This window comes from Arachis ipaensis, chromosome B02 (genome assembly GCF_000816755.2).
Source record: "Arachis ipaensis cultivar K30076 chromosome B02, Araip1.1, whole genome shotgun sequence".
In the NCBI taxonomy this organism is placed as follows: domain Eukaryota; kingdom Viridiplantae; phylum Streptophyta; class Magnoliopsida; order Fabales; family Fabaceae; genus Arachis; species Arachis ipaensis.
The window spans coordinates 2,892,641-2,964,729 of NC_029786.2; the positions used below are offsets into that span (position 1 = coordinate 2,892,641).

At 35.8% G+C, this 72,089-nt stretch overlaps 1 protein-coding gene, 2 long non-coding RNA genes and 3 pseudogenes across 4 annotated transcripts; 4 read left to right on the plus strand and 2 right to left on the minus strand.

Annotated features, from left to right (window-relative positions):
- LOC107626614 lies at window positions 2,127-4,511 on the plus strand (annotated as a pseudogene).
- Window positions 9,112-24,191, plus strand: LOC110268634. Its single transcript, XR_002356905.1, has 3 exons — window positions 9,112-9,369; window positions 19,157-19,169; window positions 24,180-24,191. It is a non-coding gene; the product is annotated as an uncharacterized LOC110268634 (long non-coding RNA).
- On the minus strand, window positions 13,695-14,187 carry LOC107623211. 2 transcript variants are annotated; one of them, XR_001616375.2, is made up of 4 exons: window positions 14,145-14,187; window positions 13,988-14,062; window positions 13,836-13,904; window positions 13,695-13,733 (listed from the first exon to the last, which is right to left on the minus strand). It is a non-coding gene; the product is annotated as an uncharacterized LOC107623211 (long non-coding RNA). The 2 variants fall into 2 exon arrangements; XR_002356902.1 differs by having other exon boundaries at window positions 13,988-14,177.
- Window positions 40,176-47,807, plus strand: LOC107623183 (annotated as a pseudogene).
- On the minus strand, window positions 47,824-48,508 carry LOC107626615 (VAN3-binding protein-like). The gene is made up of 3 exons (XM_016329519.2): window positions 48,463-48,508; window positions 48,278-48,335; window positions 47,824-48,195 (listed from the first exon to the last, which is right to left on the minus strand). The coding sequence occupies exons 1-3, from the start codon at window positions 48,478-48,480 to the stop codon at window positions 47,999-48,001; spliced, it is 273 nt and encodes a 90-aa protein (XP_016185005.2). The 5' UTR covers window positions 48,481-48,508; the 3' UTR covers window positions 47,824-47,998.
- Window positions 70,750-72,089, plus strand: part of LOC107626616 — a 7,068-nt pseudogene continuing 5,728 nt past the window's right edge.

Consider the following 72,089-nt stretch of genomic DNA (forward strand, 5'->3'; position numbering starts at 1 on the left):
TAGAAAACCCTAGAAAATCTTTGATAAACCTAGAAAAGCCTAGAAAAACCCTAGAAAACCCTAGATAACCCTAGAAAATCCAAGAAAAACCTAGAAAATCCTAGAGAATCCTAAAAAACCCTAGAAAACCCTAGAAAATCTTAGAAAAACCTAAAAATCCGTAGAAAAGCCATAGATAATCCTAAAAAAGCCTAAAAAATCTTAGAAAACTCTAGAAAACACTAGAAAATCCTAGAAAACCCTAGAAAATCCAAGAAAATCCTAAAAAACCCTAGAAAAACTCCTAGAAAATCCTAAAAAATCCTAGAAAATCCTAGATAATCTTAGAAAATCCTAGAAAAAACCTAGAAAATCCTAAAAAACCCTGGAAAAACCTTAGAAAATCCTAAAAAAATCTTAGAAAATCCTAGAAAACCCTAGAAAACCCTAGAAAACCATAATATACCCTAAAAAACCATAGAAAATCCTAAAAAATCCTATAAAACCCTAAAACCTCTAGAAAATCCTAGATAACCCTAGAAAAATCTAGAAAATCCTAGAAAACTCTAATAAACCCTAGAAAATCTTAGATAACCCTAGAAAACCCTAAAAAATCCTATAAAATTCTAAAAAATCCTGAAAAATCCTAGAAAACCCTAAAAATTCTAGAAAACCCTAGATAATCCTAGAAAACTTTAGAAAAACCCTAGAAAATCCTAGAAAAACACTAAAAAATGCTAGAAAATAATAGAAAAATCCTAGAAAACCCTAGAAAAATCTATAAAACCCTAGAAAAACCCTAAAAATCCTAAAAACTATAAAAAAACCTAGAAACCCAAAAAATCTTAAAAAACCCTAGAAAAAACCTAGCAAACCCTAGATAACCCTGGAAAAGATAACCCTAGAAAACCCTTGGATTCCGGTCACCATCAACCACGTTCACGTCAACGCCGAGAAGAATTCCATCGGAGGGTTATTCCCTTCAACAAATAGGGACGATGCCGAGACTTCAGGTTCTGTCCCTTTCAACAAATAACTTTTTAGGTTCGGTCCTCACTTCGTTGTTGTGCGATTCTTTGTCCATTCAAATTATTAAGCTTGTCTTTAATTTTCTCACGAGAGTTTTCGAGCTGCAAAGTACAAAGAACTGCATTAACTCGGGTTGAAGTGAGTCTTTGAATTAGAGCAACTTGGTGGGTTGTTGTTGTTGTTCTTGTTCTTGATTATGAAGGTTATAATCTTCTGCCATTTTTATTTTTTTGAATCAGTTTATTGAGATTTTTCGATTTCTTTTCTTTATTCTGTTTAGAAATAAGATTAAGGGGAAGATATGATGATAATAGTGGCGGTAGTGGTAAGGGGTTTGGTGATGGGGTATTTGGAAGAGAGACAAAATAATATTTTGGAAATGATGAAAGTAAATAGATTTTGAAGGGTAAAATTGAAAAAAAAATAGTGTTGACCATAGTTTGATCAGAAAATTTGAGAATAAGGATAAAATTGATGCAAATCGAAAAAATTAAAGATAAAATTGAAACAAATTAAAACTTAAGAATATTTTTAAAATTTTTAACAAATTTCAAGAACAAAAAATATACTTTACCTTAAAAATTATACATCTTCAATCCTTGTTTTTAGTCTGTATCTTCAACCTTCTTCCCCCATCTACCCCCAAGTTGCAATGGTAATAAACTAGGCCAATTCTTGCATAAACTTCTTTTGTTATTCTAAAAAGAACCACATCATTGTATTTTACCATGTGGTTTTGTTTTGTACATAGATTGTAGGAGCATGCATTTTACAACTCAAAATTCATGCCAACGATACCCTTTTTTTTTCTAAAAGTTAAAATAATCATCGAATACTAACAAAACTAGTGGTTCAATTTGTCAATATGTTTTTCTTCCTTCTTGAGATTCAACACGTATTGTATACTAACAAAATCACGATGGTAAATAATAAATATGCGCAATTTGAAAATTTAAGACTGAATTTTTATACAAAGGTTTTGCCGAATGAATTGATGAAAGAAAATTAAAACGAGCAGACTCAATGATGTAAATAAAAGCCCAAACTCTACGAAACGCTGTAGTTACAATGGGCTAAAGCCCAATCTAATAAAAGCCCGTTAACAATAATTACTGTCCATGCATGATGCATGGTGGATAGAGCTGTTTGGTTTAGGTAGTCGAGAAGAGAACAAGGCAACCAGCATCATTAGCAATTTGCAGCATTGCCAAATGGCAATGGCAATGCCCATGACCTCATCCTTAATGTTATCAACAACTTGTTCTTTTAATTTCCCTTCTATCACTATATGCATTTCCTCTTACAACCCTAACCCTTCTAGAAGACTAGTTCTCTTTCACCTTCTTTCTGGTCCTTTTGGTAATTAACCTCCATTCACATCATCTTTATTATTATCCATTTGATACTTAGAGTTAATTAATTATATTATTACTCTGTTTACATTAACAGAATTGTTATGGCAATTTTTTTAGCTATTCCACAGTCCCAATCTCTGTTATTTGGTGTAAAAGGTTCAGAATTGTTTAGAGTAGCAAAGGCTAATGCAGCAGAGAATCTAATTCAACCAGAGCAAAACTTGTTTGAATGGGTCAAAAATGACAATAGAAGATTCTTACATGTTGTGTACCGTGTTGGGGACTTGGATAAGACTATAAAGTATGCTACCTATGATGCTTCAATCGCCCTAAATTAATGCAATTATTATACTATATTCTTAAATCTTGATTACATTTTCAGAATGTGTATATATATTTAGGTTTTACACTGAGTGCCTTGGCATGAAGCTGTTGAGAAAACATGATATACCTGAAGAAAGATACACAAATCCTTTTCTTGGATATGGCCCTGAAGATTCCAATTTTACAGTTGAGCTTACCTACAGTGAGTTTAGATGTGCAAGATACAAACTTTTGTTTAGCATAAAATAGTTTGTGCTTCTCATGTTTCTTGTTTGTATTTCTTGATCATTGCAGATTATGGAGTGGACAAGTATGACATTGGAAATGGGTTTGGTCATTTGGGTGTTGTAGTTGAAGATGTAAGCTCCTATTATAGAACAATTAGAAAACAAAGCATGATTGTTGATATTGTAGAATTAAGCAACAATAATTATGATGATTATTGTCCTTACTCCAATTTCTAGACTGCCAAGGCAGTTGATCTGATAAAAGCAAAAGGTGAAAAGGTTATCAAGGAACCAGGGCCTGTCAAAGGTGGCAGCACAGTAACTTCTTTCATCCAATATCCTGATGGTTATGAATTTGAGCTCTTGGAAAGAGGACTTACTTCCGAACCCCTATGCTAAGTATCACTTCGTGTAGGCGATCTTGACCATGCCATAATCTTCTATCAGAAAGTGAGTGTTTTCTACTCCTGATAGGATGAAAATGTGAAAGGTTCTTTCATGAAGTGAATTCCATCTTTCTTTCATGTATTAATATTTTTCCTTGTTTTTATGGATTTCAAAAGTCTATTGGCATGCAACTTCTGCGTAGGAAAGACAATCCTGAGCACAAGGTAAACTTATGCTGGTGGCAATTATTAATATCATGCGCAAGTTGGCTTGTTTGGTTTCTGTTTTCATTTTCAGTAACTTTTGCTTATTAGATTTTGTGAAGAAAAAAAAGTAAAAACAAAAAACATGATTTTATTGATTTTTAGCTATCAATTGTCATTGGTTCTGATTGGTTTACAGAATACAGTTGCCACAATGGGTATGGTCCTGAAGATAAGAACACTGTTCTAGAACTTACATATATCTACGGAATCCCTAATTATGACAAAGGAAATGGCTATGGACAGGTAGATACTATTTGTTTTCCATTTTCGAAAGTGGTTTTATTGATTTTTGTGTTGTTCTCCGTGTCTATTTTCTATATCTTACTGTTAGAATGTAACTCATTTATGTGTTTGCACATATTGCAATAGGCACAAATGATGTGTATAAGAGTGCAAAGCAATCAAACTGTGTGGAGGCAAGATTATCCGTGAACCTGGGCCGCTGCCAGGTATCAACACCAAGATAGCAGTTTGCTTAGACCCTGATGGTTGGAAATTGGTATGCATAACCTTTCCATCTATTTGATTGTATGGGATTTATTATGTGCTTCTTCTAAGACTTCAACCAGGTCAACTATGTTGATGAATTCATGGGTGGTTTGTGTTTGATATGTAATTAGAGAGGAATGAATCATATGTGAAATAACGTGAGAAATACTAGGCAAATATATTTTATTTTAAACACCATGCCGACTCACACTATCCACGGTTGAACGGGGTGAGTCGGATGACTTGCGATGCAAGATATGTACACCAAACATAACTCAAAATACTATTTACCACTACTGCTTTTTCTCTATACCTATCATCTGAGTTCTCCTTTCATTTATACCCGAAACTTTGGCATAGAATGATACCATCTTATTGTATTTTAAAGTTTGACTTGTGTATTAATTATGTAGGCTTTTGTTGATAATGCTGATTTCCTGAAGGAATTAGAGTGACAATGTAACAGTTCTAGATCCTATGCCTCTTCATTGAAATCATTGTACTCTATCAATGTCCTTGGCAAAATCTTACAGTTATTCTATCAAATGTACATCTTTATAAGCATCTCACAAAGTAAAAGTAAAAGAGAAGTAGAAAAAGCAACCCCATATCAGCCATTTTATTTTTTCTTATTTTTTGTTTATATTTATGCCGCTTTGGCATGGCAATTCAACATATACTGAATCCCATCAAGCCAGAACTGTTTGTCTCTTTTACTCTCACATTCAAACTCTATTATCCTTTCTGCAGTTTTAATTCCGAAATATGCCCTCTTTTCTATTTAGTCTTCCTTCTCTCTTCCCGGCCAAGCTTAGACATCACTGCAGACTCCGGTGACTATACCTGCGATTTTATAGGCCATACCTTAAAGCATTGGTTTTCAGATTGTGGGAAAGAATAGTTATGAATGAAACTTTGAGCTTACATTTCTTCTTTTTGGTGAATGTTCCTGCCATGTGCTTGCTCTTCATTTTTGCTATAACCTGTTGTAATTTTGTTAGAACATTCCATGTAACTATTTAATTAGAGATATCAACAAAATCAGTGGTTATGATTATCTCCTATGCCTATTATTTGTTGATGGATTTTTGAGTTTCTTCTAGCAATTACCTGTAAATTTGAATTCATATTGAAAGATACTTGCTTCAAGTGAAGATCTCCTGCATTTGACATTCAGAAAGAAAGGGATACTTTGTGTTATAAATATAAACTTCTATGTGCATTTGCCATTTGTTTTAATTTATTTCAATTTCTATAAATATTTTAAGGATACCTTTTCTTGTACGCTTTAGAAGCTCCCCTCCTTCGAAAACAGAGTCCAATGCCAGCAAGATGTTTGCTTCTCTTCCTTTCTCGCATTTTTCATCGACTAGAGGGATTTTTAGGGTTTTTCCAGGATTTTCTAGATTTTTCTAAGGTTTTCTAGGATTTTTCTATTATTTTCTAGGGTTTTCAAGTATTTTTCTAAAGTTTTCCAGGATTATCTAAGGTTTTATAGGGTTTTGTAGGGTTTTCTAGGATTTTTCTAATGTTTTTTAGGATTTTTAGGATTTTCTAGGGTTTTCTAGGATTATCTAGGGTTTTCTAGGATTTTTTAGGGTTTTTCTTGGATTTTCTAGGGTTTTCTAGGGTTTGTTAGGTACTTAGGTTTTTTTAGGGTTTTCTAGGATTTTTCTAAAGTTTTCTAGGGTTTTCTAGGGTTTTTTAAAGTTTTCTAGGGTTTTCCAAGATTTTTTAGGGTTTTGTAGGGTTTTCTAGGAGTTTTATAGGATTTTTTAGGATTTTATAGGGTATTTTTTAGGGTTTTGCTCTAAGTGAGAGATCCTTGGTTTAATACCCACCTATAACATATTTTTATAACATATACATATATAGGATGTAAGTTAGTCACACTCAATTTCCAATCCTCTAACTTGTCAAATTTTGACATAGTTTATTCGTAAGGTATTCAAACTATTTTAATTTATTCCAATTTAGCCTCTTAAATTTTATTGTTTAAATTTGAAATATTTGATTTTTAATCATAATTTTAATTTGATCTTTAAATATAAAGAAATATTGTTAAACTAATAAACTATTAACAAAAATGAAAAATCTAAAGATTTCAAATTAATACATGAGTGACAAACCCCCCAAAAAATCCCCCAACGACTATGACATCCCATTTTCTCTTTGCTTACCCAACAATACCCACTACTTTCAAATCTCCAATATTCTTCTTCCACAGCCCCTCAGTCTCCCACCCTGTCATAGACTAGAACGGCAACCACTTCTTTCTCTAGCATCCCTTTGATCTCTTCATTGTACACTGTTACTATTGCTGTTGAGGATGCAACCTTTGAGCTCGATGCCGATCTGCTCACTTCTCATCTCTTCGCTGTTGTTGTGCTCTCTACTCTGTATTCCCTCTCCAACCTTTTGCTTTCTCTACTCACACCGCCGCTATTCTAAAGAAAAGTTGAGATATTCATTTATATAAAAAAAATCTAAAAACACATTGTGATGACTAAATTAAAAGATATCTCTATATATGTATCATGTTGCTAAATGCTACAAAGGGAATGGACATATAACAAAAGATGGAAGGAAAATAATGAAGGATGTTGTGAGGAAATATTGAGTGATTGCTTCTGAAGATGACAAAAAGCTATCCACCTGCTTTAATTTTTTGTCTATTAAGTAATAATGTATATTAAAATACGATAGGTGAAAACTTTTAATGAATGTTGGAGACCTGTACATGGATGTTGCAAAAGATATTATGTAGGGTTTTTTAAAATTTTCTAGGTTTTTCTATGGTTTTTTAGGATTTTTCTAGAATTTTCTAGGGTTATCTAAGGTTTTCTAGGGTTCTCTAGTATTATCTAGGGTTTTTTTAGGGTTTTATTAGGGTTTTCTAGGATTTTTTATGGTTATCTAGGGTTTTCTAGGTTTTTTCTAGGGTTTTCTAGAGTTTTTGGGATTTTCTAGAATTTTTTTTCATGATTTTTAGGGTTTTTTTTAGAGTTTTCTAGTGTTTTCTAGGTTTTTTAGGATTTTGTTAGGTTTTTGAGGAGTTTCAAGGATTTTCTAGGTTTTGTCTAGGTCTATCTAGGGTTTTTAGGATTTTTAGGGTTTTCTAAGATTTTTTTAGGGTTTTTTAGAAATTTTTTTTTGTTTTTTCTAGGATTTTTTAAGGTTTTCTAGGGTTTTCTAGATTTTTTCTTAGGTTTTCTCGGGTTTTTCTAGGATTTTTCTAGGGTGTTTAGCATTTTTAGGATTTTCTAGGATTTTTCTAGGGTTTTCTTGGGTTATCTAGGGTTTTCTAGGATTTTCTAGGATTTTTTTTTGTATTTTCTAGGGTTTCCTAGGAATTTTTTTAGGATTTTCTATGGTTTTTTTAGGGGGTTTTTAGGTTTTTTTGTATTTTCTAAGGTTTTCTATGGTTATTTAGTGTTTTCTAAGGTTATATAGGGTTTTCTAGGGTTTTTTTTTTATGTTTTTTTAGGTTTTTCTAGGGTTATCTAGGTTTTTTAGAATCTTCTAACGTTTTTTTTGTTTTTTAGAGTTTTCAAGTGTTTTTTAGGTTTTTTCTAGGGTTTTCCAGGATTTTCTAGGGTTTTTAGGACTTTCAAGGGTGTTTTTATGGTTTTTAGGATTTTTCAGTATTTTTCTAGGATTTTATAGATTTTTCTAGAGTTTTCTAAGGTTTTTCTATTATTTTCTTGGATTTTCTAGGTTTTTCTAGGGTTTTCTAGGACTTTTTAGGATTTTTTAATATTTACTAAGATTTCTAGGGTTTTTAGGGTTTCTATTATTTTCTAAGATTTTTTAGGGTTTTCTAGGGTTATCAAAGATTTTCTAGTGTTATTTAGGGATTTCTAGGGATTTCTACGATTTTCTAGGATATTTTAGGATCTTCTAGGATTTTCTATGGTTTTTCTACAGTTTTCTATGATCTTCTAAGTTTTTCTATGGTTTTCTATGGTTTTTCTAGGATTTTTTAGGATTTTCTAGGATTTTTTAGGGTTATCTAGGGTTTTCTACAGTTTTTATGGTTTTTCTAGGATTTTCTAGAATCTTCTAGGATTTTCTAAGTTTTTTCTAGGATTTTTCAGAATTTTCTATGTTTTTTAGGGTTTTCTAGGGTTTTTTATGATTTTTCTAGGGTTTTTATGGTTTTTTCTAGGATTTGTTTTTATGATTTTTAGGGTTTTCTAGGGTTTTCTAGGGTTTTCGAGGATTTTCTAGTGTTATTTAGGGTTTTCTAGGATTTTTCTAGGGTTTTCTAGGGTTTTCAAGGGTTTTCTAAGGTTTTCTAGGTTTTTCTAGGGTTTTCTAAAATTTTCTAAGATTTTTAGGTTTTTAGGATTTTTTTATGGTTTTTAGGATTTTTAGAGTTTTTCTAGGATTTTCTAGATTTTTCTAAGGTTTTCTAGGATTTTTCTATTATTTTCTAGGGTTTTCTAAAGTTTTCTAGGGTTATTTATGAATTTCTAGGGTTTTGTAGGATTTTCTAGGGTTTTTCTAGTGTTTTTTAGGATTATCTAGGATTTTGTAGGATTTTCAAGGATTTTCTAGTAATTTTTAGGGTTTTCTAGGGTTTTTCTAAAGTTTTCTAGGGTTATCTAGAGTTTTTTAGGGTTTTCTAGGGTTTTCCAGGATTCTTTAGGGTTTTTTAGGGTTTTTTTAGGAGTTTTCTATGATCTTTTAGGATTTTTAGGGTATTTTTTAGGGTTTTGCACTAAGTGAGAGATCCTTGGTTTAATACCCACCTATAACATATTTTTATAATATATACATATATAGGATGTAAGTTAGTCACACTCAATTTCCAATCCTCTAATTTGTCATATTTTGACATAGTTTATTCGTAAGATATTCAAACTATTTTAATTTATTCCAATTTAGCCTCTTAAATTTTATTGTTTAAATTTGAAATATTTGATTTTTAATCATAATTTTAATTTGATCTTTAAATATAAAGAAATATTGTTAAACTAATAAACTATTAACAAAAATAAAAAAATCTAAAGATTTCAAATTAATACATGAGTGACAAACCCTCCAAAAAATACCCCAACGACTATGACATCCCATTTTCTCTTTGCTTACCCAACAATACCCACTACTTTCAAATTTCCAATATTCTTCTTCCACAGCCCCTCAGTCTTCCACCCTGTCATAGACCAGAATGGCAGCCACTTCTTTCTCCAGCATCCCTCTGATCTCTTCATTGTACACCGTTACTATTGTTGTTGAGGCTGCAACCTTTGAGCTCGATGCCGATCTGCTCACTTCTCCTCTCTTCGCTGCTGCTGTGCTCTCTACTCTGTACTCCCTCTCCAACCTTTTGCTTTCTCTACGCACACCGCCGCTATTCTATCCACTAGCAGCCTCCGCCGCCGCCTGCAAACTCTGCTGCCAGCATTGCAACAAACGTCTCCTTCCTTCAGAAAATTAGGTATGCGTTCTCCTTCTTTATCTTCTATTTGTTATCATTTCTCAATTTGGAACCTAAATTTGTGTCTCTTGTTTGATTTTATCTAAATATTTTTTTCCTCTTCCTTTGTGAATTGAATTTATTTTTTTTATACTATGGTATTTTGTATGATTGTTTTGTGTCATTTTCTCGAATAATAGAGCTTTGGCACTAGAAATTGCTTAATAAAATGGATATTGATGACGTATTTTTTCTTCTACTTTTCTGTGCATCTCTTGATTTTTGATTAATTGATTATTGAATATTGATGACTTGATTAGTTAAGAATATGGATTAGTTCAATTTTAAAATTCTTTGTTCATCTATCTTTTTTATTAGGTTAGTTCTGGGTTGCCTCTTTATGAGATGAAAATACAGTGTGATTAAACTTTATTCAATTTAGTTAGAGCTTTTTAATATTTGTGATGTGTTCTTCCCAAATAGAGGCTTAATTTGCTTGTGTATGATTAAACCTTGCTGCTTTATAAAAGAATGAACTAGTTAACATTTTAGGGACTTAATTTGCTTGTCATTTGAATTTAATTAAAGACAAATGGAAGAATGAAGGCCTTAGTTTGCTTTTGTTCTGCTTACCATTTAGGTTCACTTATCGATCTTCATTAAATACAATTTAATAAGTGTCTTGCATATGATTGTTTGCGATTCTCAATTTATCCTTTATTCACGTAATGCGACTCCTTTATGGTTATGCAACTGATGACTGCTTGTTAGACCAACCATATTTCTGTCTTTTATTATTGTCTATGTTAATTTGTTAATTGAAATATATCAGATCACACAGAATATTATTATTCAATGAAAAAGTTGAGAAGTTCAAGAAACACAATCTCTGGGATCACTTTCGTCCCATTTTGGATTAAAAAAAATTAATAATTTACAATCAAAAGATGTCAAGGAAGAAAATGAGTTAAGCAAAAAGAGAGAAAGAAATAAAAAGAGAAAGAAAGAAGGAAGAAAGCAAAGTTGAGATATGCATTGATATAAAGGGCATCTAAAAACATATTGTGATGACTAAAAGATATCTCTATATATGTATCATGTTGCTAAATGCTACAAAGGGAATGGACATATAACATAAGATGGAGGAAAAATAATGAAGGATGTTGTGAGGAAATATCGAGTGATTGCTTTGGGAGATGACAAAAAGCTATCCACCTGTTGTAATTTTTGGTCTATTAAGTAATAATGTAGATCAAAATGACGATAGTTGAAAACTTTTAATGAATATTGGAGACCTGTACATGGATGTTGCAAATTATATTATGTAGGATATTTGTACCTTTATTTGTGGTCTATTGTAGACATAGTTATCAAATCCGGCTTGACCTGGCCGATTCGACCGAAAACTCGGTCACCCGGTTACTTGGTCGGGCCAAGCCACTCATTGAACTGGTTGTGCAACAGACCCGGTTCGACCAAACGGGTTTTCATGAAATCCAATGATCCGGCTGGTTAATTTAACCCGATCCTGGTCATTTTTATTTTTATTTTTCTTCCTATTACTTGAAACGGCGTCCTTTAATAACCCCCTTCCTAACCTTTCCCTTTAGATGAAACCCTATGCCCAAATGCCAAATCTAAGACTCTTGACTCTGAGAGTCTAAGTAAAACCCCCTAACCCAGCCAGTCTCTGCGCTCTCTCCATCTCTAGCTCGGCAGTCGGAACTCAATACTCAGTAGTCCCTTTCTCGTCTCTCCCCTCACCTTGACAGTCGTCACTCTCAATCTTTCATGGCCTCACCTCGTCCCTTTCTCAGTCTCTCACCTCGTCCACTCACCTTGGTCGTCGTCGCGTCTCGTGCCCCAGTGTTCGCTTCGTTGGCGGCAGAAGCAGACGGAACCGCATCTGGTCCCTCGGGTAGTGGTGGTGGTCATCTTCTTGCTTCTCACGGTCTCTGTCTCACACCTGGTCTCGATCTCTCCCTTCCCTGCGCTCTTCGTCGCCGGTAATAGAGGCAACAGGTCCCGGTGGACTGGTCTTCATTGTCGTCTTCTTGCTTCGAGCCTTGCCGTTAGCTTCTCCCTCGCCATCAGCTTCTCCTTCGCCGTCAGATTCCTTCGTGCAACCCGATTTGGTGAGTTCCCCCTGATCTTTCTGTTTTAATTTTGTTGCTGAAAACCGAATGTGTTGCTGAAATTTGTTACTGATTATCATGAACCTTGAATTTGTTAATGAGTTCCCCCTGATCTTTCTATTTCAATTTTCTTGTTTTTTTTTGTTGTTTCCTGAAAGTTATCATAGTTTATATTTTTGTTGCTCCCTGAAAGTTATCATAGTTATCATACAACGTAACTAGTTTCTTGTATCTCTCTCTTCAAACTCTTTTTTCTCTTATTCTGATGTTCTGCATAACATCATAATGCAGTGTTTCTTATGAAAGATATAGATGCAAATCAAAATAAGAAAAATGTTGATCAAGCTCCAAATTTGTCATATGAAGATATAAATTTCAATTTTAAGATCACTTGGACTTGATTATCAATTATGTTATCTTTTGCTTGCTCTTGTTTATTTAAATAGAGAAAGTATTTTGTATTAAAAACTAATTTATTATCTTTTTTTTACATCATTAGTTGTCTAAAAATTAACATTTGATTATTATTATATTTGTAAAGACTTACATTTTAAGTCTTAGTATGTAATTTTAATTTTATTTATATAATTTATATTTTTTAAATTATGACCGGATCAACCGGGTAAACCAGTGACCCACCGGTTGATCCAGTAATCGGGTCACCTGGTCATTTGGTTCTGATAACTATGATTAATATTATATTAAAGTGTGAAAAACTTTTTTGACTAACTTTAATTTTTTTTAATAACGCATCAACTTAATTTTATTTCTAACCACACAGAAAAGAATATAAATTGAGACAAATTTGTTTAAAAACTAACATGGACAAAAATGCCTCTTTTGTCAAGCGCTTATATTAAAACGAACTTCTCAAAAAGTAATTTCTGAATAAACAATTTGCTGTAAGATTAATATAAGTTACTTTTTTTTATCTTTTAGAAAGTACTTATTGAGCCTAATACAAAAAATATATAATTTAAACACTACAACGGCATATTTATCTTGTAATATTCAGTAAGTTAAAACTTGGGGAAAAATAATTAAAGAATCTTGTAATGATCAAACAGTTCTTCAAACAGTGCCTACTCCCTAATCTTGCCTTGCATGCAAGGTCTATGCATATTTAGACATGCAGTTGTTTGAGAGAAAGTTAATCAAGACTAAGTCACAGTCATTATATTTCTTGCAAGGTTGGTTCACATGTTCTATGCTCCAACCATAGGGTATTGAAAATTGTAATTGTAATTGCAATTAAACTTTATTTGGAGTTATATCTTTGATGCTAGTAATTATCTCTCCTAAAGTTGTAATTATTGTAATTGGATAAAGGTAAAACTCAAAAGAATGGTTTAATATCGAACAGACCCCTTCATACGAATGTCGCTTATTCTGAGTTTGAAGAATGGACAATGCACAGGTCCATCCTATCTTGGGATGCAGCTTTTATTAAGAATAATTGAGACAACAAGGATTGAACCCTCTGTCTAGTCATAGAAGCTCTTACACCATTATTGAAACTCAGTCACTCTAATTAAACTTTAAAAAATAGCTCAAGGGAGAGGGTTGCCCTAGACTTGTAAAGGCTTCTACCACACCTTATCCTTAGGACATGTGGAACTATAATATACCTTCTCATGCTCAAGACTGGACAAAGACTTGCTATTTGGTTGACTAGACATTTTGGGGTGACCCAAAAACAACCATAGAATAGGTTCTGGTACAGTAATATACCATGATATGAACCATCTTTCCCATGAACTTAAATTGTTGGTCAGCGACACGATTTTATATCTAACACTTTCATGAGAAACAAATCCAAATCTTGATTATTGATTTTGTAAATGTGAGATGTAAATTAGTGGGATACAAATAATAATTATAATTAGAGCATATGACGATCATAGTGCAAAGTGCCACTCTCGGGCAATCCACATGTCTAATATGATTTTAATAAAAAAAAATCTTATGTATGGTAACTAATATAAAAATTACCGATACATACCCGATTACCCGTCCATATTGACCTTGCCCTCCAGATTGCTTCTTGTGTAAATAATCAAAATCAGCACGTTGTGTAACAGTCTGAAGTTTACATGGGGCTTTCCAATAGTTGCATCAACCTTAACAAGTAGGAACATAATAATGAAACTCTAGAAGCAGGAAATATAAAACCAGTATCAGCAAGGATTAACAACATTAATGCATGGGAAAGGAATAGGTACCTTATACTCTCTTCGACTACGTTCAACATAAATATCTAAATGTAGTTCTCCCATTCCAGAAATGATAGTCTAACAACAAAGGTAAACTATGTCATTGCAAGTACAACAAATTTGCCACTTTTATGATCTAGAAAAATAGAATAGAACATTACCTGCCCACTCTCTGGGTCTAAACCAACACGGAATGTAGGATCCTCTTTCTAGAAGTGATTCAAAGCTTTTGAAAACTACAAGTGATATACCAAGAAAATCAAATACATGATAAGCTGGGACAGGGTGGTCAGTGTGTTACATAAAGAAACTACTTACTTGCCCTCCAGAATCTTTTGAAACTGGCTGTACAGCTAACGTCGTCTCTCCCTCCCCTCTTCTCTCTTTCCTTCCTCTTCTTCCCTATCTTTTCATTCAGTCTCTGCTCTCTCTTTCTTTATTTCTTTCGTTTTCAATGTGTGGGATGACCGAATAGGAATTTTATTCTAATTTTAATTTTTTATTAATAAGGATATTTTAGTAATTTTGTTTATTTCAATTTCTATATTTATCTTCAACTAAACAGGATACTAACATATAACTCATTCTTATAGACTTTCCACTAAATATAATACAGAGACTTTATCTTTGAGCGAAGAGTGTGCCAATAGTCAGACCATGGATTAAACACCAACTACTTCAAGAAAAAAAAATACCAACTATTTGCAACATAAGAGAAAATATTACGATGTAAACTCTGTTAAACTCTAAAGTGGTCATTAAAATTGGCAGCTTGCACAAAAAAAATCACCGAAATTTTAATTGCACTATACAAATCTCCAAGATTAAAAAAATTGCACCACATGGTTCCTATCCCCTCTCTGTCGAGTTACACATCATATCTTGAGTAACTTGACTTAGACAAAAAGACGTTACTTTAGTTTTGACGATAAATATTTGTTGAAATGATAATAATACAATTTTTTTAATCTTAAAGATATTCATAATATATTTAAAATCTCAAAAACTTTTCCGGTGCAAACGAACAATCTCAAAAACTACTTTGGACTTAATCTTAATGCTACATTGCAAACGTCGATAGGGTGAAAAAGGAGAAAGATTTATTGCACAATCAACTTACGTCTACCTTTTTCTTTTCTTTTTTTATGGGATTGTATGCCGCTTGCTATTATTCTATTGCTTCTGCTATTACTTTCAGATTAAATACTACATGATGGTTTTATAATATATAATGATATAGGTGATATTATGCCAAGGTCTCAGGCATCTACATATCTATGTGAACCGATAAATGAATATACAACCCTGCTCATGGAACATAGCAAAGTTAAGTTTGACTCATTTAATAGATGAGCTCAAATTTTTAGCTCAAGCTCAGTAGCTCACCGGCTCAAGAGCTTAGCTTATAAGGTAACAAACAAATTGAGCTAAAAATAGCTCACATGCTATTAGGAATAAGGTAAACTACCGAAATTGCACCAAAAAACTCATATTGCTATGAAAAATAATCAAATAAGATTTCTATGAATGACAAAGAAGTCTCAAAAGATTTAAAAACGTGACAAAATTAACAAAAATATCATATTTTTTTTACATAAATGATAAAGGAATTTTGTATTTAGCAAACAACTTGTGCATTTTATTTTAAATTCAATCATTCACAAAAAAACATTGAAAAAATTCCTTGACAAATCACCAAATTTTAACTATGACAAAGTCTCATTTTTCTAATAATACTTACAAAAAATCGCATCGAAATCTAATATCTAAAGTATTTTATGAAAAAATATAACTAATATCCGGTTAGTTTTTTCACTTTTTAAATCTTTTGGATCTTATTTGTTATCTTTCCAGGTTATTTTTATTAGCGGCATAAACTTTCGAGTACCATCTTGGAAGTTTATTTTTGGAAAAGTATGCAGATGTTAAACAAAAGGAGTTGTCGCCTTCTCTTAATGCAACAAGGAAACTAAATGAATAAGATATAGCATTAGTTTCAAATAGAACATTTGCTTTATACCATATATAGCTTCCATGTTATTCTCCTTTACAAGCGTACATCTTGCAAGTTATGTTCACCGCATTGTGATGCTTTGAATTGGTAGGATTCTTGGACTATCATGTCACCTTAACCCTATATATTCCCATATATTCTTGGAGGATAGATTCACCCTTGACCAAGTAGGTAGATGCATTTGCATTAGTTGCATTCCACAACTCTCTTTTCCCTATATCCTTTGGTCTTCTTATCTTTAGCATGAGGACATGCATGGTTTAAGTGTGGGGAGGTTTGATAAACCCTAATTTTGTGGTTTATCTTGTGCTGATTTGAGGGAATTTTGTCAATATTTTCCGCACTTATCCACTTGAATTGCATGGTTTTGTATCTCCATCCGTGTTTGACCTTGTGATTGAAAACATGCTTATTTGAGCCAGAATTGCTATATTTTGATCTCTTCTATTACCACTCGATGCCGTGACGTGTTTGTTCAGTGATTTTAGAGTTTCCAGGGCAGGATTGGTCTAGAAGAGGAAAAGGAAGCATGCACAAGTGAAGAAACATAGAGCCTTGGAGCCTTGGAGTTCAGTCATCAATGCGCACGCGCACCTGGCGCATACACGTGGATGCGTACTATTGTGGCCACTCGCATATAGCTGACGCTCCTGCGCACATTGGAAGAATCGTCATCGGCGCGCACGCGTGGATTCAGGAGCTCATCGGCGCGCGCGCGCACCTGGCGCGCACGCGTCGCGACCAGCACGTGACCTCATTAATGAAATCGTGGCTGGCGATTTCTGAGGCCTGGAGGGGCCCAATTGAAGGCTAGCTCTGCATGGACATGACCCAGGGATTGTAGGAGCAAGGGGGATCACACATTAGACACTTAGACACATTTTGAGTTTTTGGGTAGTTTTTGTTCATCTAGAGAGGGAACCCTTCTTCCTCCCTAGATCTAGCTTGATTTTGATCTCCCATTGTGAAATTGCTGGATTGGATCTTGTTGTTTGATACTCTTGTTTACTCAATTTGAATCCTCTAGTGTTATTTTGTTTAGATTTTATCTTGATTGTGTTGTCTTGTTGCTTTTCAATTTTCTACCCCAATTCATGAACATTGTGGGTGTTGATTTCTATGAATATGTTGGTGCTTCTTGTGATTGCTAGTGTTAATTGTGTAGTTTCTATAGATGATTGTTAGTGGGTCCTCATAATTCTCAATTTAATTGTAATTTGAACATGTCTCTAGTTAGTGCATTCTATGTGTTTGATAAAATGTTTGCTTTAATTATGGAGTAGTTTTTTTTACTCTTGGTCTAAGTTATGAGAATTGGGTGACCTTGAGTCATTGGGTCTCATTGGATTGTTGATTGGAGAACCCTTAGTGACCAAATTAACACCCATTAACACCAACCCACTACTAATTAGTAGATTGGTTGGGACTTATGGGTTGAAATTGGTCAAACCACTTGACGTACCTCAACCCTAGGAGTAAATGTTACGTACTTAAGGTTCTTTGAGGTAGACTTAGTGAGTTTGGTTCGTCACAATTGGCTAATTATAGTTGAAGACAAGGATAGAGACCCCAATTCCCATACTTAGTCAAGAGTACCTTTGATTCATATTTGAAAAACCAAAATTCTTAGTTGCTAGTTCTTGATTTAGTTAATTGCTTAAATTTAGAGTTTCTTGCATTTTAAGATTTCTTGCATGACAAGCTTGGTAGTTAATTTTCATCACCATGATTCTCAACCCCGTATTTCTGATCAATGCTAAAGCACATGCTTGCCCATTCTTCGTGAGATGACCCAGAGTCTAAATACTCCGGTTACATTCTTATTTGGGGTTAGCACTTGTGACAACCACCCTTTCTTAATTTGGGATTGAGGATTGATTATCGGTTGGGCTATACTAACAACGGAAGTATTTTGTGGAATTCCGAACCGGTATACCTTCCATAAACTCTACCAAATTAATGGCGCCGTTGCCGGAGAATGAGTGCAACATATGCCTTAGCATTGGTTATGTGAATATGTTGATAGTGTGGATAGTTTACTTGTTTTCTCTATTTTGCTCTTAGTATAGATTTCTTGTGTACATGAGCTATGACTCTCAAGTTTGATGACTCAGTCCCAACTAAATGCTAGCTTAGCGGAGCTTGACTTAGAAATTGAAAGGACTTTATTGCATACTCAGCAAGCTAAGCGTCGGTTGGACTACGCGCCCAGTGTAGTGGATAAGTTTCGATCTTACTTGCTAGGCTCTAAGATAGTGGTATACACGGATCATGCTGCCTTGAAATATTTATTGACAAAGAATGAGTCAAAACCTAGGCTCATACGTTGGATCTTGCTTTTGCAAGAATTCGACATTGAGATTAGGGACCGGAGTGGATCACAAAATTTAGTTGCGGATCATTTAAGCCGCTTGGAAAATCTTAAGTATGATCCATTTCCGATCAATGAATCATTCCCTTTAGAAGGTTTGCATGCTATTTCGGATAGTTTTCCTTGGTTTGCCCCCATGGCGAACTACTTGGTTGCTAAGATTTACCCTGCCATCTTTTCCAAACACCAAAGAGATAAGTTAAGGAGTGATTCCAAATATTATATTTGGGATGACCCCTACTTATGGAGGAGAGGAGTAGACCAAGTAATTCGCAGATGTGTTCCAGAATCTGAAATCCAACCAATTCTTGAATCTTGTCACTCGTCCGAGTTTGGTGGCCACTTTGGCCCACAACGGACGGCGAAAAAAGTTTTGGATTGTAGATTCTGGTGGCCCACGCTGTTCAAAGATGCTAACCAATTCTGTGTGTCATGTCACCAATGTCAAAAGTCAGGGAATGCATCTCAAAGGGATGAAATGCCTCAACAACCCATGCTATTTTGCAAAATCTTTGATGTATGGGGCATAGACTTTATGGGACCATTTCCCAACTCAAGTGGGTACTTGTATATCCTGTTAGCGGTTGACTACGTCTCAAAGTGGGTAGAAGCGATACATACTCACCTTGATGACACCAATGCTGTGATTTCTTTCATTAGAAATAATATTGTGTGCCGTTATGGGTCGCCACGAGCAATCGTGAGCGATCAAGGTTCCCATTTTTGTAACAGAAAAGTAGAAGCACTACTCAAGCGCTATGGGATAGCACATAAGGTTTCAACTGCATATCACCCCTAAACAAATGGGCAAGCAGAAGTGTCAAACCGAGAGATTAAGCGAATCCTGGAGAAAGTGGTAAACCCACAAAGGAAGGACTGGAGCACTCGGTTGGGAGATGCATTGTGAGCATACAGGACGGTCTACAAGACATCGTTAAGGATGAGCCCCTTTCGAGTCGTCTATGGTAAGGCATGCCACCTCCCGGTGGAAGTTGAACACAAAGCCTATTGGACAGTGAAGTAGTGTAATATGGACATCACCAAGGCGGGTGTAGCCCGAAAATTGCAGTTAGAGGAGCTTGAATATCTTAGAATAGAGGCATATGAAAATGCCCGGATCTACAAGGAAAAGACTAAGGCATTCCATGACCACCACATTCAGAAGAAAGATTTTCATGAAGGTGACAAAGTTCTCCTCTATAACTCGAGGCTCAGATTCATGCCTGGAAAGCTCCGTTCAAGATGGAAAGGTCCCTTTAAGGTGAAGGAAGTTAAACCCTATGGTGTAGTGGAGCTGTTTGATCCTCAAAGTAAGACAACCTTCAAGGTGAATGGCCATAGAGTAAAGAAGTACCATGGCTACAAATCACCCAAGGAAGTGGAAGTGCTCCTCCTGGAGGATGCACCAAAAGAAGAGGAAGCTTGAGCACAAGATCGTCCAACTTAAGGATGTAAAAGAAAAGTGCTGGGTGGGAGACACCCCATCGCGGTATGATCGTTCTTGTATATACTTTCTTGTTTCTAGCTTAGATACTTGTGAATTCCATGATTTTTGATGATTGTTGAGCTTGTTTTGATATATGTTGATATGATAGGTATAGTTGAATTTGTTTGAATGTTGTGATACTCATTAGGATTTTGTCAACCTTGGCAATCTTTGTTGTATTGGTTGTGTTGTTGAAATATTTCATCTTGAGTGTTGTATGATTTTGTGAGTGTTTTTTCAACCTATCTAGTTGATTGTATACCAAGAGTATGTTGAATTACATTTTCTTTTTCCTGTGTTGTTAAAAAAAACAAAAAAAAGAAGGGGGAAATTGGGCATCCGCGCGCCAGCGCGCCGTGCGCGCGCGCGCGCCGGTGGTGCATTTATACTCTGGTATAAAAAATCAGAGAGTTGTGCCTCTTTTGTGCCCACTTCGTGTCAGGCGGCCCACGCGCAAGCATACGTGGCGCCTGCGCGCAACCCTGCTGTCTCGCTATCGACGCGCAAGCGTACCGTGCGCGCACGTCGTGTGTGTATTCTGAGCTTTCTGGTACAAAAACCAGAGAGTTGTGCCAAAGTCGTGCCTGCTCTGTTCCCGCGACCTGACGCGCAAGTGCACCTGGCGCGTCGGCGTCGGTCGCCACCCTCTTCATACGCGCGAACACGCACTGTGCACGTCCGCGTCGCTTATGCCGCACGCCAACTCTGGTACAACAACCAGAGAGTTAAGTCTACTCTGGGCCTACCCCGTGCCAATCTTCGCGCGTACGCGCAAGGGACGCGCACGCGTCCCTTACCCAACCCTTATCGGCGCGCTAGCGCGCTATGCGCGCGTGCGCCAGCCGCTCAGCCCAGCTTTAAACTTCGCCCCTGCTTCACATGACTTGTTCTTTCTTTTGGATACTTGAGTGCACTCTTCTCATGCCACATTGCATGCATTATTCGCTCTTGCATCCCATGCTAAGTGTTGTGACCCATGCTTCTTTAGTTGTTCTTGATCACATGTGCAGTTGTCGCGTCTTCAAGATCCACAATTTACTCTGGGCACTACTTCTCACTTGCATGATGTTTTCCATGAGATGATTATTTGGGTTTAATGTTTTTTGTTCTCTTTCCTTTTTCAGAATGGCAACCAAAAAAGGCAAGGGGAAGGAACCAAGGAAATCGGCCACAAAAAGGGCGCCCAAAAGTCATCTTCCAAGGCGCATCCTACACTAGGAGCCAAACCTCTTTCTAAGAAAGCGAAGGCATCCGCTCCTATTGATGAAAAAGAGAAGAGCAATCCGGAAAGGGACTCTTCAAGGTTCCCCAACCGCTTCTGTGAACTTGTGTTCGCCGCCATGGTTGATTGGAACTATCATGCTGAGCATCTACTCACCCCTCCGGACAAGATTGCCCATTGTATCCTACCCCGCATCGAGCGGCGAGGATGTAATTTTCTTCTGAGAAAACCACAAGAGGTCAATCTCTCGTGGGTGGTAGAGTTTTATACCAACTACCACCTCCTATCTCTTCAGTCAGTATATGTGCGCCGAAAGCAAGTCCCGGTTTTAGAAGAGGCTATTCAACAAGTGCTTAATGTCCTACCGGTACCAAGGGAAATAGATGGATACCAAGAGGTCTTACGTCAGCAGAGTGCGTTTGGGTTTGATTGGGACTCAATTCTTCGAGTCATCGCTGAGCCAGAGACATTTTGGACCCAAGGACGACTCCGGATGCGGCCCAAGTGCATCGATGCACGTTACCTTACTGTGGAAGCTAGAGCTTGGGCCCAGATCCTCTCCCACTATGTGCTACCTAGCACCCACAAGTCGTCCTTCATGGCGGATCTTGCCTTGCTTGTTTGGTGTGTTCTCACAGAGAGACCGGTGAACATTCCACTTCTTGTCCAACAAGCAATGAGTCAAGTCCATGCTCGAGGTAATTTGCCATTTCCAGCATTGGTATCTACTTTAGTCGCTGCAGCGGGTGTTCCTTGGGAGACCACGGACACGAAGGCTATAATTCTGGCCAAGGGCGATGTAGTCCCGAGTGGGAGATACTTACAGCTTCCCTTGACTACCCCAAGCCTTGACATTACCCCGCAGCCTATTTTTCCTTCCACATCATCATCACTACCACCACAAAGATCCACCCATCAATGAATTGAAGATCTCCACCGGAAGATTGATAGATATGAGCGGCGCAACCAACGCCGCTATACTTACATCAAGAAGCTTCTGTGTTGTGTTACCCCCAAACTGAAGGAACCTGAAATATTCACATCCACTTTGAACCCAACTGACGGGAGCTCCGATGAAGAGGATAGTGCTAGTTCTGGTCCCGACCGTCCTTTGCGCATTGCTAGTAGCACGGAGGACCGTGCTATATTCTAAGTGTGGGGAGGTCGTTCGACCGATCTCCATGGGTAACCATATCTTCCTCACCCATGGATGTTCTTGATTAGTCAGTAGATTGCATGTTAGTTAACTTTTGCTTGTGAATACTCCTTGCATGATAGTTAGTTTACACTTGGTCAAAGTAATAACTTCCTTTTCTGAGAAAATGTGTTTTTAGGGCACCCTACCAATTAATTGAAAAAAAAAATTTTTGTGACAAACTTGCTAGAAGAATGTACTTTGGAACATGATTGTTGAGTTAAGAACACAAGCTTGTGGGACTTGAGCCTAATGGCGTGGTCACATCTTATGACTACTTATTTTCCTTCTTGTGTGTGAACGTTCTCTTTCCATGAGTGTAATCCTTGCTTTGTCTGACTCTATATGTCCTTTATTTGGTGAATGAATGCATTTACATGATTAAGGCCATCATTTCAATATTCACTTCCCCAAAATAGCCTGAACCCTTATCTACCGTTGCTAACCAACTTTGAGCCTATAATAATCCCTTTTGTTCTTAATTTTAGCACGTCAACACCCCTAAGCAGAAAACAATGAATGTCCCTGGAATTGGATCCTTGATTAGCTTAGGTGAGTGAGGGTGTGTGTTATTCAATTGGGAGGGAATACCTGGGAACTTGGGTAGATGTAAAGGTAGGTTTTTGTAATTGTAATGAAAAAAATTTTGGGAGGTAAGAACATACTTATGTATTGAATGATTGGACCGCATGCATTAGCACTCTTGTACATAAAATCCCCAAAAAGAAGGGGACAAGCAAAGAGAAACAAAAAGAAAGAAAAGGAAGAATGTAAAAAAAAAAAGAATAGAAAAAAAAAAGAAAAAAACAAAAGAGACAAAAACATAGAAAAAGAAACAATGAAAAGGGGACAAATTACCCCAAGGCAAAGCCAATGATCACCAATGCATGCAGATGAAGAACTAAAGAGAAATACATGAGCATGAGGAAAAGTGGATAATTGGGTAGCTAGGTTATGTATTAGAATTGCATAGGTTATTGTATGTGTTAGGTGAGGATCTAAGCTAATCAAAGATACAAATCTTAAGCTCACTTGGCCATACATGCATCCTTACCCTCACCCTAGCCCCATTACAACCGAAAATAAGACCTCATGATAACTGTATGCATGCATTAAAATAATTGTTGATTGTTAGATGAAGGACAAATCTTGGAGAGCATGATTGGAAGGGAATTGAGTGGCGAACCCTATACACTTGAGCGAATAGAGCGGATACACTTCCGGTGAGGGTTCGATGCTCAACTTCTTGTTCCCGGCTTTCACAAGCGTACATCTTGCAAGTTATGTTCATTGCATTGTGATGCTTTTAATTGGTAGGATTCTTGGACTATCATGTCACCTTAACCCTATGTATTCCCATAAATTCTTGGAGGATAGATTCACCCTTGACCAAGTAGGTAGATGCATTTGCATTAGTTGCATTCCACAACTCTCTTTTCCCTATATCCTTTGGTCTTCTTATCTTTAGCATGAGGACATGCATGGTTTAAGTGTGGGGAGGTTTGATAAATCCAAATTTTCTGGTTTATCTTGTGCTGATTTGAGGGGATTTTGTCAATATTTTCCGCACTTATCCACTTGAATTGCATGGTTTTGTATCTCCATCCGTGTTTGACCTTGTGATTGAAAACAAGCTTATTTGAGCCGGAATTGCTATATTTTGATCTCTTCTATTACCACTCGATGCCATGATGTGTTTGTTCAGTGATTTTAGAGTTTCAGAGCAGGATTGGTCTAGAAGAGGAGAAAGAAGCATGCACCAGTGAAGAAACATGGAGCTTTGGAGCCTTGAAGTTCAGTCATCGATGCGCACGTGCACCTGGCGCGCACGCGTGGATGCTACGCATGGATGCGTACTATTGTGGCCACCGCGTATAGCTGACGCTCCCGCGCACATTGGAAGAATTGTCATCGGCGCGCACGCATACCGTGCGCGTACGCGTGGATTCAGGAGCTCATCGGCGCGCGCGCGCGCACCTGCCGCACATGCGTCGCGACCAGCACGTGACCTCATTAATGAAATTGTGGCTGGCGATTTCTGAGGCCTAGAGGGGCCCAATTGAAGGCTAGCTCTGCATGGAAATGACCCAGGGATTGTAGGACCAAGGGGGGATCACACATTAGACACTTAGACACATTTTGAGTTTTTGGGTAGTTTTTGTTCATCTAGAGAGGGAACCCTTCTTCCTCCCTAGATCTAGCTTGATTTTGATCTCCCATTGTGAAATTACTGGATTGGATCTTGTTGTTTGATACTCTTGTTCACTCAATTTGAATCCTCTAGTGTTATTTTGTTTAGATCTTATCTTGATTGTGTTGTCTTGTTGCTTTTCAATTTTCTACCCCAATTCATGAACATTGTGGGTGTTGATTTCTATGAATATGTTGATGCTTCTTGTGATTGCTAGTGTTAATTGTATAGTTTTTATAGATGATTGTTAGTGGGTCCTCATAATTCTCAATTTAATTGTAATTTGAACATGTCTCTATTTAGTGCATTCTATGTGTTTGATGAAATATTTGCTTTAATTATGGAGTAGTTTCTTTTACTCTTGGTCTAAGTTATGAGAATTGGGTGACCTTGAGTCATTGGGTCTCATTGGATTATTGATTGGAGAACCCTTAGTGACCAAATTGACACCCATTAACACCAACCCACTACTAATTAGTAGATTGGTTGGGACTTATGGGTTGAAATTGGTCAAACCACTTGACGTACCTCAACCCTAGGAGTAAATGTTACGTACTTAAGGTTCTTTGAGGTAGACTTAGTGAGTTTAGTTCGTCACAATTGGCAAATTATAGTTGAAGACAAGGATAGAGACCCCAATTCCCATGCTTAGTCAAGAGTACCTTTGATTCATATTTGAAAAACCAAAATTCTTAGTTGCTAGTTCTTGATTTAGTTAATTGCTTAAATTTAGAGTTTCTTGCATTTTAAGATTTCTTGCATGACAAGCTTGGTAGTTAATTTTCATCACCATGAGTCTCAACCCTGTATTTCTGATCAATGCTAAAGCACATGCTTGCCCATTCTTCGTGAGACGACCCGGAGTCTAAATACTCCGGTTACATTCTTATTTGCGGTTAGCACTTGTGACAACCACCCTTTCTTAATTTAGGATTGAGGATTGATTATCGGTTGGGCTATACTAACAACGGAAGTATTTTGTGAAATTTCGAACCAGGATACCTTCCATCAACTCTACCAAATCCTGTTCATGGAATATAGCAAAGTTAAGTTTGACTCATTTAATAAATGAGCTCAAATTTTTAGCTCAAGCTCAGTAGCTCAGCGGCTTAAGAGCTTAGCTTATAAAGTAACTAACAAATTGAGCTAAAAATAGCTCACATGCTATTAGGAACATGGTAAACTATTGAAATTGCACCAAAAAACTCATATCGCTATGAAAAATAACCAAATAAGATTTCTATGAATGACAAAGAAGTCTCAAAAGATTTAAAAACGTGACAAAATTAACAAAAATATCATATTTTTTTTTACATAAATGATAAAGGAATTTTGTATTTAGCAAACAACTTATGTATTTTATTTTAAATTCAATCATTCACAAAAAACATTGAAAAAATTCCTTGACAAATCACCAAATTTTAACTATGACAAAGTCTCATTTTTCTAATAATACTTACAAAAAATCGCATCGAAATCTAATATCTAAAGTATTTTATGAAAAAATATAACTAATATCCGGTTAGTTTTCTCACTTTTTAAATTTTTTGGAGCTTATTTGTTATCTTTCTAGGTTATTTTTATTAGCGGCATAAACTTTCGAGTACCATTCTTGGTAGTTTATTTTTAGAAAAGTATCTCTTCATGCAACAAGGAAACTAAATGAACAAGATATAGCAATAGTTTCAAATAGAAAATTTGCTTCATACCATATATAGCTTCCATGTTACTTTCCTTGTAAACACCAAAAGGTGATCCATGGACAGAGAGAAGCATCTCGCTAGGTTTCGGAAGCCTAAGGGTTTTGGGTGTCATCCCAACAGACAAGTGCTGACTACTCACCTGCAAAAGGCAACAAATCCAAATCAATCACAACTGTTTAAAAAATAGCTTCAGCAATGAATACTAGAGTTCATAAAGTCATCCATAAAAAACAAAAGGTAAAAAATAAAGGGAGAAAATTCAGACATTGGGAGTCTGAAGACCTTCTTGACTTGTGAGAGTCTGAGCTTCACATGGCTCCTTAAAAACCTATGTAACAGACATTCAATCAATTCATATTATCACAATACAATGCAATCACTAATTAGTTTTTATTTGCAAGCTGTTTAAGTTAGTCATAATAGATTTAGCAGCGTATGCAATGAAACTAGTAATAGAGACAAGTTCTCTTCCATCTGCACATGAAAGGATCCTAAATGAATAGCAACATTTCTCATTCAAATCAATTCGTGGATGCTTCAGCACATCATGGAAATGAGAATGGAAGTGCTATATTAATGCTGCTCCTACACAGCTACCCCAATTTTATGTCGCATCAAGTCCTATGTAAGTGACCCAAACAAGCCAGCTAAGGATGTTACAAAATATAATTAATCAAAGTGCACAGATAAGATAGAGAACATACAAAGTCCTTAAAATAAAGATTTTCATCACCAAGAAATCCTGTTCTCCCTACCAACAAAGAAGTAAACTAACAGGTATCAACTACAATCTATGCCAAAATGTATAAGAACTATAATATCTATAGTAAAATCGTTCAAAATTGAAGGAACTCAAACATTTAAAGGGGCACAGAACAATAGTTTGTTTCGTAACATACATTTCCATTTTTTTAAATTCAATTTAGGAAACTTTAATTCAGATATGAAATGAGTTAAATCGAAAGAGAAAACTAAACACTACCAGTATTGCTAGAGTATTCAAAACCACCAAACTGAGGAACCAAAAAAGGACATTCCGAAGGAAAAGCAATCGAAAGCCTCTAGAACAGAGAAGCGTGCAAATCTCTTCCTACACCACCACAAGTCGTGGACATTCTGCTCCCTCTCTCTTTCCACTTCACATCAAATTTTCCATTCCCTTCATCTTTCACAATTGAGGGATTCGGTAAGGTTTCTTCGAAGACCTGCTAACTAACTGTACCAAACTGATTTTGTTATTGACTAACTCTCTTATCTCTTATCCCTTAACATACAACAACAAAAGATTTAGCATTTTTTAAGCAACACAACAAGAAGGTTCAGTAACAAATTCAACTCAAGTCAGTTATCCAGTAACAAATTCTACTTCTAGCAACAACCACATTTATGATAGGTTCAACATCAAATTCAACTTAACAACAAATTCTACTTCTAGAGTTCTAGCAACAAATTCAGCTATGATAACTATGATAACTTTCAGGCAGCAACAAAAACATAAACTATGCTATAACAAATTTCAGCAACACATTCAACTTTCAGCAACAAATTATTTTGGCAACAAAATCAAAGTGCAGTGATGCAGCAACAAAGTTGAAACAGAAAGAACAGGGGGAACTCACCAAATCGGGTTGCACAAAGGAATCTGAGAGCGAAGGAGAAGCTGATGGCGAGGAAGAAGCTGATGGCAAGGCTCAAAGCAAGAAGACGACTGATGAGCGGATAATTTATACGCTTTTTGGCATTGTTTTTAGTATGTTTTTAGCAGAATTTAGTTACTTCTAGGGATGTTTTCATTAGTTTTTATGTTAAATTCACATTTCTGGACTTTACTATGAGTTTGTGTGTTTTTCTGTGATTTCAGGTATTTTCTGGCTGAAATTGAGGGACTTGAGCAGAAATCAGATTCAGAGGTTGAAGAAGGACTGCTGATGCTGTTGGATTCTGACCTCCCTGCACTCAAAGTGGATTTTCGAGAGCTACAGAACTCAAAATGGCGCGCCTCCAATTGCGTTGGAAAGTAGACATCCAGGGCTTTCCAGCAATATATAATAGTCCATACTTTGCTCGAGGATAGATGACGTAAACTGGCATTCAACGCTAGCTCTCCGCCCAATTCTGGCGTCCAGCGCCAGAAACAAGCTGCAAAGTGGAGTTCAACGCCCAAACTGGCACCAAAACTGGAGTTCAACTCCAGGAATAACCTCTGCACGTGTAACATTCAAGCTCAGCCCAAGCACACACCAAGTGGGACCCCGAAAGTGGATTTATGCATCAATTACTTACTTATGTAAACCCTAGTAGCTAGTCTAGTATAAATAGGACCTTTTACTATTGTATTAGACATCTTTGATCAGTTTTATGCTATCCTAGATCACGTTTTGGGGGCTGGCCATCTCGGCCATGCCTGGACCTTTCACTTATGTATTTTCAACGGTAGAGTTTCTACACTCCATAGATTAAGGTGTGGAGCTCTGCTGTTCCTCAAAGATTAATGCAAAGTACTACTATTTTTCTATTCAATTCATCTTCTTCCGCTTCTAAGATATTCATTCGCGCCTCAACATGAATGTGATGAACGTGACAATCATCATCATTCCCCATGAACGCGTGTCTGACAACCACTTCCGTTCTACCTTCGATTGAATGAGTGTCTCTTAGATCTCTTAATCAGAATCTTCGTGGTGTAAGCTAGAATGATGGCGGCATTCAAGAGAATCCGAAAAGTCTAAACCTTGTCTGTGGTATTCCGAGTAGGATTCAATGATTGAATGACTGTGACGAACTTCAAACTCGCGAGTGCTGGGCGTAGTGACAGACGCAAAAGGATAGTAAATCCTATTCCGGCATGATCGAGAACCTCCAGATGATTAGCCATGCAGTGACAGCGCATCGGACCATTTTCACAGTGAGGAAGAGGATGCTACCATCGACAAGGGTGATGCCTCCAGACGATTAGCCGTGCTGTGACAGAGCATTTGGACCATTTTCCCGAGAGGATTAAAAGTAGCCATTGACATCGGTGATTTCCTTACATAAAGCCAGCCATGGAAAGGAGTAGGACTGATTGGATGAAGACAGCAGGAAAGCAGAAGTTCAGAGGAACGAATGCATCTCTATACGCTTATCTGAAATTCTCACCAATGAATTACATAAGTATCTCTATCCTTATTCTATTATTTATTTTCGAAAACTCCATAACTGTTTTATATCTGCCCGACTGAGATTTACAAGATGACCATAGCTTGCTTCATACCAACAATCTCCGTGGGATCGACCCTTACTCACGTAAGGTTTATTACTTGGACGACCCAGTGCACTTGCTGGTTAGTTGTATCGAAGTTGTGACAATTATGAATTGAGATCAGAGCACCAAGTTTTTGGCACCATTACCAGGGATTGTTCGAGCCTGGAGATCACAATTTTGTGCACCAAGTTTTTGGCGTCGTTGCCGGGGATTGTTCGAGTTTGGACAACTGACGGCTCATCTTGTTGCTCAGATTGGGTAACTTTCTTTTCGTTTTTCTTTTCAAAAATTTTTCAAAAATATTTCAAAATTTTCTCACCTGTTTTCGAAAAAAATTATTCAAAATTTTTAAGAATGAATTCTAGTGTTTCATGAAGCATGTGAAGCCTGGCTGGCTGTAAAGCCATGTCTAAATTCTTTTGGACTGAGGCTTCCAAACCATCAGCATAGAGGCAAGTTACTTTGATAAGTAATGAGCAGTATATTCTCTGATGTTACATGCTGAAGCTTGGCTGGCCATTGGCCATGTCTGGTGTTTTGGACCGGAGCTTTCATTGAAAGCTTGGCTGGCTAGTGAGCCATGTCTAATTCCTGGACTGAAGCTTTAGACTAAGAATGCAAGATTCCTGGAATTCATATTAAAAATTTTGGAATCCTTATTTTCCTTTTTCAAATAAATCTTCAAAAAAAATCCAAAAAAATTAGAAAATCATAAAAATCAAAAATATTTTTGTGTTTCTTGTTTGAGTCTTGAGTCATATTTTAAGTTTGGTGTCAATTGCATATGCATCTTGCATTTTTCGAAAATTCATGCATTCATAGTGTTCTTCATGATCTTCAAGTTGTTCTTGGTAAGTCTTCTTGTTTGATCTTGATGTTTTCTTGTTTTGCATCTTTTGTTGTTTTTCATATGCATTTTTCGTTTGTTAGAGTCTAAACATGAAAGATTTCTAAGTTTGGTGTCTTACATGTTTTCTTTGCATCAAAAATTTTTCAAAAATGTGTTCTTGATGTTCATCATGATCTTCAAAGTGTTCTTGGTGTTCATCTTGACATTTATAGCATTCTTGCATGCATTCATTGTTTTGATCTAAAATTTTCATGCATTGCATCATTTTTATGTTTTTCAAAAAAAAAAATTCAAAAAAAAATTTCAAAAATCAAAAAATTATCTTTCCTTTTTTCTTCTCATCAAATTCGAAAATTTGAATTGACTTTTTCAAAAATTTTTAAAATCTAGTTGTTTTTATGAGTCAAATCAAATTTTCAATTTAAAAATCTCATCTTTTTCAAAATCTTTTTCAAAAATCAAACCTTTTTCATTTTTTTATTTTATTTTCGAAAATTATAAAAATATTTTTCAAAAATCTTTTTCTTATCTTTATCACATAATTTTCGAAAATAACAATAACAATTAATGTTTTGATTCAAAAATTTGAAGTTTGTTACTTGTTAAGATTCAAACTTTAAGTTCTAGAATCATATCTTGTGATTTCTTGTGAATCAAGTCATTAATTGTGATTTTAAAAAAATCAATTCTTTTTCAAAATTAATTTCAATCATATCTTTTCAAAAATATCTTTTTATCTTATCTTTTTCAAAATATGATTTCAAAATATCTTTTCTAACTTCTTATCTTCTTATCTTTTCAAAATTGATTTTCAAAATTTGTTTCAACTAACTAACTAACTTTTTGTTTGTTTCTTATCTTTTTCAAAACTACCTAACTAACTCTCTCTCTCTCTCTAATTTTCGAAAATATCTCCCTCTTTTTCAAAAATTTCTTTTTAATTAATTATTTCAATTTTTGATTTTAATTTTCAAAAAATTACTAACCTTTTTCAAAAATTATTTTCGAAAATCACTAACTCTTTTTCAAAAAAATTGTTTTCGAAAATCCTCTTTCTCTCTCATCTCCTTCTTTTTATTTATTCATCTACTAACATCTCGCCCTCACCCACTAAAAAAATCCGAACCCCCTATCTCTTTCTGAGTTCAGATTTTCTCTTCTTCCTTTCTTCTACTCACACAGGGAACCTTTATACTGTGGTAAAAAGGATCTCTATTATTATTATTTTTCTGTACCCTCTTCTTTGTCATATGAGCAGGAGCAAGGACAAGAATATTCTTGTTGAAGCAGATCCAGAACCTGAAAGGACTCTGAAGAGAAAATTAAGAGAAGCTAAATTACAACAATCTAGCAAGCACCTTTCAGAAATTTTCGAACAAGAAGAGGAGATGGCAGCCGAAAATAATGATAATGCAAGGAGAATGCTTGGTGACTTTACTGCACCTAATTCCAATTTACATGGAAGAAGCATCTCTATCCCTACCATTGGAGCAAACAATTTTGAGCTGAAACCTCAGCTAGTTTCTCTGATGCAACAAAACTGCAAGTTTCATGGACTTCCATCTGAAGATCCTTTTCAGTTCTTAACTGAATTCTTGCAGATATGTGATACTGTAAAGACTAATGGAGTAAATCCTGAAGTTTACAGGCTCATGCTTTTCCCTTTTGCTGTAAGAGACAGAGCTAGACTCTGGTTGGACTCTCAACCTAAGGATAGCCTGAACTCATGGGATAAGCTGGTCAAGGCTTTCTTAGCCAAGTTCTTTCCTCCTCAAAAGCTTAGTAAGATTAGAGTGGACATTCAGACCTTCAGACAGAAAGAAGGTGAATCCGTCTATGAAGCTTGGGAGAGATACAAAGGACTGATCAAAAAGTGTCCTACTGACATGCTTTCAGAATGGACTATCCTGGATATCTTCTATGATGGTCTGTCTGACTTAGCTAAAATGTCATTGGATACTTCTGCAGGTGGATCCATTCACCTAAAGAAAACGCCTACAGAAGCTCAAGAACTCATTGACATAGTTGCTAACAACCAGTTCATGTACACTTCTGAGAGAAATCCTGTGAATAATGGGACGCCTCAAAGGAAGGGAGTTCTTGAAATTGATACTCTGAATGCCATATTGGCTCAGAACAAAATATTGACTCAGCAAGTCAATATGATTTCTCAGAGTCTGAATGGAATGCAAGCTGCATCCAACAGTACTCAAGAGGCGCCTTCTGAAGAAGAGGCCTATGATCCTGAAAACCCTGCAATCGCAGAGGTAAATTATTTAGGTGAACCTTATGGAAACACCTATAACTCATCATGGAGAAATCATCCAAATTTCTCATGGAAGGATCAACAAAAGCCTCAACAAGGCTTTAATAATGGTGGAAGAAACATGTTTAATAATAATAAACCTTTTCCATCCACTCAGCAACAAACAGAGAACTCTGAACAAAACAATTCTAATTTAGCAAACTTAGTCTCTGATTTTTCCAAGGCCACTCTGAGTTTCATGAATGAAACAAGGTCTTCCATTAGAAATTTGGAAGCACAAGTGGGCCAGCTGAGTAAAAGGATCACTGAAATCCCTCCTAGTACTCTCCCAAGCAATACAGAAGAAAACCCAAAAGGAGAATGCAAGGCCATTGACATAGTCAACACGGCCGAACCTAGAGAGGAAGGAGAGGACGTGAATCCCAAGGAGGAAGACCTCCTGGGACGTCCAGTGATCAATAAGGAGTTTCCCTTTGAGGAACCAAAGGAATCTGAGGCTCATCTAGAGACCACAGAGATTCCATTGAACCTCCTTATGCCCTTCATAAGCTCTGATGAGTATTCCTCTTCTGAAGAGAATGAGGATGTCACTAAAGAGCAAGTTATCAAGTTCCTTGGTGCACTCATGAAGCTGAATGCCAACTTATTTGGTAAAATGACTTGGGGAGATGAACCTCCCCTGTTCACCAATGAACTAAATGCATTGGAATTACTGAGATTACCTCAGAAGAAAGAGGATCCAGGAAAGTTCCTCATACCTTGTACCATAGGCACTATGACCTTTGAGAAGGCTCTGTGTGACCTTGGGTCAGGTATAAACCTCATGCCACTCTCTGTAATGGAGAAACTTAGAATATTTGAGGTGCAAGCTGCTAGAATCTCATTAGAGATGGCAGACAACTCAAGAAAAGAGGCTTATGGACAAGTAGAGGACATGTTAGTAAAGGTTGAAGGCCTTTACATCCCTGCTGATTTCATAATCCTAGATACTGGAAAGGATGAGGATGAATCCATCATCCTTGGAAGACCCTTCCTAGCCACAGCAAGAGCTGTGATTGATGTGGACAGAGGAGAATTAATCCTCCAACTAAATGAGGATAACCTTATGTTTACAACTCAAGGATCTCTCTCTGCAACCATGGAGAGGAAGTATGAAAAGCTTCTCTCACTACAGAGTCAACCAGAGCCCCCATAGTCAAACTCTAAGTTTGGTGTTGGGAGGCCACAACCAAACTCTAAGTTTGGTGTTGAACTCCCATATCCAAACTCTAAGTTTGGTGTTGGGGAGTCTCAACAAAGCTCTGAACATCTGTGAGGCTCCATGAGAGCCCACTGTCAAGCTATTGACATTAAAGAAGCGCTTGTTGGGAGGCAACCCAATGTTTATCTAATTCTATTATTTTTGTTTTTCATGTTTTCTTAGGTTCATGATCATGTAGAGTCACAAAATAAACAAAAAAAATTAAAAACGGAATCAAAAACAGCAGAAGAAAAATCACACCTTGGAGGAAGCATCTGTCTGGCGTTCAACGCCAGAACAGAGCATGGTTCTGGCGCTGAACGCCCAAAATGGGCAGTAGCTGGGCGCTGAACGCCCAAAATGGGCAGCATCTGGGCGCTGAACGCCAGAATTGCACCCTGGAGAAAAGCTGGCGCTGAACGCCCAGAACAAGCATGGTTCTGGCGTTCAACGCCAGAAATGGCCAACAAATGGGTGTTGGACGCCCAAAATGGGCACCAATCTGGCGCTGAACGCCCAGAGTTGCGTGCAAGGGCATTTTGCATGCCTAATTTGGTGCAAGGGTGTAAATCCTTGAACACCTCAGGATCTGTGGACCCCACAGGATCATCTCAGGATCTGTAGACCCCACAGGATCCCCACCTACCTCCACTCACTCTCTTCTCTCTTCTCAATCATCCTCTCTTCCCAATAAACACTCTTCCCCAAAACCCTCACATATCACCTCCACCCACTCTTCCCCATAAACCTACCTCATAAATTCCACCTACTTTCAAAATTCAAAACCCATTTCCCACCCAAACCCACCCATATGGCCGAAACCTTACCCCCCTTCCTTCCCTATATAAAGCCCTCCATTCCTCCTCATTTTCACACAACTCAACACTCTCTTCACCATCTTGGCCGAACCACATCTCCTTCTCCCTCTCCATATTTCTTCTTCTTCTTCATCTATTCTTTCTTTTATTGCTCGAGGGCGAGCAATATTCTAAGTTTGGTGTGGTAAAAGCATAAGCTTTTTGTTTTTCCATTACCATTGATGGCACCTAAGACCGGAGAATCCTCTAGAAAAGGAAAAGGGAAGACAAAAGCTTCCACCTCCGAGTCATGGGAGATGGAAAGATTCATCTCCAAAGCCCATCAAGACCACTTCTATGATATTGTGGCCAAGAAGAAGGTGATCCCCGAAGTCCCTTTCAAGCTCAAAAGAAATGAGCATCCGGAGATCCGACATGAAATCCAAAGAAGAGGTTGGGAAGTTCTAACAAATCCCATCCAACAAGTCGGCATCCTAATGGTTCAAGAGTTCTATGCCAATGCATGGATCACCAAGAACCATGATCAAAGTAAGAACCCGGATCCAAAGAACTATGTTACAATGGTTCGGGGGAAATACTTAGATTTTAGTTCGGAGAATGTGAGGTTGGCGTTGAACTTGCCAAACATGGAAGAGAACGCATGCCCCTACACAAGGAGAGTCAACTTTGATCAAAGGTTGGATCAAGTCCTTATGGACATATGTGTAGAAGGAGCTCAATGGAAAATTGACTCCAAAGGCAAGCCGGTTTAATTAAGAAGACTGGACCTCAAGCCTATAGCTAGAGGATGGTTGGAATTCATCCAATGCTCCATCATCCCCACTAGCAACCGATCTGAAGTTACTGTGGATCGGGCCATCATGATTCATAGCATCATGTTTGGAGAGGAAGTAGAAGTTCATGAAGTCATCTCCAATGAACTCTACAAAATAGCCGAAAAGCCCTCTCCTGGGTCAAGGCTAGCTTTTCCTCATCTTATTTGTCATCTATGTTACTCAGCTGGAGCTTTCATAGAAGGAGACACTTCCATTGAGGAAGAGAAGCCCATCACTAAGAAAAGGATGGAGCAAGCAAGAGAGCCCATTCATGGAGCTCAAGAGGCGTATGAAGCTCATCACCATGAGATCTCGGAGATGCCTCAAATGCATTTTCCTCCAAACAACTTTTGGGAGAACATCAACACCTCCCTAGAAGAATTAAGTTCCAACATGGGACAACTAAGGGTGGAGCATCAAGAGCACTCCATATTCCTTCATGAAATAAGAGAATATCAAAAAGCAATGAGGGAGGAGCAACAAAGACAAGGAAGAGACATAGAAGAGCTCAAGGACATCATTGGTTCCTCAAGAAGGAAACGCCACCATCACTAAGGTGGACTCATTCCTTGTTCTTATCTCTTCTGTTTTTCGTTTTTTTCATGTTATGTGCTTATCTATGTTTGTGTCTTTATTACATGATCATTAGTAGTTAGTAACTATGTCTTAAAGTTATGAATGTCCTATGAATCCATCACCTCTCTTAAATGAAAAATGTTTTAATTCAAAAGAACAAGAAGTACATGAGTTTCGAATTTATCCTTGAACTTAGTTTAATTATATTGATGTGGTGACAATGCTTCTTGTTTTCTGAATGAATGCTTGAACAGTGCATATGTCTTTTGAAGTTGTTGTTTATGAATGTTAAATATGTTGGCTCTTGAAAGAATGATGACAAGGAGACATGTTATTTGATAATCTGAAAAATCATAAAAATGATTCTTGAAGCAAGAAAAAGCAGCAAAGAACAAAGCTTGCAGAAAAAAATAGCGAAAAAAAAAGAGAATAGAAAGAAAAAGAAAAAAAGCAAGCAGAAAAAGCCAAAGCTCTTAAAACCAAGAGGCAAGAGAAAAAAGCCAATAGCCCTTAAAACCAAAAGGCAAGGGTAATAAAAAGGATCCCAAGGCTTTGAGCATCAGTGGATAGGAGGGCCTAAAGGAATCAAATCCTGGCCTAAGCGGCTAAACCAAGCTGTCCCTAACCATGTGCTTGTGGCGTGTAGGTGTCAAGTGAAAACTTGAGACTGAACGGTTAAAGTCAAGGTCCAAAGCAAAAAAAGAGTGTGCTTAAGAACCCTGGACACCTCTAATTGGGGACTTTAGCAAAGCTGAGTCATAATTTGAAAAGGTTCACCCAGTTATGTGTCTGTGGCATTTATGTATCCGGTGGTAATACTGGAAAACAAAGTGCTTAGGGCCACGGCCAAGACTCATAAAGAAGCTGTTTTCAAGAATCATCATACTGAACTAGGAGAATCAATAACACTATCTGAAATCTGAGTTCCTATAGACGCCAATCATTCTGAACTTCAATGGATAAAGTGAGATGCCGAAACTATTCAAGAGGCAAAAAGCTACAAGTCCTGCTCATCTAATTGGAGCTATATTTCGTTGATAGTTTGGAATTTATAGTATATTCTCTTCTTTTTATCCTATTTGATTTTCAGTTGCTTGGGGACAAGCAACAATTTAAGTTTGGTGTTGTGATGAGCGGATAATTTATACGCTTTTTGGCATTGTTTTTAGTAGAATTTAGTTACTTCTAGGGATGTTTTCATTAGTTTTTATGTTAAATTCACATTTCTGGACTTTACTATGAGTTTTTGTGTTTTTCTGTGATTTCAGGTATTTTCTGGCTGAAATTGAGGGACTTGAGCAGAAATCAGATTCAGAGGTTGAAGAAGGACTACTGATGCTGTTGGATTCTGACCTCCCTGCACTCAAAGTGGATTTTCTGGAGCTACAGAACACAAAATGGCGCGCCTCCAATTGCGTTGGAAAGTAGACATCCAGGGCTTTCCAGCAATATATAATAGTTTATACTTTGCTCGAGGATAGATGACGTAAACTGGCGTTCAACGCCAGCTCTCCGCCCAATTCTGGCGTCCAGCGCCAGAAACAAGCTGCAAAGTGGAGTTCAACGCCCAAACTGGCACCAAAACTGGCGTTCAACTCCAGGAATAACCTCTACACGTGTAACATTCAAGCTCAGCCCAAGCACATACCAAGTGGGCCCCGGAAGTGGATTTATGCATCAATTACTTACTTATGTAAACCCTAGTAGCTAGTCTAGTATAAATAGGACCTTTTACTATTGTATTAGACGTCTTTGATCAGTTTTATGCTATCCTAGATCACGTTTTGGGGGCTGGCCATCTCGGCCATGCCTGGACCTTTCACTTATGTAGCATTTGGACCATTTTCCCGAGAGGATTAAAAGTAGCCATTGACACCGGTGATTTCCTTACATAAAGTCAGCCATAGAAAGGAGTAGGACTGATTGGATGAAGACAGCAGGAAAGAAGAAGTTCAGAGGAACGAATGCATCTCTATACGCTTATCTGAAATTCTCACCAATGAATTACATAAGTATCTCTATCCTTATTCTATTATTTATTTTCGAAAACTCCATAACTGTTTTATATCCGCCCGACTGAGATTTACAAGATGACCATAGCTTGCTTCATACCAACAATCTCCGTGGGATCGACCCTTACTCACGTAAGGTTTATTACTTGGACGACCCAGTGCACTTGCTGGTTAGTTGTATCAAAGTTGTGACAATTATGAATTGAGATCAGAGCACCAAGTTTTTGGCGCCATTACCAGGGATTGTTCGAGCCTGGAGATCACAATTTCGTGCACCAACGACAACGAAAACCAGCTCACCGGGATCTGTTGCCTCTGTTACCGGTGATGAAGAGCGTAGGAAAGTGAGAGATCGAGACCAGGTGTGAGATAGAGACTGTGAGAAGCAAGAAGATGACCACCACCACCACCCGAGGGACCAGATGTGGTTCCATTTGCTTTTACCGCCAGCGAAGCGAGCACAGGGGCATGGGACCGTGACGACGACCAAGGTGAGTGGACGAGGTGAGAGACTGAGAGAGCGACGAGGTGAGGCCGTGAGAGACTGAGAGTGATGACTGTCGAGGTGAGGGGAGAGACGAGAGAGGGACTATTGATTACTGAGTTCTGACTGCCGAGCTAGAGACGGAGAGAGCACAGAAATTCAAGAGTCTTAGATTTGGCATTTGGGCATAGAGTTTCATTGAAGGGTGAAGGGGAGGAAGGGGTTATGAAACAACGCCGTTTTAGGTATTAAGAAGAAAAAAAAATGACCTGGACCGGGTTAAATTAATCAGCTGGGTCATCGGGTTTCACGTAAACCCGTCGGGTCAAACCAGGTCTGTTGCACAATCGGTTCAATGAGTGGCTCGATCTAGTCAGGTGACCGGGTGATCGGGTTTTCGGTCGAATCGGCCGAGTCGAGCCGAGTTTGATAACTATGTCTATAATAGACTATAAATAAAGACACAAATATCCTACATAATATAATTTGCAACATTCATATACAGGTCTCCAACATTCATTAAAAGTTTTCACCTATCGTCATTTTAATCTTCATTATTATTTAATAGACAAAAAATTACAGTAGATGGATAGCTTTTTGTCATCTCCCAAAGCAATCACTCAATATTTTCTCACAACATTCTTTATTATTTTTTCTCCATCTTTTGTTATATGTCCATTCCCTTTATAGCATTTAGTAACATGATACATATATAGAGATATCTTTCAGTCATCACAATATATTTTTAGATGTCCTTTATATCAATTTATATCTCAACTTTCTTTCTTCCTTCTTTCTTTCTCTTTTTATTTCTTTCTCTTTTTTTGCTTAACTTATTTTCTTCATTGACATCTTTTGATTGTAAACTATTAATTTTTTTTAATCCAAAATGGGATGAAACTATGAAAGTGATCCCAGAGACTGTGTTTCTTCAACTTCTCAACTTTTTCAATGAATAATAATATTCTGTGTGATCTGATATATTTCTATTAACAAATTAACATAGACAATAATAAAAGACAAGAATATGGTTGGTTTAACAAGCAGTCATCAATTGCATAGCCATAAAAGAGTCTCATTACATGAATAAAAGACAAATTGAGAATTGTAAACAATCATATGCAAGACACTTATTACATTGTATTTAATGAAGATGGATTAGTGAACCTAAATGGTAAGCAAAACCGAAGCAAACTAAGGCCTTCATTCTTCCATTTGTCTTTAATTAAATTCAAATGACAAGCAAATTAAGGCCCCAGAATGTTAACTAGTTTATTCTTTTATAAAGCAGCAAGGTTTAATCATACACAAGCAAATTAAGCCTCTATTTGGGAAGAACACATCACAAATATTAAAAAGCTCTCACTGAATTGAATAAAGTTTAATCGCACTGTATTTTCATCTCATAACGAGGCAACCCAAAACTAGTCTAATAAAAAAGATAGATGAACAAAGAAATTTTAAAATTGAACTAATCCATATTCTTAACTGATCAAGTCATCAATATTCAATAATCAATTAATCAAAAATCAAGAGATGCACAGAAAAGTAGAAGAAGAAACACGCCATCAATGTCCATTCCATTAAGCAAATTCTAGTGCCAAAGTTCTATCATTCCAGAAAATGACACAAAACAATCATACAAAATACAATAGTTTAAAAATAAATAAATTCAATTCATAGAGGAAGAGAAAAAAATATTTAGATAAAATAAAACAAGAGACATAAATTTAGGTTCCAAAAAGAGAAATGACAAAAAATAGAAGATGAAGAAGGAGAACACATACCTAATTTTTTTTTAAGGAAGGAGACTTCGTTGTAGTGCTGGCAGCATAGTTTGCAGGCGGCGGCGGAGGCTGCTAATGGATAAAACAGCGGCGGTGTGCGTAGAGAAAGCAAAAGGTTGGAGAGAGTACAGAGTAGAGAGCGCAACAGCAGCGGAGAGAGGAGAGGAGAGCAGATCGGCATCGAGCTCAAAGGTTGCAGCGTCAACAGTAACAACAACGGTGTACAATGAAGAAATTGGAGGGATGCTGGAGAAAGAAGTGGCTGCCGTTCTGGTTTATGACAGAGCGAGAAACTCAGGGACTGTGGAAGAAGAAGATTGGGGATTTGAAAGTAGTGGATATTGTTGGATAAGCAAAGGGAAAATGGGATGTCTAGTTGTTGGGGTATTTTTTGGGGGGTTTGTCACTCATGTATTAATTTAAAATTTTTAGATTTTTTATTTTTGTTAATAGTTTATTAGTTTAACAATATTTCTTTATATTTAAATATAAAACTAAAATTATGATTAAAAATCAAATATTTAAAATTTAAACAATAAAATTTAAGAGACTAAATTGGAATAATTTAAAATAGTTTAAATATTTTAATAATAAACTATGTCAAAATATAACAAATTAGAGGAGGAGAAGTTGAGTGTGACTAACTTACATCCTATATATGTATATTTTATAAAAATATGTTATAGGTGGGTATTAAACCAAGGACCTCTCACTTAGTGCAAAACTCTAGAAAATCCTAAAAAATCCTTAAAAAATCCTAGAAAACCCTAAAAAACCCTAAAAAATAATGAATAATCCTAGAAAACCCTACATAACCCTAGAAAACTTTAGAAAAATACTAGAAAATCCTAGAAAAACCCTAGAAAACAATAGAAAAATCCTAGAAAAATCTAGAAAATCCTAGAAAACCCCTAAAAATTTCTAAAAATCATAAAAAAAATCCTAGAAAATCCTAAAATCCTAGAAAACCCTAGAAAACTTTAGAAAACTCCAAAAAACCCTAGATAAACCAAGAAAACCTTAGAAAACCTTAGAAAATCCTAAAAAACACTAAAGAAGCCTAGAAAACCCTAAGAAAATCCTAAAAATCCTAGAAAACCCTAAAAAAATTTTAAGTACCCTAACAAACCCTACAAAACCTTAGAAAATCTTAGAAAATCCTGGATAATCCTAGAAAATCCAAGAAAAATCCTAAAACCCTAGAAACCCCTAGATAATCCTAGAAAACTCTAGAAAAACCCTAGAAAATCCTAGAAAACCCTAAAAAATCCTACAAAACCCTAGAAAACTCTGGATAACCCTAGAAAACCCTAGAAAAATCTAGAAAACCCTTGAAAAACTCTAAAAAAAATCCTAAAAATCATAAAAGAAACTCCTAAAAAATCCTAGAAAACCATGGAAAACCCCAGAAAAATCTTGAAAACCTTAGAAAATCCTAGAAAAACCCTAAAAAATCATAGATAACCCTAGAAAAACCATAGAAAATCCTAAAATACACTAAAGAACAGTAGAAAACCCTAAAAAGTCATAGAAAATACTAAAAACCCTAGAAAATTCTAAAAATCTTAGAAAATCCTAAAAACACTAGAAAACCCTAAAAAAACTTAAGTACCCAAACAAACCCGAGAAAATACCAGAAAACTCCAAAACACCCTAGAAAATCCTAAAAACCCTAGAAAACTTTAGAAGATCCTAGAAAACGCTAGAAGATCCTAGAAAATCTTAGAAAAACCCTAGAAAACCCTAGGAAACTCTAGGAAATCCTAAAAAATACTGAAAAACCTAAGAAAACCCTAAAACCCTAAAAAACTATAAAAAAAACATAGAAAATCGTAGATAACCCTAGAAAACCTGAGAAAAGCCCTAGAAAACCCTAGAAAAACCAATAAAACCCTAAAAAACCCTAGAAAACTCTAAAACTTCTAGAAAATCTTAGATAACCCTAGAAAACTCTAGAAAAAACTACTAAACCCTAAAAAATCCTAGAAAGCCCTAAAAAATCCTAGAAAACCTTAGATAACCCTAGAAAAACCTAAGAAAACCCTAAAAAACCCTAGAAAATCCTAAAAGCCCCTAAAATTTCCTAAAAACCCTAGAAAATCCTAAAAAACCGTAGAAAACCTTAGATAACCCTAGAAAACTTTAGAAAAACCCTAAAAAATGCTAGAAAATACTAGAAAAACCCTAGAAAATCCTAGAAAATCCTAGAAAAAAATTGAAAAACCCTAAAAACAATAAAAATTCCTAGAAAACCCTAAAACCCCTAGAAAACCCTAGAAAAAACCTAGAGAACTCTAAAAAATCCTAGAAAATCCTAAAAAACCCTAAAAAACCCTAGATAACCCTAGAAAATCATAGAAAACCCTAGATAACCTTAGAAAACCCTAAAAACCCTAGAAAATCCTAAAAAACTCTAAAAAATCATAGATAACCCTAGGAAACCCTAGAAAAACCTAGAAAAACCTAAATAACCCTAGAAAACCTTAGATAACCTAGAAAATCCTAAAAATCCTAGAAAACTCTAAAAATCCTAAAAAAATCCTAGGAAATCCTAATAAACCCTAAAAGTCCTAGAAAACCCTAAAAAAACCTAGAAAAACCCTAGAAAACCCTAAAAAAATCTTGAAAAAGATTAGAAAAATCTTAAAAAATCCTAGAAAAAACTAGAAAACCCTAGAAAATCTTAAAAACCCTAGAAAATCCTAGAAAACCTTGAAAACCTTAGAAAAAACCTAGAAAGCCCTCGAAAATCTTAGAAAACCCTAGAAAACCTTATATAACCTAGAAAACCCTAGAAAACTCTAGAAAAATCCTAGAAAACCCTAAAAAATTCTAAAAAACCCTAGAAAATCCTTAATAAACCTAGAAAAGCCTAGAAAAACCTTAGAAAACCCTAGATAACCCTAGAAAAACTAAAAAATCCTAAAAAACCCTAGAAAACCCTAGAAAATCTTAGAAAACCCTAAAAATCCGTAAAAAACCATAGATAATCCTAAAAAAGCCTAAAAAATCTTAGAAAATCCTAGAAAACACTAAAAAATTCTAGAAAACCCTAGAAAACCCTAGATAACCCTAGAAAACCCAAGAAAATCCTAAAAAACCCTTGAAAAACTCCTAGAAAATCCTAAAAAATCCTAGAAAATCCTAGATAATCCTAGAAAACCCTGGAAAAACCTTAGAAAATCGTAAAAAAGCCTTAGAAAATCCTAAATAAATCTTAGAAAATCCTAGAAAACCCTATATAACACTAGAAAACCCTAGAAAATCCTTGAAAATCCTAGAAAAACCTATAAAACCCTAGAAAACCCTAAAAAACTCTAGAAAATCCTAATATACCCTAAAAACCATAGAAAATCCTAAAAATCCTAAAAAATCCTAAAACCCCTAGAAAATCCTAGATAACCCTAGAAAAACATAGAAAATCCTAGAAAACTCTAAAAAACCTTAGAAAATCTTAGATATCCCTAGAAAACCCAAAAAAATCCTAGAAAATTCTAAAAAATCCTTAAAAACCCTAGAAAACACTAAAAAAATCCTAGAAAACCCTAGATAACCCTAGAAAACTTTAGAAAAACCTTAGAAAATCCTAGAAAACACTAGAAAAATTCTAAAAAACGCTAGAAAATAATAGAGAAACCCTAGAAAATCCTAAAAAAATTTAGAAAATCCTAGAAAAACCCTAAAAATCCTAAAAACTATAAAATAAACCCTAGAAACCCAAAAAATCCTAAAAACCCTAGAAAACTCTAGAAAAAACCTAACAAACCCTAGATAACCCTAGGAAAATCCTAGAAAACCCTAGATAACCCTGGAAAACCCTTGGTTTCCGGTCACCATCAACCACGTTCACGTCAACGCCGAGAAGAATTCCATCGGAGGGTTATTCCCTTCAAAAAATAGGGACGATGCCGAGACTTCAGGTTCTGTCCCTTTCAACAAATAACTTTTTAGGTTCGGTCCCCACTTCGTTGTTGTGCGATTCTTTGTCCATTCAAATTGTTAAGCTTGTCTTTAATTTTTTCACGGGAGTTTTCGAGCTGCAAAGTACAAAGAACTGCATTAACTCGGGTTGAAGTGAGTCTCTGAATTGGAGCAACTTGGTGGGTTGTTGTTGTTGTTCTTGTTCTTGATTATGAAGGTTATAATCTTCTGCCATTTTTATTTTTTTTGAATCAGTTTATTGAGATTTTTCGATTTCTTTTCTTTATTCTGTTTAGAAATAAAATTAAGGGGAAGATATAATGATAATAGTGGCGGTAGTGGTAAGGGGTTTGGTGATAGGGTATTTGGAAGAGAGAGAAAATAATATTTTGGAAATGATGAAAGTGAATAGATTTTGAAGGGTAAAATTGAAAAAAAAATAGTGTTGACCATAGTTTGATCAGAAAATTTGAGAATAAGGATAAAATTGATGCAAATCGAAAAAATTAAAGATAAAATTGAAACAAATTAAAACTTAAGAATATTTTTAAAATTTTTAACAAATTTCAAGAACAAAAAATATACTTTACCTTAAAAATTATACATCTTTAATCCTTGTTTTTAGTCTGTATCTTCAACCTTCTTCCCCCATCTACCCCCAAGTTGCAATGGTAATAAACTAGGCCAATTCTTGCATAAACTTCTTTTGTTATTCTAAAAAGAACCACATCATTGTATTTTACCATGTGGTTTTGTTTTGTACATAGATTGTAGGAGCATGCATTTTACAACTCAAAATTCATGCCAACGATACCCTTTTTTTTCTAAAAGTTAAAATAATCATCGAATACTAACAAAACTAGTGGTTCAATTTGTCAATATGTTTTTCTTCCTTCTTGAGATTCAACACGTATTGTATACTAACAAAATCACGATGGTAAATAATAAATATGCGCAATTTAAAAATTTAAGACTGAATTTTTATACAAAGGTTTTGCCGAATGAATTGATGAAAGAAAATTAAAACGAGCAGACTCAATGATGTAAATAAAAGCCCAAACTCTACGAAACGCTGTAGTTACAATGGGCTAAAGCCCAATCTAATAAAATCCCGTTAACAATAATTACTGTCCATGCATGATGCATGGTGGATAGAGCTGTTTGGTTTTGGTAGTCGGGAAGAAGAGAACAAGGCAACTAGCATCATTAGCAATTTGCAACATTGCCAAATGGCAATGGCAAAGGCCATGACGTCATCCTTAATGTTATCAACAACTTGTTCTTTCAGTTTCCCTTCTATCACTATATGCATTTCCTCTTACAACCCTAACCCTTCTAGAAGACTAGCTCTCTTTCACCTTCTTTCTGGTCCTTTTGGTAATTAACCTCCATTCACATCAGCTTTATTATTATCCATTTGATACTTAGAGTTAATTAATTATATTATCACTCTGTTTATATTAACAGAATTGTTATGGCAATTTGTTCAGCTATTCCACAGTCCCAATCTCTGTTATTTGGTGTAAAAGGTTCAGAATTGTTTAGAGTAGTAGAGGCTAATGCAGCAGAGAATCTAATTCAACCAGAGAAAAACTTGTTTGAATGGGTTAAAAATGACAATAGAAGATTCTTACATGTTGTGTACCGTGTTGGGGACTTGGATAAGACTATAAAGTATGCTACCTATGATGCTTCAATTGCCTAAATTAATGCAATTATTATACTATATTCTTGAATCTTGATTACATTTTTGGAATGTGTATATATATTTAGGTTTTAAACTAAGTGCCTTGGCATGAAGCTGTTGAGAAAACGTGATATACCTGAAGAAAGATACACAAATTCTTTTGTTGGATATGGCCTTGAAGATTCAAATTTTACAGTTGAGCTTACCTACAGTGAGTTTAGATGTGCAAGATACAAACTTTTGTTTAGCATAAAATAGTTTGTGCTTCTCATGTTTCGTGTTTGTATTTCTTCATCATTGCAGATTATGGAGTGGACAAGTATGACATTGGAAATGGGTTTGGTCATTTGGGTGTTGTAGTTGAAGATGTAAGCTCCTATTATAGAACAATTAGAAAACAAAGCATGATTGTTGATATTGTAGAACTAAGCAACAGCAACTTAAAATTCAAATAGAGTCTCCAATTGAACACATTGGTGCATTAAGAACCAATTTATATTTTTCATGAACATTAGTTACCAGCTTATCTAACATCACCAGCCAATTAATCAATGTGTGTTGTTATCTTCAAACTATGAAATTCTCACAGGAAGTTAAAAACTAAATGGTCTTTTTAAGAGTGGTTTTTGGTACATTTCCTTTTATTGATGCTCAATTTTCATGTATGCTGCATGTCTCTGTCAAATTTCTGACTTAAATTATGATGATTATTGTCCTTACTCCAATTTCTAGGCTACCAAGGCAGTTGATCTGATAAAAGCAAAAGGTGGAAAGGCTATCAAGGAACCAGGGCCTGTCAAAGGTGGCAGCACAGTAACTTCTTTCATCCAATATCCTGATGGTTATGAATTTGAGCTCTTGGAAAGAGGACTTACTTCCAAACCCCTATGCTAAGTGTCACTTCGTGTAGGTGATCTTGACCATGCCATAGTCTTCTATCAGAAAGTGAGAGTTTTCTACTCCTGTTAGGATGAAAATGTGAAAGGTTCTTTCATGAAGTGAATTCCATCTTTCTTTCATGTATTAATATTTTTCCTTGTTTTTATGGATTTCAAAAGGCTATTGGCATGCAACTTCTGCATAGGAAAGACAATCCTGAGCACAAGGTAAACTTATGCTGGTGGCAATTATTAATATCATGCGCAAGTTGGCTTGTTTGGTTTCTGTTTTCATTTTCAGTAACCTTTGCTTATTAGATTTTGTGAAGAAAAAAAGTAAAAACAAAAAACATGATTTTATCGATTTTTAGCTATCAATTGTCATTGATTCTGATTGGTTTACAGAATACAGTTGCCACAATGGGTATGGTCCTGAAGATAAGAACATTGTTCTAGAACTTACATATATCTACGGAATCACTAATTATGAAAAAGGAAATGGCTATGGACAGGTATATACTATTTATTTTCCATTTTCAAAAGTGGTTTTATTGATTTTTGTGTTGTTCTCCGTGTCTATTTTCTATATCTTACTGTTAGAATGCAACTCATTTATGTGTTTGTACAGATTGCAATAGGCACAAATGATGTGTATAAGAGTGCAGAAGCAATCAAACTGTGTGGAGGCAAGATTATCCGTGAACCTGGGCCGCTGCCAGGTATCAACACCAAGATAGCAGTTTGCTTGGACCCTAGACCCTGATGGTTGGAAATTGGTATGCATAACCTTTCCATCTATTTGATTGTATGGGATTTATTATGTACTTCTTCTAAGACTTCAACCAGGTCAACTATGTTGATGAATTCATGAGTGGTTTGTGTATGATATGTAATTAGAGAGGAATGAATCATATGTGAAATAACGTGAGAAATACTAGGAAAATATATTTTGTTTTAAACACCATGCCGACTCACACTATCCACGGTTGAACGGGGTGAGTCGGATGACTTGCGATGCAAGATATGTACACCTAACATAACTCAAAATACTATTTACCACTACTGCTTTTTCTCTATACCTATCATCTGAGTTCTCCTTTCATTTATACCCGAGACTTTGGCATAGAATGATACCATCTTATTGTATTTTAAAGTTTGACATGTGTATTACTTATGCAGGCTTTTGTTGATAATGCTGATTTCCTGAAGGAATTAGAGTGACAATGTAACGGTTCTAGATCATATGCCTCTTCATTGAAATCATTGTACTCTATCAATATTTTTGGTGAAATCCTACGGTTATTCTATTAAATGTACATCTTTATAAGCATCTCACAAAGTAAAAGTAAAAGAGAAGTAGAAAAAGCAACCCCATATCAGCCATTTTATTTTTTCTTATTTTCTATTTATATTTATGCCGCTTTGGCACGGCAATTAAACATATATTGAATCCCATCAAGCCAGAACTGTTTGTCTCTTTTACTCTCACATTCAAACTCTATTATCCTTTCTGCAGTTTTAATTCCGAAATATGCCCTCTTTTCTATTAAGTCTTCTTTCTCTCTTCCCGGCCAAGCTTGGACATCACTGCAGACTCCGGTGACTATACCTGCGATTTTATAGGCCATACCTTAAAGCATTGGTTTTCAGATTGTGGAAAAGAATAGTTATGAATGAAACTTTGAGCTTACATTTCTTCTTTTTGGTGAATGTTCCTGCCATGTGCTTGCTCTTCATTTTTGCTATAACCTGTTATAATTTTGTTAGAACATTCCATGTAACTATTTAATTGGAGATATCAACAAAATCAGTGGTTATGATTATCTCCTATGCCTATTATTTTTTGATGGATTTTTGAGGGTCTTCTAGCAATTACCTGTAAATTTGAATTCATATTGAAAGATACTTGCTTCCAGTGAAGATCTCCTGCATTTGACATTCAGAAAGAAAGGGATACTTTGTGTTATAAATATAAACTTCTATGTGCATTTGCCATTTGTTATAATTTACTTCAATTGCTATAAATATTTTAAGGATACCTTTTCTTGTATGCTTTAGAAGCTCCCTTCCTTCGAAAACAGAGTCTAGTGCCAGCAAGATGTTTGCTTCTCTTCCTTCCTCGCATTTTTCATCGACTAGAGGGATTTTTAAGATTTTTCTAGGATTTTCTAGATTTTTCTAAGGTTTTCTAGGATTTTTCTATTGTTTTCTAGGGTTTTCAAGTGTTTTCTAAAGTTTTCTAGAGTTATCTAAGGTTTTCTAGGGTTTTGTAGGATTTTCTAGGGTTTTTCTAGTGTTTTTTAGGATTTTTAGGATTTTCTAGGGTTTTCTAGGATTATCTAAGATTTTCTAGGATTTTTTAGGGGTATTCTTGGATTTTCTAGGGTTTTCTAGGGTTTGTTAGGTACTTAGGTTTTTTTACAGTTTTCTAGGGTTTTTCTAAAGTTTTCTAGGGTTTTCTAGGGTTTTTTAAAGTTTTCTAGGGTTTTCCAGGATTTTTTAGGATTTTTTAGGGTTTTCTAGGAGTTTTCTAGGATTTTTTAGGATTTTCTAGGGTATTTTTTAGGGTTTTGCTCTAAGTGAGAGATCCTTGGTTTAATACCCACCTATAACATATTTTTATATCATATACATATATAAGATTTAAGTTAGTCATACTCAATTTCCAATCCTCTAATTTGTCATATTTTGACATAGTTTATTCGTAAGGTATTTAAACTATTTTAATTTATTCCAATTTAGCCTCTTAAATTTTATTGTTTAAATTTGAAATATTTGATTTTTAATCATAATTTTAATTTGATCTTTAAATATAAAGAAATATTGTTAAACTAATAAACTATTAACAAAAATGAAAAATCTAAAGATTTCAAATTAATATATGAGTGGCAAACCCCCCAAAAAATACCTCAACGACTATGACATCCCATTTTCTCTTTGCTTACCCAACAATACCCACTACTTTCAAATCTCCAATATTCTTCTTCCACAACCCCTCAGTCTCCCACCTTGTCATAGACCAGAACGGCAGCCACTTCTTTCTCCAGCGTCCCTCTGATCTCTTCATTGTACACCATTACTATTGCTGTTGAGGCTGCAACCTTTGAGCTCGATGCCGATCTGCTCTCTACTCCTCTCTTCGCTGCTGCTGTGCTCTCTACTCTGTACACTCTCTCCAACCTTTTGCTTTCTCTACGCACACCGCCGCTATTCTATCCACTAGCAGCCTCCGCCGCCGCCTGCAAACTCTGCTGCCAGCACTGCAACGAACATCTCATTCCTTCAGAAAATTAGGTATGCGTTCTCCTTCTTTATCTTCTATTTGTTGTCATTTCTCAATCTGGAACCTAAATTTGTGTCTCTTGTTTGATTTTATCTAAATATTTTTTCCTCTTCCTCTGTGAATTGAATTTATTTATTTTTAAACTATGGTATTGTGTATGATTGTTTTGTGTTATTTTCTCGAATGATAGAGCTTTGGCACTAGAATTTGCTTAATAAAATGGACATTGATGACGTATTTTTTCTTCATTTTTCTGTGCATCTCTTGATTTTTGATTAATTGATTATTGAATATTGATGACTTGATCAGTTAAGAATATTGATTAGTTCAATTTTTAAATTTCTTTGTTTATCTATCTTTTTTATTAGGATAGTTCTGGGTTGCCTCTATATGAGATAAAAATACAGTGTGATTAAACTTTATTCAATTTAGTGAGAGCTTTTTAATATGTGTGATGTGTTCTTTCCAAATAGAGGCTTAATTTGCTTGTGTATGATTAAACCTTGCTACTTTATAAAAGAATGAACTAGCTAACATTCTGGGGCTTTAATTTGCTTGTTATTTGAATTTAATTAAAGACAAATGGAAGAATGAAGGCCTTAGTTTGCTTCGATTTTGCTTACCATTTTGGTTCTCTAATCCATCTTCATTAAATACAATGTAATAAGTGTCTTGCATATGATTGTTTTCAATCTCAATTTATCTTTTATTCACGTAATGAGACTCTTTTATAGCTATGCAATTGATGACTGCTTGTTAGACCAACTATATTCCTGTCTTTTATTATTGTCTATGTTAATTTGTTAATTGAAATATATCAGATCACACAGAATATTATTATCCATTGAAAAAAGTTGAGAAGTTGAAGAAACACTATCTCTAGGATCACTTTCGTCCCATTTTAGTTTTAAACAAAATTTATAATTTCAATCAAAAGATGTCAAGGAAGAAAATGAGTTAAGCAAAAAAAGAGAAAGAAACAAAAAGAGAAAGAAAGAAGGAAGAAAGAAAAGTTGAGATATTCATTTTATATAAAGGAAATCTAAAAATACATTGTGATGACTAAATTAAAAGATATCTCTATATATGTATCATGTTGCTAAATGCTACAAAGGGAATGGACATATAACAAAAGATGGAAGGAAAATAATGAAGGATGTTGTGAGGAAATATTGAGTGATTGCTTCGGAAGATGACAAAAAGCTATCCACCTGCTGTAATTTTTGGTCTATTTAGTAATAATGTAGATTAAAATACGATAGGTGAAAAATTTTAATCAATGTTGGAGACCTGTACATGGATGTTGCAAATAATATTATGTAGGGTTTTTTTTAGAGTTTTCTAGGTTTTTTAGAATTTTTCTAGGATTTTCTAGGGTTATCTAAGGTTTTCTAGGGTTCTATAGTATTATCTAGGGCTTTTTTAGGGTTTTCTAGGGTTTTTAGGATTTTCTAGACTTTTTTTTCATGGTTTTTAGGGTTTTTTAGGGTTTTTCTTGTGTTTTCTAGGTTTTCTAGGATTTCTTAGGTTTTTGAGGGGTTTCAAGAATTTTCTAGGTTTTGTCTAGGTCTATCTAGGGTTTTTAGGATTTTTAGGGTTTTCTAGGATTTTTTAGGGTTTATTTTGGTTTTTCTAGGATTTTTTAAGGTTTTTTAGGGTTTTCTAGGGTTTTCTAGATTTTTTCTTAGGTTTTCTGAGGTTTTTCTAGGGTGTTTAGCATTTTTAGGATTTTCTAGGGTTTTTCTAGGATTTTCTTGGGTTATCTAAGGTTTTCTAGGATTTTTTAGGATTTTTTTGTATTTTCTAGGGTTTCCTAGAAATTTTTTAGGATTTTCTATGGTTTTTTTTTAGGGGTCTTTTAGGTTTTTTGTATTTTTTAAGGTTTTCTATGGTTATCTAGTGTTTCCTAAGATTTTTCTTGGGTTATCTAGGATTTTCTAGGATTTTTTTATGTTTTTCTAGGGTTTTCTAGGGTTATCTAAGGTTTTTTAGAATCTTCTAATATTTTTTCGGGTTTTTTAGAGTTTTCATGTGTTTTTTAGATTTTTTCTAGGATTTTCTAGGGTTTTTAGGACTTTCAAGGGTGTTTTTATGGTTTTTAGAATTTTTCAGGGTTTTTCTAGGGTTTTATAGATTTTTCTACAATTTTCTAAGATTTTTCTATTGTTTTCTTGGATTTTCTAGGTTTTTCTAGGGTTTTCTTGGGTTTTCTAGGATTTTTTAGGGTTTTTTAAGATTTACTAGGGTTTTCTAGGGTTTTTAAGGTTTCTATTGTTTTCTAAGATTTTTTTAGAGTTTTCTAGGGTTATCAAAGATTTTCTAGTTTTATTTAGGGATTTCTAGGGATTTCTACGATTTTCTAGGATTTTTTAGGATCTTCTAGTGTTTTCTATGGTTTTTCAACAGTTTTCTATGATCTTCTAGGTTTTTCTATGGTTTTCTATGATTTTTCTAAAATTTTTTAGAATTTTCTAGGATTTTTTAGGGTTATCTAGGGTTTTCTAGGGTTTTTATGGTTTTTTTAGGATTTTCTAGGATCTTCTAGGGTTTTCGAAGTTTTTTCAAGGATTTTCAAGGGTTTTCTATGGTTTTTAGGGTTTTCTAGGGTTTTTTATGATTTTTCTAGGGTTTTTTATAGTTTTTTCTAGGGTTTTTTTATGGTTTTTAGGGTTATCTAGGATTTTCTAGGGTTTTCGAAGATTTTCTAGGATTATTTAAGGTTTTCTAGGATTTTTCTAGGGTTTTCTAGGATTTTCAAGGGTTTTCTAAGATTTTCTAGGTTTTTTCTAGGGTTTTCTAAAATTTTCTAAAATTTTTAGGGTTTTTTAGGATTTTTTATGGTTTTTAGGATTCTTAGGATTTTTCTACGATTTTCTAGATTTTTCTAAGGTTTTCTAGGATTTTTCAATTGTTTTCTAGGGTTTTCAAGGGTTTTTCTAAAGTTTTCTAGGGTTATCTAGGAATTTCTAGTGTTTTGTAGGATTTTTAGGGTTTTTCTAGTGTTTTTAAGGATTTTTAGGATTTTCTAGGGTTTTCTAGGATTTTCTAGGGTTTTCTAGAATTTTTTATGATTTTTCTTGGATTTTCTAGGGTTTTTTAGGGTTTGTTAGGGTACTTATCTTTTTTTAGGGTTTTTTGGGGGGTTTCTAGGGTTCTTTATGATTTTATCTAGGGTTTTTTAAATGGTTTTTAGGGTTATATAGGGTTTTCTAGGGTTTTCGAGGATTTTATAGGGTTATTTAGGGTTTTCTAGGATTTTTCTAGGATTTTCTAGGGTTTTCAAGGATTTTCTAAGGTTTTCTAGATTTTTTCTAGGATTTTCTAAAATTTTCTAAAATTTTTACGGTTTTTTAAGAACTTTTTTTATGGTTTTTAGGATTTTTAGGGTTTTTTCTAGGATTTTCTAGATTTTTCTAAGGTTTTCTAGGATTTTTCTATTCTTTTCTAGGATTTTCAAGGGTTTTTCTAAAGTTTTCTAGGGTTATCTAGGATTTTCTAGGATTTTCTAGGATTTTTCTAGTGTTTTTTAAAATTTTTAGGATTTTCTAAGGTTTTCTAGGATTTTTTAGAGTTTTTCTTGGATTTTCTAGGGTTTTCTAGGGTTGGTTAGGGTACTTAGGTTTTTTTTTAAGGTTTTCTAGGATTTTTCTAAAGTTTTCTAGGGTTATCTAGAGTTTTCTAGGGTTTTCTAGGGTTTTCCAGGATTTTTTAGGATTTTTTAGGAGTTTTCTAGGATTTTTAGGGTATTTTTTAGGGTTTTGCACTAAGTGAGAGATCATTGGTTTAATACCCACCTATAACATATTTTTAAAACATATACATATATAGGATGTAAGTTAGTCACACTCAATTTCCAATCCTCTAATTTGTCATATTTTGACATAGTTTATTCGTAAGGTATTCAAACTATTTTAATTTATTCCAATTTAGCCTCTTAAATTTTATTGTTTAAATTTGAAATATTTGATTTTTAATCATAATTTTAATTTGATATTTAAATATAAAGAAATATTATTAAACTAATAAACTATTAACAAAAATAAAAAATCTAAAGATTTCAAATTAATACATGAGTGACAAACCCCCCAAAAAATACCCCAACGACTATTACATCCCATTTTCTCTTTGCTTACCCAACAATACCCACTACTTTCAAATCTCTAATATTTTTCTTCCACAGCCCCTCAGTCTCCCACCCTGTCATAGACCAGAACAGCAGCCACTTCTTTCTCCAGCATCCCTCTGATCTCTTCATTGTACACCGTTACTATTGCTGTTGAGGCTGCAACCTTTGAGCTCGATGCCGATCTGTTAACTTCTCCTCTCTTCGCTGCTGCTGTGCTCTCTACTCTGTACTCCCTTTCCAACCTTTTGCTTTCTCTATGCACACCGCTGTTATTCTATCCACAAGCAGCATCCGCCGCCGCCTGCAAACTTTGCTGCCAGCACTGCAACGAACGTCTCCTTCCTTCAGAAAATTAGGTATGCGTTCTCCTTCTTTATCTTCTATTTATTGTCATTTCTCAATTTGGAACCTAAATTTGTGTCTCTTGTTTGATTTTATCTAAATATTTTTTTCCTCTTCCTCTGTTAATTGAATTTATTTATTTTTAAACTATGGTATTTTGTATGATTGTTTTGTGTCATTTTCTCGAATGATAGAGTTTTGGCACTAGAATTTGCTTAATGAAATGGACATTAATGACGTATTTTTTCTTCTACTTTTCTGTGCATCTCTTGATTTTTGATTAATTGATTATTGAATATTGATGACTTGATCAGTTAAGAATATGGATTAATTTAATTTTTAAATTTCGTTGTTTATCTATCTTTTTTATTGGGATAGTTCTGGGTTGCCTCTATATGAGATAAAAATACAGTGTGATTAAACTTTATTCAATTTAGTGAGAGCTTTTTAATATGTGTGATGTGTTCTTTCCAAATAGAGGCTTAATTTGCTTGTGTATGATTAAACCTTGCTGCTTTATAAAAGAATGAACTAGCTAACATTCTGGGGCCTTAATTTGCTTGTGATTTGAATTTAATTAAAGACAAACGGAAGAATGAAGGCCTTAGTTTGCTTAGATTTTGCTTACCATTTTGGTTTACTAATCCATCTTCATTAAATACAATGTAATAAGTGTCTTGCATGTGATTGTTTTCAATTCTCAATTTATATTTTATTCAAGTAATGAGACTCCTTTATAGCTATGCAATTGATGACTGCTTGTTAGACCAACTATATTCCTGTCTTTTATTATTGTCTATGTTAATTTGTTAATTGAAATATATCAGATCATACAGAATATTATTATTCATTGAAAAAAGTTGAGAAGTTGAAGAAACACTATCTCTAGGATCACTTTCGTCCCATTTTGGATTAAAACAAAATTAATAGTTTCAAAAAAAAGATGTCCAGGAAGAAAATGAGTTAAGCAAAAAAAGAGAAAGAAAGAAGGAAGAAAGAAAAATTGAGATATTCATTTATATAAAGGGAATCTAAAAACACATTGTGATGACTAAATTAAAAGATATCTCTATATATGTATCATGTTGCTAAATTCTACAAAGAGAATGGACATATAACAAAAGATGGAAGGAAAATAATGAAGGATGTTGTGAGGAAATATTGAGTGATTGCTTCGGAAGATGACAAAAAGCTATCCACCTGCTGTAATTTTTGGTCTATTAAGTAATAATGTAGATTAAAATACGATAGGTGAAAACTTTTAATGAATGTTGGTGACCTGTACATGGATGTTGCAAATGATATTATGTAGGATTTTTTAGAGTTTTCTAGGTTTTTCTATGGTTTTTTCGGATTTTTCTAGGATTTTCTAGCGTTATCTAAGGTTTTCTAGGGTTCTCTAGTATCTAGGGTTTTTTTAGGGTTTTACTAGAGTTTTCTAGGGTTTTTTATGGTTATCTAGGGTTTCTAGGTTTTTTCTAGGGTTTTTAGGATTTTCTAGAATTTTTTTCATGGTTTTTAAGGGTTTTTAGGGTTTTTCTAGTATTTTCTAGGTTTTTTAGGATTCTCTTAGGTTTTTGAGGGGTTTCAATGATTTTCTAGGTTTTGTCTAGTCTATCTAGGATTTTTACGATTTTTAAGGTTTTCTATGATTTTTTTAGAGTTTTTTAGGATTTTTTTTCTAGGATTTTTTTAGGTTTTTTAGCGTTTTCTAGGGTTTTCTAGATTTTTTCTTAAGTTTTCTAGGATTTTTCTAGGATTTTTCTAAGGTCTTTATCATTTTTAGGATTTTCTAGGATTTTTCTAGGATTTTCTTGGGTTATCTAGGATTTCTAGGTTTTTTTGTATTTTCTAGGATTTCCTAGGGATTTTTTTAGGATTTTCTATGATTTTTTAGGATTTTTAGGTTTTTTTGTATTTTCTAAGGTTTTCTATAGTAATTTAGTGTTTTCTAAGGTTTTTCTTGGGTTATCTACGATTTTCTAGGGTTTTTTTTATGTTTTTCTAGGGTTTTCTAGGGTTTTTTAGAATCTTCTAACGTTTTTTTAGAGTTTTCAAGTGTTTTTTAGGTTTTTTCTAGGGTTTTTCAGAATTTTCTAGGGTTTTTAGGACTTTCAAGGGTGTTTTTATGATTTTTAGGATTTTTCAGGATTTTTCTAGGATTTTATAGATTTTTCTATTATTTTCTTGGATTTTCTAGGTTTTTCTAGAATTTTCTTGGGTTTTCTAGGATTTTTTAGGGTTTTTTAAGATTTACTAGGGTTTTCTAGGGTTTTTAGGGTTTTTATTGTATTCTAAGATTTTTTTTAGGATTTTCTAGGGTTATCAAAGATTTTCTAGTGTTATTAAGGGATTTCTAGAGATTTTTACTATTTTCTAGGATTTTTTAGGATCTTCTAGAGTTTTCTAGGGTTTTTCTACAGTTTTCTATGATCTTCTAGGTTTTTCTCTGGTTTTCTATGATTTTTCTAGAATTTTTTTAGGGTTTTCTAGGATTTTTTTAGAGTTATCTAGGGTTTTCTAGGGTTTTTATGAGTTTTCTAGAGTTTTCTAGGATCTTCTAGAGTTTTCTAAGTTTTTTCTAAGATTTTCTAGGATTTTTTATGGTTTTTAGGATTTTCTAGGGTTTTTTTATGGTTTTTCTAGGGTTTTTTATGGTTTTTTCTAGGATATTTTTATGATTTTTAGGGTTATCTAGGGTTTTCTAGAGTTTTCGAGGATTTTCTAGTGTTATTTTGGGTTTTCTAGGATTTTTCTAGGGTTTTCTAGGGTTTACTAAAGTTTTCTAGGTTTTTTCTAGGATTTTCTAAAATTTTCTAAGATTTTTAGTGTTTTTTTAGATTTTTTTTATGGTTTTTAGGATTTTTAGGATTTTTCTAGGATTTTCTAGATTTTCTGAGGTTTTCTAGGATTTTTCTATTATTTTCTAGGGTTTTCAAGGGTTTTTCTAAAGTTTTCTAGGGTTATCTAGGAATTTCTAGGGTTTTGTAGGATTTTCTAGGGTTTTTCTAGTGTTTTTTAGGATTTTTAGGATTTTCTAGGGTTTTGTAGGATTTTCTAGGATTTTCTAGGATTTTTTAGGGTTTTTCTTGGATTTTCTAGGGTTTTCTAGGGTTTGTTAGGGTACTTAGGTTTTTTTTAGGGTTTTCTAGGGTTTATCTAAAGTTTTCTAGGGTTATCTAGAGTTTTCTAGGGTTTTTTAGGGTTTTCTAAGATTTTCCAGGATTATTTAGGGTTTTTTAGGGGTTTTTAAGAGTTTTCTAGGATTTTTTAGGGTTTTGCACTAAGTGAGAGATCCTTGGTTTAATACCACCTATAACATATTTTTATAATATATACATATATAGGATGTAAGTTAGTCACACTCAATTTCCAATCCTCTAATTTGTCATATTTTGACATAGTTTATTCGTAAGGTATTCAAACTATTTTAATTTATTCCAATTTAGCCTCTTAAATTTTATTGTTTAAATTTGAAATATTTGATTTTTAATCATAATTTTAATTTGATCTTTAAATATAAAGAAATATTGTTAAACTAATAAACTATTAACAAAAATAAAAAATCTAAAGATTTCAAATTAATACATGAGTGACAAACCCTCCAAAAAATACCCCAACGACTATGACATCCCATTTTCTCTTTGCTTACCCAATAATACCCACTATTTTCAAATCTCCAATATTCTTCTTCCATAGCCCCTCAGTCTCCCACCATGTCATAGACCAGAATGACAGCCACTTCTTTCTCCAGCATCCCTCTGATTTCTTCATTGTATACTGTTACTATTGCTGTTGAGGCTGCAACCTTTGAGCTCAATGCCGATCTGCTCACTTCTCATCTCTTTGCTGCTGCTGTGCTCTCTACTCTGTACTCCCTCTCCAACCTTTTGCTTTCTCTACGCACACCGCCGCTATTCTATCCACTAGCAGCCTCCGCCGCCGCCTGCAAACTCTGCTGCGATGGTAAGCTCCCCTATATCATCGCTTACTCCTCAAAGACGTTGGATGCGGCACAATCCAACTATACCACTACCGAGAAAGAGCTTTTAGCCGTTGTTTATGCTTTAGATAAGTTTCGATCTTACTTGCTAGGCTCTAAGATAGTGGTATACACGGATAACGCTTACTTGAAATATTTATTGACAAAGAATGAGTCAAAACCTAGGCTCATACGTTGGATCTTGCTTTTGCAAGAATTCGACATTGAGATTAGGGACCGGAGTGGATCACAAAATTTAGTTGCGGATCATTTAAGCCGCTTGGAAAATCTTAAGTATGATCCATTTCCGATCAATGAATCATTCCCTTTAGAAGGTTTGCATGCTGTTTCGGATAGTTTTCCTTGGTTTGCCCCCATGGCGAACTACTTGGTTGCTAAGATTTACCCTGCCAACTTTTCCAAACACCAAAGAGATAAGTTGAGGAGTGATTCCAAATATTATATTTGGGATGACCCCCACTTATGGAGGAGAGGAGTATACAAAGTAATTCGCAGATGTGTTCCAGAATCTGAAATCTAACCAATTCTTGAATCTTGTCACTCGTCCGAGTTTGGTGGCCACTTTGGCCCACAACGGACGGCGAAAAAAGTTTTGGATTGTGGATTCTGGTGGCCCACGCTGTTCAAGGATGCTAACCAATTCTGTATGTCGTGTCACCAATGTCAAAAGTCGGGGAATGCATCTCAAAGGGATGAAATGCCTCAACAACCCATGCTATTTTGCGAAATCTTTGATGTATGGGGCATAGACTTTATGGGATCATTTCCCAACTCAAGTGGGTACTTGTATATCCTGTTAGCGGTTGACTACGTCTCAAAGTGGGTAGAAGCGATACATACTCACCTTGATGACGCCAATGCTGTGATTTCTTTCATTAGAAATAATATTGTGTGCCGTTATAGGTCGCCACGAGCAATCGTGAGCGACCAAGGTTTCCATTTTTGTAACAGGAAAGTAGAAGCACTACTCAAGCGCTCTGGGATAGCACATAAGGTTTCAACTGCATATCACCCCCAAACAAATGGGCAAGCAGAAGTGTCCAACTGAGAGATTAAGCGAATCCTGGAGAAAGTGGTAAACCCACAAAGGAAGGACTGGAGCACTCGGTTGGGAGATGCATTGTGAGCATACAGGACGGCCTACAAGACACCGTTAAGGATGAGCCCCTTTCGGGTCGTCTATGGTAAGGCATGCCACCTCCCAGTGAAAGTTGAACACAAAGCCTATTGGACAGTGAAGCAGTGTAATATGGACATCACCAAGGCGGGTGTAGCCCGAAAATTGCAGTTAGAGGAGCTTGAATATCTTAGAATAGAGGCATATGAAAATGCCCGGATTTACAAGGAAAAGACTAAGGCATTCCATGACCACCACATTCGGAAGAAAGATTTTCAAGAAGGTGACGAAGTTCTCCTCTACAACTCGAGGCTTAGATTTATGCCTGGAAAGCTCCATTCAAGATGGGAAGGTCCCTTTAAGGTGAAGGAAGTTAAACCCTATGGTGTAGTGGAGCTGTTTGATCCTCAAAGTAAGACAACCTTCAAGGTGAATGGCCATAGAGTAAAGAAGTACCATGGCTACAAATCACCCAAGGAAGTGGAAGTGCTCCTCCTGGAGGATGCCCCAAAAGAAGAGGAAGCTTGAGCACAGGATCGACCAACTTAAGGACGTAAAAGAAGAGTGCTGGGTGGGAGACACCCCATCGCGGTATGATCATTCTTGTATATACTTTCTTGTTTCTAGCTTAGATACTTGTGAATTCCATGATTTTTGATGATTGTTGAGCTTGTTTTGATATATGTTGATATGATATGTATAGTTGAATTTGTTTGAATGTTGTGATACTCATTAGGATTTTGTCAACCTTGGCAATCTTTGTTGTATTGGTTGTGTTGTTGAAATATTTCATCTTGAGTGTTGTATGATTTTGTGAGTGTTTTCTCAACCTATCTAGTTGATTGTATGCCAAGAGTATGTTGAATTACATTTTTTTTTCCTGTGTTGTTAAAAAAAAAAAACAAAAAAAAAAGAAGGGGGGAAAATGGGCATCCGCGCGCTAGCGCGCCGTGCGCGCGCGCGCCGGTGGTGCATTTATACTCTGGTATAAAAAACCAGAGAGTTGTGCCTCTTTTGTGCCCACTTCGTGTTAGGCGGCCCACGCGCAAGCATACGTGGCGCCTGCGCGCAACCCTGCTGTCTCGCTATCGACGCGCAAGCGTACCGTGCGCGTACGTCGTGTGTGTATTCTGAGCTATCTGGTACAAAAACAAGAGAGTTGTGCCAAAGTCGTGCCTGCTCTATGCCCGCGACCTGACGCGCAAGTGCACCTGGCGCGTCCGCGTCGGTCGCCACCCTCTTCATACGCGCGAACGCGCACTGTGCGCGTCCACGTCGCTTATGCCGCACGCCAACTCTGGTACAACATCCAGAGAGTTAGGCCTACTCTGGGCGCGCAAAGATTGGCACGGGGTAGGCCCAGAGTAGGCCTTACTCTCTGGTACAACCCTTATCGGCGCGCTAGCGCGCTATCCGCGCATGCGCCGGCCGCGCAGCCCAGCTTTAAACTGCGCGCCCCTGCTTCGTCCCTCCTCTCATCTCTTTTCTAATTCTCTCTTCTTCCACTACTTACTCTTTCCTCTTCTTCCATACTTCACTTACATTGTCTCCGCTCACCCACCGGCAACCACCACCGCCTCCGGTGGCCCTACATTTCTCTTCCCCTCTTCTCCTTTTGCAAGAACCCCATCTTTCCTCTCTCTCCTGAAGGCATCCGCTCCTATTGATGAAAAAGAGAAGAACAATCCGGAAAGGGACTTTTCAAGGTTCCCCAACCGTTTCTGTGAACTTGTGTTCTCCGCCATGGTTGATCGGAACTATCATGCTGAGCATCTACTCACCCCTCCGAACAAGATTGCCCATTGTATCCTACCCCGCATCGAGCAGCGAGGATGGGATTTTCTTCTGAGAAAACCACAAGAGGTCAATCTCTCGTGGGTGGTAGAGTTTTATACCAACTACCACCTCTCATCTCTTCAGTCAGTATATGTGCACCGAAAGCAAGTCCCGATTTTAGAAGAGGCTATTCAGCAAGTGCTTAATGTCCTACCGGTACCAAGGGAAATGGATGGATACCAAGAGGTCTTACGTCAGCGGAGTGCATTTAGGTTTGATTGGGACTCAATTCTTCGAGTCATCGCTGAGCCAGAGACATTTTGGACCCAAGGACGACTTTGGATGCAGCCCAAGTGCATCGATGCACGTTACCTTACTGTAGAAGCTAGAGCTTGGGCCCAGATCCTCTCCCACTATGTGCTACCTAGCACCCACAAGTTGTCCTTCATGGCGGATCTTGCCTTGCTTGTTTGGTGTGTTCTCACAAAGAGACCGGTGAACATTCCACTTCTTGTCCAACAAGCAATGAGTCAAGTCCATGGTCAGGGTAATTTGCTATTTCCAGCATTGCTATCTTCTTTAGTCACTGCAGCGGGTGTTCCTTGGGAGACCACGGACACGAAGGCTATAATTCTGGCCAAGGGCGATGTAGTCCCGAGTGGGAGATACTTACAGCTTCCCTTGACTACCCCAAGTCTTGACATTACCCCGCAGCCTATTTTTCCTTCCACATCATCATCACTACTACCACAAAGATCCACCCATCAACGAATTGAAGATCTCCACCAGAAGATTGATAGATATGAGCGGCGCAACCAATGCCGCTATACTTACATCAAGAAGCTTCTGTGTTGTGTTACCCCCAAACTGAAGGAATCCGAAATATTCACATCCACTTTGAACCCAACTGACGGGAGCTCCGATGAAGAGGATAGTGCTAGTTCCGGTCCCGACCTTCCTTTGCGCATTGCTAGTAGCACGGAGGACCGTGCTATATTCTAAGTGTGGGGAGGTCGTTCGACCGATCTCCATGGGTAACCATCTCTTCCTCACCCATGGATTTTCTTGATTAGTCAGTAGATTGCATGTTAGTTAACTTTTGCTTGTGAATACTCCTTGCATGATAGTTAGTTTACACTTGGTCAAAGTAATAACTTCCTTTTATGAGAAAATGTGTTTTTAGGGCACCCTACCAATTAATTGAAAAAAAAAAATTTTTGTGATAAACTTGCTAGAAGAATGTACTTTGGAACATGATTGTTGAGTTAAGAACACAAGCTTGTGGGACTTGAGCCTAATGGCGTGGTCACATCTTATGACTACTTATTTTTCTTCTTGTGTGCGAACGTTCTCTTTCCATGAGTGTAATCCTTGATTTGTCTGACTCTATATGTCCTTTATTTGGTGAATGAATGCATTTACATGATTGAGGCCATCATTTCAATAGTCACTTCCCCAAAATAGCCTTAACCCTTATCTACCGTTGCTAACCAACTTTGAGCCCATAATAATCCCTTTTGTTCTTAATTTTAGCACGTCAACACCCCTAAGCGGAAAACAATGAATGTCCCTGGAATTGGATCCTTGATTAGCTTAGGTGAGTGAGGGTGTGTGTTATTCAATTGGGAGGGAATTCCTGGGAACTTGGGTAGATGTAAAGGTAGGTTTTTGTAATTGTAATGAAAAAAATTTTGGGAGGTAAGAACATACTTATGTATTGAATGATTGGACCGCATGCATTAGCACTCTTGTACATAAAATCCCCAAAAAGAAGGGGACAAGCAAAGAGAAACAAAAAGAAAGAAAAGGAAGAATGTAAAAAAAAAAAAGAATAGAAAAAAAAAAGAGAAAAACAAAAGAGACAAAAACATAGAAAAAGAAACAATGAAAAGGGGACAAATTACCCCAAGGCAAAGCCAATGATCACCAATGCATGCAGATGAAGAACTAAAGAGAAATACATGAGCATGAGGAAAAGTGGATAATTGGGTAGCTAGGTTATGTATTAGAATTGCATAGGTTATTGTATGTGTTAGGTGAGGATCTAAGCTAATCAAAGATACAAATCTTAAGCTCACTTGGCCATACATGCATCCTTACCCTCACCCTAGCCCCATTACAACCGAAAATAAGACCTCATGATAACTGTATGCATGCATTAAAATAATTGTTGATTGTTAGATGAAGGACAAATCTTGGAGAGCATGATTGGAAGGGAATTGAGTGGCGAACCCTATACACTTGAGCGAATAGAGCGGATACACTTCCGGTGAGGGTTCGATGCTCAACTTCTTGTTCCCGGCTTTCACAAGCGTACATCTTGCAAGTTATGTTCATTGCATTGTGATGCTTTTAATTGGTAGGATTCTTGGACTATCATGTCACCTTAACCCTATGTATTCCCATATATTCTTGGAGGATAGATTCACCCTTGACCAAGTAGGTAGATGCATTTGCATTAGTTGCATTCCACAACTCTCTTTTCCCTATATCCTTTGGTCTTCTTATCTTTAGCATGAAGACATGCATGGTTTAAGTGTGGGGAGGTTTGATAAACCCTAATTTTGTGGTTTATCTTGTGCTGATTTGAGGGGATTTTGTCAATATATTCCGCACTTATCCACTTGAATTGCATGGTTTTGTATCTCCATCCGTGTTTGACCTTGTGATTGAAAACAAGCTTATTTGAGCCGGAATTGCTATATTTTGATCTCTTCTATTACCACTCGATGCCGTGACGTGTTTGTTCAGTGATTTTAGAGTTTCAGAGCAAGATTGGTCTAGAAGAGGAGAAGGAAGCATGCACCAGTGAAGAAAAATGGAGCTTTGGAGCCTTGGAGTTCAGTCATCGACGCGCACGTGCACCTGGCACGCACGCGTGGATGCGTACTATTGTGGCCACTCGCATATATCTGACGTTCCCGTGTACATTGGAAGAATCGTCATCGGCGCGCACGCGTACCGTGCGCGTACGCGTGGATTCAGGAGCTCATCGGCGCGCGCGCGCACCTGGCGCACATGCGTCGTGACCAGCACGTGACCTCATTAATGAAATTGTGGCTGGCGATTTCTGAGGCCTGGAGGGGCCTAATTGAAGGCTAGCTCTGCATGGAAATGACCCAGGGATTGTAGGAGCAAGGGGGGGATCACACATTAGACACTTAGACACATTTTGAGTTTTTGGGTAGTTTTTGTTCATCTAGAGAGGAAACTCTTCTTCCTCCCTAGATCTAGCTTGATTTTGATCTCCCATTGTGAAATTACTGGATTGGATCTTGTTGTTTGATACTCTTGTTTACTCAATTTGAATCCTCTAGTGTTATTTTGTTTAGATCTTATCTTGATTATGTTGTCTTGTTGCTTATAAATTTTCTACCCCAATTCATGAACATTGTGGGTGTTGATTTCTATGAATATGTTGATGCTTCTTGTGATTGCTAGTGTTAATTGTGTAGTTTCTATAGATGATTATTAGTGGGTCCTCGTAATTCTCAATTTAATTGTAATTTGAACATGTCTCTATTTAGTGTATTATATGTATTTGATGAAATGTTTGCTTTAATTATGGAGTAGTTTCTATTACTCTTGGTCTAAGTTATGAGAATTGGGTGACCTTGAGTCATTGGGTCTCATTGGATTGTTGATTGGAGAACCCTTAGTGACCAAATTGACACCCATTAACACCAACCCACTACTAATTAGTAGATTGGTTGGGACTTATGGGTTGAAATTGGTCAAACCACTTGACGTACCTCAACCCTAGGAGTAAATATTACGTACTTAAGGTTCTTTGAGGTAGACTTAGTGAGTTTAGTTCGTCACAATTGGCAAATTATAGTTGAAGACAAGGATAGAGACCCTAATTCCCATGCTTAGTCAAGAGTACCTTTGATTCATATTTGAAAAACCAAAATTCTTAGTTGCTAGTTCTTGATTTAGTTAATTGCTTAAATTTAGAGTTTCTTGCATTTTAAGATTTCTTGCATGACAAGCTTGGTAGTTAATTTTCATCACCATGATTCTCAACCCTGTATTTCTGATCAATGCTAATGCACATGCTTGCCCATTCTTCGTGAGACGACCCGGAGTCTAAATACTCTGGTTACATTCTTATTTGTGGTTAGCACTTGTGACAACCACCCTTTCTTAATTTGGGATTGAGGATTGATTATCGGTTGGGCTATACTAACAACGGAAGTATTTTGTGGAATTCCGAACCGGTATACCTTCCATCAACTCCACCAAATCCTGCTCATGGAATATAGCAAAGTTAAGTTTGACTCATTTAATAAATGAGCTCAAATTTTTAGCTCAAGCTCAATAGCTCACCGGCTTAAGAGCTTAGCTTATAAAGTAACTAACAAATTGAGCTAAAAATAGCTCACATGCTATTAGGAACAAGTTAAACTATCGAAATTGCACCAAAAAACTCATATCGCTATGAAAAATAACCAAATAAGATTTCTATGAATGACAAAGAAGTCTCAAAAGATTTAAAAACGTGACAAAATTAACAAAAATATCATATGTTTTTTTACATAAATGATAAAGGAATTTTGTATTTAGCAAACAACTTGTGCGTTTTATTTTAAATTCAATCATTCACAAAAAACATTGAAAAATTCCTTGACAAATCACCAAATTTTAACTATGACAAAGTCTCATTTTTCTAATAATACTTGCAAAAAATCGCATCGAAATCTAATATCTAAAGTATTTTATGAAAAAATATAACTAATATCCAGTTAGTTTTCTTACTTTTTAAATCTTTTGGAGCTTATTTGTTATCTTTCTAGGTTATTTTTATTAGCGGCATAAACTTTCGAGTACCATTCTTGTTAGTTTATTTTTAGAAAAGTATCTCTTCATGAAACAAGGAAACTAAATGAACAAGATATAGCAATAGTTTCAAATAGATCATTTGCTTCATACCATATATAGCTTCCATGTTATTTTCCTTGTAAACACCAAAAGGTGATCCATGGACAGAGAGAAGCATCTCGCTAGGTTTCAGCAGCCTAAGGGTTTTGGGTGTCATCCCAACAGACAAGCGCTGACTACTCACCTGCAAAAGGCAACAAATCCAAATCAATCACAACTGTTTAAAAAATAGCCTCAGCAATGAATACTAGAGTTCATAAAGTCATCCATAAAAAACAGAAAGTAAAAAATAAAGGGAGAAAATTCGGACATTGGGAGTCTGAAGACCTTCTTGACTTGTGAGAGTCTGAGCTTCACATGGCTCCTTAAAAACCTATGTAACAGACATTCAATCAATTCATATTATCACAATACATTGCAATCACTAATTAGTTTTTATTTGCAAGCTGTTTAAGTTATTCATAATAGATTTAGCAGTGTATGCAATGAAACTAGTAATAGAGACAAGTTCTCTTCCATCTGCACATGAAAGGATCCTAAATGAATAGCAACATTTCTCATTCAAATCAATTCGTGGATGCTTCAGCACATCATGGAAATGAGAATGGAAGTGCTATATTAATGTTGCTCCTACACAGCTACCCTAATTTTATGTCGCATCAAGTCCAATGTAAGTGACCCAAACAAGCCAGCTAAGGATGTTACAAAATACAATTAATCAAAGTGCACAGAAAAGATAGAGAACATACAAAGTCCTTACAATGAAGATTTTCATCACCAAGAAATCTTGTTCTCCCTACCAACAAAGAAGTAAACTAACAAGTATCAACTACAATCTATGCCAAAATGTATAAGAACTATAATATCTATAGTAAAATCGTTCAAAATTGAAGGAACTCAAACATTTTAAGGGGCAGAACAATAGTATGTTTCGTAACATACATTTCCATTTTTTTAAATTCAATTTAGGAAACTTTAATTCAGATATAAAATGAGTTAAATCGAAAGAGAAAACACTACCAGTATTGCTAGAGTATTCAAAATCACCAAACTGAGGAACCGAAAAAGGACATTCCGAAGGAAAAGCAATCGAAAGCCTCTAGAATAGAGAAGCGTGCAAATCTCTTCCTACACCACCACAAGTCATGGACATTCTGCTCCCTCTCTCTTTCTACTTCACATCAAATTTTCCATTCCCTTCATCTTTCACAATTGAGGGATTCGGTAAGGTTTCTTCGAAGACCTGCAGCATTGGCTTCCGGAGCTGTTCCTCACTGAAACACGACCGAACCAAACGAAGTTCCATCAACAATCGCTCAATCTCAACATTACGAACCACCTTAATTGCACTGATTTGACGCTCCACTGCCACAAACACACAGGTAGAGGTTTAATAAAAATAAATAAATAGTGAAAACTTTATGCTGATCAAGAAATTTGTTATTTGATTTTGCTGTACCTTCGATTTCAAGCTCTTTGAATTGAGGTTGCTGCATTTGGGTTTTAAGTTCCTTCAATTGAGTTGATTGTTTGACCATTTTCTTCGCTCTACGCCTTGGAAATTTTGCCTTTAATATACTAAAACTTATATAGTAAGAAAAAAGGGCTACAAATCTACAATTATAGTTATCAGAACTGAATCGGCAATCCACCCGGTCATATGACCGGGTCACTAGTTAAACCGATGGATCACTGATTCACTCGGTTGACCCGGTCATAATTTAAAAAATATAAAATTATATAAATGAAATTAAAATTACATATTAAAACTTAAAATGCAAGTCTTTACAAACATAATAATAATAATAATAATCAAATGTTAATTTTTAGACAACTAATGATGCAAAAATAGATAATAAACTAGTTTCTAGTACAAAATAATTTCTTTATTTAAATAAACAAGAGTAAGCAAAAGATAACATAATCGATAATCAAGTCCAAGTGATCTTAAAATCGACATCTATATTTTCATAGGACAAATTTGGAGCTTGATCAACATTTTCCTCACTTTGATTTGCATCTATATCTTCCATAAGAAACACTGCATTATGATGTTATGCAGAACATCTGAAACAGAGAAAGAAGAGTTTGAAGAGAGAGGTACAAGAAACTAGTGAACTGAATTAACTTCATCTTATTCTTCCATCAATGAATCAATTCTACACACCTCTTAGAGGGATGCAAGAGCTTTAGTTATAACAGAGTTGAAAAAGAGAAAAAGATCAGACATCAGAATAACAAACCCTAACTAACTGTACCAAACTGATTTTGTTATTGACTAACTCTCTTATCTCTTATCCCTTAACATAGAGCAACAAAAGATTTAGCATTTTTTAAGCAACACAACAAGAAGGTTCAGTAACAAATTCAACTCAAGTCAGTTATCCAGTAACAAATTCTACTTCTAGTAACAACCACATTTATGATAGGTTCAACATCAAATTCAACTTAACAACAAATTCTACTTCTAGAGTTCTAGCAACAAATTCAGCTTTGATAACTATGATAACTTTCACGCAGCAACAAAAACATAAACTATGATATAACAAATTTCAGCAACACATTCAGCAACAAATTATTTTGGCAACAAAATCAAAGTGCAGTGATGCAACAACAAAATTGAAACAGAAAGAACAGGGAAAACTCACCAAATCGGGTTGCACGAAGGAATCTGAGAGCGAAGGAGAAGCTGATGGCGAGGAAGAAGCTGACGGCAAGGCTCAAAGCAAGAAGACGACAACGAAAACCAGTTCACCGGGATCTGTTGCCTCTGTTACCGGTGATGAAGAGCGTAGGGAAGTGAGAGATCGAGACTAGGTGTGAGATAGAGACCGTGAGAAGCAAGAAGATGACCACCACCACCACCCGAGGGACCAGATGCGGTTCCATTTGCTTCTGCCGCCAGCGAAGCGAGCGCAGGGGCATGGGACCGTGACGACGACCAAGGTGAGTGGACGAGGTGAGAGACTGAGAGAGCGACGAGGTGAGGCCGTGAGAGACTGAGAGTGTCAAGGTGAGGGGAGAGACGAGAGAGGGACTATTGAGTACTGAGTTCTGACTGCCGAGCTAGAGACGGAGAGAGCACAGAAATTCAAGAGTCTTAGATTTGGCATTTGGGCATAGAGTTTCATTGAAAGGTGAAGGGGAGGAAGGGGTTATGAAACGACGCTGTTTCAGGTATTAAAAAGAAAAAAAAATAAAAACGACCTGGACCGGGTTAAATTAATCAGCTGGGTCATCGGGTTTCACGAAAACCCGTCGGGTCGAACCAGGTCTGTTGCACAATCAATTGAATGAGTGGCTCGATCTAGTCAGGTGACCGAGTGATCGGGTTTTCAGTCGAATCGGCGAGTCGAGCCGGGTTTGATAACTATGTCTACAATAGACTATAAATAAAGACACAAATATCCTACATAATATAATTTGCAACATTCATATACAGGTCTCCAACATTCATTAAAAGTTTTCACCTATCGTCATTTTAATCTACATTATTATTTAATAGACAAAAAATTACAGCAGATGGATAGCTTTTTGTCATCTCCCAAAGCAATCACTCAATATTTTCTCACAACATTCTTTATTATTTTTTCTCCATCTTTTGTTATATGTCCATTCCCTTTGTAGCATTTAGTAACATGATACATATATAGAGATATCTTTTAGTCATCACAATATATTTTTAGATGTCCTTTATATCAATGTATATCTCAACTTTCTTTCTTCCTTCTTTCTTTCTCTTTTTATTTCTTTCTCTTTTTTTGCTTAACTTATTTTCTTCATTGACATCTTTTGATTGTAAACTATTAATTTTTTTAATCCAAAATGGGATGAAAGTGATCCCAGAGACTGTGTTTCTTCAACTTCTCAACTTTTTCAATGAATAATAATATTCTATGTGATTTGATATATTTCTATTAACAAATTAACATAGACAATAATAAAAAACAGGAATATGGTTGGTTTAACAAGCAGTCATCAATTGCATAGCCATAAAAGAGTCTCATTAAATGACAAGCAAATTAAGGCCCCAGAATGTTAACTAATTCATTCTTTTATAAAGCAGCAAGGTTTAATCATACACAAGCAAATTAAGCCTCTATTTGGGAAGAACACATCACAAATATTAAAAAGCTCTCACTGAATTGAATAAAGTTTAATCGCACTGTATTTTCATCTCATAACGAGGCAACCCAGAACTAGTCTAATAAAAAAGATAAATGAACAAAGAAATTTAAAAATTGAACTAATCCATATTCTTAACTGATCAAGTCATCAATATTCAATAATCAATTAATCAAAAATCAAGAGATGCACAGAAAAGTAGAAGAAGAAACACGCCATCAATGTCCATTCCATTAAGCAAATTCTAGTGCCAAAGTTCTATCATTCCAGAAAATAACACAAACCAATCATACAAAATAAAATAGTTTAAAAATAAATAAATTCAATTCACAGAGGAAGAGAAAAAATATTTAGATAAAATAAAACAAGAGACATAAATTTAGGTTCCAAAATGAGAAATGACAAAAAATAGAAGATGAAGAAGGAGAACACATACCTAATTTTTTGAAGGAAGGAGACGTTCGTTGTAGTGCTGGCAGCATAGTTTGCAGGCGGCGGCGGAGGCTGCTAATGGATAAAACAGCGGCGGTGTGCGTAGAGAAAGCAAAAGGTTGGAGAGAGTACAGAGTAGAGAGCGCAACAGCAGCGGAGAGAGGAGAGGAGAGCAGATCGGCATCGAGCTCAAAGGTTGCAGCGTCAACAGTAACAACAACGGTGTGCAATGAAAAAATTGGAGGGATGCTGGAGAAAGAAGTGGCTGCCGTTCTGGTTTATGACAGAGCGAGAAACTCAGGGACTGGAAGAAGAAGATTGGGGATTTGAAAGTAGTGGATATTGTTGGATAAGCAAAGAGAAAATGGGATGTCTAGTTGTTGGGGTATTTTTTGGGGGGTTTGTCACTCATGTATTAATTTGAAATCTTTAGATTTTTTATTTTTGTTAATAGTTTATTAGTTTAACAATATTTCTTTATATTTAAAGATAAAACTAAAATTATGATTAAAAATCAAATATTTAAAATTTAAACAATAAAATTTAAGAGACTAAATTGGAATAATTTAAAATAGTTTAAATATTTTAATAATAAACTATGTCAAAATATGACAAATTAGAGGAGGAGAGATTAAGTGTGACTAACTTACATCCTATATATGTATATTTTATAAAAATATGTTATAGGTGGGTATTAAACCAAGGATCTCTCACTTAGTGCAAAACTCTAGAAAATCCTAAAAAATCCTAAAAAAATCCTAGAAAACCCTAAAAAACCCTAAAAAATAATGAAAAATCCTAGAAAACCCTACATAACCCTAGAAAACTTTAGAAAAATACTAGAAAATCCTAGAAAAACCCTAGAAAATAATAGAAAAATCCTAGAAAAATCTAAAAAATCCTAGAAAACCCCTAAAAATTTCTAAAAACCATAAAAAACCCTAGAAAATCCTAAAATCCTAGAAAACCCTAGAAAACTTTAGAAAACACCAAAAAACCCTAGATAAACCAAGAAAAACCTAGAAAACCTTAGAGAATCCTAAAAAACACTAAAGAACCCTAGAAAACCCTAAGAAAATCCTAAAAACCCATAGAAAATTCTAAAAATCCTAGAAAATCCTAGAAAATCCTAAAAAATTCTAAGTACCCTAACAAACCCTACAAAACCTTAGAAAACCCTAGAAAATCCTAAATAACCCTAGAAAATCCAAGAAAAATCCTAAAACCCTAGAAAACCCTAGATAATCCTAGAAAACTCTAGAAAAACCCTAGAAAATCCTAGAAAACCCTAAAAAATCATGGAAAAATCCTACAAAACCCTAGAAAACTCTAGATAACCCTAGAAAACTTTACAAAAATCCTAGCAAACCCTAGAAAACTCTAGAAAAACCCTAGACAACAATAGAAAAACCCTAGAA

Excerpts from the sequence above, each read along its gene's own strand:
- LOC107626615 (XM_016329519.2), bottom strand. Across the intron at positions 48,196-48,277 it reads ATTCACCAAAAAGAAGAAAT|GTATAGTCACCGGAGTCTGC; the intron begins GTAAGCTCAAAG and ends ATAAAATCGCAG.